The sequence below is a fragment of the Papaver somniferum genome, chromosome 8 (assembly GCF_003573695.1).
Source record: "Papaver somniferum cultivar HN1 chromosome 8, ASM357369v1, whole genome shotgun sequence".
Classification (NCBI taxonomy): Eukaryota; Viridiplantae; Streptophyta; class Magnoliopsida; order Ranunculales; family Papaveraceae; genus Papaver; species Papaver somniferum.
Genome location: NC_039365.1, coordinates 152,367,210 through 152,439,298, shown reverse-complemented (window position 1 = coordinate 152,439,298; position 72,089 = coordinate 152,367,210). Strand labels below are relative to the sequence as shown.

Here is a 72,089-nt window from a genome sequence, read left to right as displayed (position 1 = left end):
GTTAGAAAAACACCCAAGTCAAGCACCGCAGTGACAAGGCCCATGGCAGAATTGTGTGATATTTCATTCAAGTTAACCTTGATTCTATACACAAGTAGATAAGGATATTAGTGTTAGGATATAGAAATCCATAAAAATTGAAAGGATTTAAGTGATCCAGGACTAACTTTCTTAGCATTTTAGCTGAGAGTTTCCTTGGATCTATAACATCAGCAAGCCATCCAATAGATTCATCCAACTTTGGGCTTTCAAAAAGTTCTTCCCTCTTCTCCTCTTTTAGGGTCTTTGAATCTGAATAAAAAAGAGAGCATTACCACGCATATAAAAAATCATAATGAGCTAGAGTACAAGGACAAGAAAATATTTACCAAATATAAATTATGATGCAATAGCATAAGTTCAACAAAGTTAGCACATCAATTAAGTATAAGAAGTAAGAAGGGAATTGCAACTCATGCACTAAGGACATGTCACCCTGACAATATTGAAGCTAAAAGGAAAAATATTTGGAATTAAGAAAATATTACAAACAGATACTAGAAGGCAGCTCTTTGAATACTTCAATCATCAAACCATCGAATTCTAATAGATGGATAGCTAAGTTAGCAAGAAATCCTTATCCTAGTTCAGAATTCATCAATGAGGCACCAAGACCCAGATGGCAATCAAACAACTCAATTTGTATCCAACTGAAGCCATTCTTAACAGCCATTGCTTCCTTCAACTGTCATTCTTTCATGGTACTTGTTAGACGACACAAAATTAGGAAACAAGTTATTTAGATAATGAAACATGAATCTATTTATTTCAGAAAAATATCACTCACTGACATTGGACAAATTAGTATGATGGAGAAGGCTGTTGACTGAACTCCTCAGTAACCAGACTTCAACTAACCTTCTCAGGGATAGATTTTTCACTTGGTGTCCCTGTGTCGAGTTTTCACTCCAGTGTTCTTATTTGGTGTCTACTTTTGTATGTCAAAATTTTGAAGTTCTAGTTGTGAGCTAAAGCTAGTGATTTTCCCAGATTTCTGTGTCATTCTAGTAACAAGTGTCTTAGTGTTAGTCATACATGACTACCCTCTTATTCTCCTGGTGTTCATAAGATCTAGATTTTAGTTCTCTGGGATGGAACCTCTAGTCAAAACATTCTTCATTTGGGAAAAGACCTCAATTTTGGTCTTCGACCAAAAACAAATTATGTTGATTCAAAAACGCAAAAACAAATCACATACCAAAAATCCAATTTGTAACAAAAAAAAGTTAGACCTAACCTGCAAAACTCAAGGTGGATAGACTAGTCTGATAGGAGATTGGACAATATAAGCATCCATAAACCATGGGACCTGAAATTTTCCAAAACCCATGCATTAAATCACAAAACTAATTGAATTAGAAGCACATCAAAATTTAAGGGGAAAAAATGGAATTACCTAGAACAGGACCTCTTCCAGCTTCATCTATCCCCATAAAACATGGCTCTGAAGCCCATTTCGGGAGAGGCTTCGACGGAACATCTTCTGAACCCATCTGTTGTTTGTTGATTCCGATTTCGCGCCAAAAACACTATCTCTTCAGAGGTATACACTGAGCATATAACAAAAAATCACATTGCTAAGCACAACTGATATATGGAATTGTTTTAGACTTTTAGTATATTGTCATAGGTTACCTCATCAAGTTGGTCTTGCACTCTAGCTGGAGAAACATCACGTTTATGTTCCTGGAGTATCCTAAACATCACGTTTATGGAATTGGTATTTTCGATCTACATCTTCTGATGGAGCATCGGTGTTAGTATGTGTTGCCACATATTCTTGTTCAGGTCTCTCTAAACCAACTTTTGAAGGAGTATCCTCAACTCCTGGTTTAGTGATTTGTTCGGCATCAGCAGAATGTTCTTCATCAATGACATCATTTCCTTCGCTCACCGAAACTGAAGGCAATTCTTTATGTCCCTCTGATGTATTTTCAGTGGTACTCTCACCATTTACTGATGAACTAGAAGCTACTGAATCATTGGATGCTAATAAGTTTCCTAAAGAGACACCACATATGCAGCAAAATAAGTATAAGATTGACTTTTACTCATACTATATACATCAATAACACCAAGAGTTAAAAGTTTGGCAAGAGAGGTAAAGTTGTCGAGCACAAATCATACTCTTAGTGTTGGGTCATAATAAAAGGGGTAATATAAGCGGATACCTGGTGAGTTTGATTCCGATTGCTGGTCATAGTCACTAAGCACTATCTCCGATTCCATCCATCAACATAATCTCTTCACCCGGCCTTACTGATATTTGATTCACATACAAACCCATCTCAGATTCATCTTATCTCGCTTCAATTGAAACATAGATTCGGATTTAAACCCAAACCCTAAAACAACCACCAATTCCTCCTTGTTCTCAAACCCTAACATCGATCAAACCCATCTTCAATTGACTCGAACAAAACCCATCTTCCACAGAAGCACGATTTTAAAAACTAGTATATACCTAGTGATAATCCACCAAAATCAGATGTTGAATGATTTGATTTTTGATTTCAGGGAAAAGATTAGGTTTACATTTGATTTCAGATTTTGATGGGTTTTGATTTATTGAAAGGAGGGTTACAATTTTTATGAAACGAGATAAAATCTGCGATATCTGCTGAAGAAGAAGAACATAAAAATCTCTCGATGAAAACTGGACCTAGAGAAGAACTTCTCTTCTTTTTCTCCGATGTATATCGTCGGTTCGATGAAAACTATAAAGAGAGAGAAAGGGAGATATATTGAGTGAGTGGAGGAATTTTGTTTAAGTGAAAATAAGAAAATTAATAAATAAAAATAAAATACTAACTGCCCATGAACATACTATATATTACGAAAACACCATATGATGTACAACTGATATAGGCGTGGGATGAAATATAATTAGTTTGTGCAACGGATGTATTGGTGCGCAACTGATATTAACGTTGTTAACTGTGCAACGCGATGTCCGTTGCGCACCTCTGAAAATGAAGCGTTGCTAAAACCAGGATTTGGTGTAGTGTATATTTAGAAAGAATAGAAAAAGGTATTGTTGAATGTGGCTAGATGGATTGGATGATAGTTTTATGCAGGTTATTTTGAATCCTGGCGACTTTCCGGCTGAAAATGAACTGTCGGTCAATATTGACCAATTTTGACCTGGTCAATATTGACCGGCAGTAATTCTTTTGCGGTTACAAAAATATTTGTAACGGATGTTAGCTGTTTCAACTTGCCACGTAGTAACGGCTTCAGCATGTTCTAATTTGCCACGTATTAACGGCTTGAAAATGTTACGACCATGTTGTTACAAAAAATTCGTAACGGCCATGAGCTGTTACCACGTGTCCATTCGTAACGGCTCATAGTTGTTACTAAGGCTGTTACAACCAAAATTCATAACGGTCCCATCGTCGTTACAAAAATATGTAACACCCCTTTTGTAACAGGCAAAAGCCGTTACAACCCGTTTTAGTAACGGCTCATTTTTGTTTCTAATCCCAGAACTTGGTGTAGTGATATGGCTAACTTCGGTTAACTATTGTTGAGCCAACTGTACACGTTTAGGTACGGTTACCCATATCTAAATGAAAGTATATTTCATTTGTGTGTAACAAGCTAAGACCATCTAATGGTGGAGTGATATTTCTTTGGTTTTAAGCAAACTCAGCTTGAATCTTAAATCAGGTTTTCATCTAACGGTGAATATTGATTGCTTTGTTTCAAAGATATCAAACCATGATTTAAAGCCTATATAAGGGAGAACTCTAGCAACTGGGAAACCTAATACGCACACCTCGTGTGTGATACAAGTTGCGTACTAGAGTCGGTACTCCTTTAACCTCGGTTTTTCCTAAAACCATTATAGGTTAACGACTTAAAGACTTCATTGGGATTCTGAAGCCAGACCCCAACTATTTTCTCTATAGTTGTGTGTTCTGATCTTACTTGTTCTATCGTATTGAGTATTATCTTCTCTAAGATTGGCTCGAGATTTATCTCTGATAGGTAAGATAAAAGTAATCACAAAGCTCTTCGTCTCATTCTTTGTGATTCCATAATAACTTGTTCTACTACCATATAGTTAAGTTATTGTGTGGTGATTCATATTTATAGGCTGTTCTTCGGGAATATAAGACCAGATTATCAATTGGTTCATGTTCACCTTGATTTATCAAAAGATGGAATAAAAAATTCGTAGGTATTTCTGTGGGAGACAGATTTATCTATCAGAATAGACTTTTCTGTGAGAGACAGATTTGTTTATAAAGTCTTCGATTTTGGGTCGTAGCAACTCTTAGTTGTGGCTGAGATCAGCTAAGGGAATCAAGTTCCTAGAGTCCTACTGGGATTCAGAGGCGTAAGGAACACGACTTTACCTTAATCAGTGTGAGACTTGGTTAGGGCTCAACTACATTCAAGTTCAAAGTTAACTTGTAGTAGGCTAGTGTCTGTAGCGGCTTAATACAGTGTGGTGTTCAACTGGACTAGGTCCCAGGGTTTTTCTTCATTTGTGGTTTCCTTGTTAACAAAACTTCTGGTGTCTGTGGTATTTCTTTTCCGCATTATATTTGTTTATATAATTGAAATATCACAGGTTCTGCATATATCAATCAATTGGTAAATTCGACCTTTGGTTGTTGATTAAAATTGATTGACACTTGAGCATTGGTTTTCGATACGTTCAAGTTATTTATCATTTCAATCAGGCTCACAACTTTCTATCTGTTCGATTGCAGATTGTATTAAGAAATTGAGATATAACTCTTGGATGTTTTTCCTTGATTGAGTCTGACTGTCTAGTTGATTCTCGTGGAATTATATTGGAGTTAGTCCATACAGATTGCTGAACTAAATATTGGGTGTGGTTGTTACACCCCTGTTTTTTCAATTGGTATCAGAGCAGGAAAACACATTTAAGACCTCATAAGTATGTGCTTGTAGCAATCTGTCTCTATGGACAGAAGCGATATCTCTATAAACTTACCGCCAGTCTTCGATGGCTCGAATTACTTATGGTGAAAAATTATGCGTGCCTTTCTTCAAGCACGTGATTTTCAATCATGGGTTAATGTTTTTAATGGCTATCCTCCAATGGTTACAGTAGATGGTGTAACTGTTGCAAAGGATATTGGTAGGTATGAGCCTGACAAGACTCTCGCTGCAAAGAATAATTCTGACGGCTTAAACGTTATCATACATGCCACTACCCCAGATCTTCAGCACCATGCAACTACGTGCACTCGGTCTAAAGATGCTTGGAATATCTTAGAAACCGTATTTGAAGGGAATACCTCTGAAAAGGAAGCTAGGCTTCAAAACCTAAATTCTGATTGGGAAAACCTTCGTATGGATGATGAAGATTCATTTGATGAGTTTAATCATAAAGTTTCTGAAATTGTTAATGCATCCTTTGCATTGGGCAAGACTATTCCTGAAAAGAACATTGTGATGAAAATTCTCAGATCGTTACTGGATAGATATAATTGTAAGAAACATGCCATCATTGAAGGAAATAACCTTCATGCACTTTCCAAAAATACTCTTGTTGGGAATTTAAAGATCTTTGATATTTGAGCGTACATCCAAATATGGAAAGGATATTGCTTTCAAAGCACAAAAGAACACTAAATTACTTGGCAAAAGTAAAAGTGTTGGCAAATCTGTAGTTGATCCTATTGAGACTGATTCATCAGATGAATATCTTGACAACTCATTCTCACTGATCACAAGACAATTTAGATATCTTCTTTTTAAGAGAGGTAAACGGTTCATCAGAGATAAAGCCATGTCATCATTCAAACCTCATGACCGTGTCCCTCCTAAAAACAAGGACACCGCCGATACTGATGATGAGGATATGCCACAGTGATTTAAGTGTAAAGGTTTTGGTCATTTTGATAATGAGTGTCCAAATCGTAGAAAATACACTGGGAACAAAGGTCTTACTACAACTCTTGATGAAATGTCTGATCACTATGATTCAAATGAAGATGAAAAATCAAGTGTTGCACTCCTTGGTGAAAATATTGATTTTGATAATTGTAGCAATACGTATATCAATATTTTTAGGTTGTTCTTCGGGAATATAAGACCGGATTATCAATTGGTTCGTGTTCACCTTGATTTATCAAAAGACGGAACAAAAACTTCATAGGTATTTATGTGGGAGATAGAATTATCTATCAGAATAGACTTTTCTGTGGGAGAAAGATTTGTTTATAAAGTCTTCGACTTTGGGTCGTAGCAACTCTTAGTTGTGGGTGAGATCAGCTAAGGGAATCAAGTGTGTAGAGTCCTGCTGGGATTTAGAGGCGTAAGGAACGCGACTGTACCTTAATCGGTGTGAGACTTGGTTAGGGCTAAACTACATTCCAGTCCGAAGTTAACTTGTATTAGGATAGTGTCTGTAGCAGCTTAATACAGTGTGGTATTCAAAACTGGACTAGGTCCCGGGGTTTCTTTTCCATATTATATTTGGTTTCCCCGTTAGCAAAACTTCTAATGTATGTGTTATTTCTTTTCCATATTATATTTGTTTATATAATTGAAATATCACAGGTTGTGCGTAGTTCAATTAATTGGTAAATCCGACCTTTGGTTGTTGATTGAAATTGATTGACACTTTAACATTGGTTTTTGATACCGTTCAAGTTATTTCTCATATCAATCAGGCTCACATATTTTTATTTGTTCGATTGCAGATTGTATTGAGAAATTGAGATATAACTCTTGGATGTTTTTCCTTGATTAAGTCTGACTGTCTAGTTGATTCTCTTAGAATTATATTGGAGTTAGTCCATACAGATTGCCAAACGAAATATTGGGTGTGGTTGTTAGACCTCCATTTTTTCAACACCGATTAAGATAAATTCGCGTTCCTTACGCCTCAAGAACCACGCCGGATTCTGCGCACTTGATTCCTCTTAGTTGATCTCACCCACAACTAAGAGTTGCTACGACCTAAAGTAGAAGACTTATAAACAAACATGTCTCCCACAAATATGTCTATTATTTATTCGGTTTTTGTTCCGTCTTTTGATAAAATCAAGGTGAACAAGAACCAACTAATAATCTGGTCTTATACTCCCGAAGAGCAGACTAGAAATATTAGTCACCTCACAATAACCCAACTGATTAACAGGAAAATTTATTGCGGAATCACAAGAGTCTGAGACGAAGAACTGTTGTGATTACTTTTTTTATCTTACCGATCGAAGATAAATCTCGAGTAAATCTTAGAGAAGATAAAACTCAATACGATGGAACAAGTAAGATCAGAATACACAACTACTACAGAGGAAATAGTTGGATCTGGCTTCACGAATCCCATTGAAGTCTTCAAGTCGTTAACCTATAATGGTTTTGGAAAAACCTAGGTTAAAGGAGAATCAACTCTAGTACGCAACTGGGAACACACATAAGTGTGGGGATTAGGTTTTCCATTATATGGTCTGTCAAATCAGGGTTGCTTTCAATCAAAGCTAAGATATCTTAGTAGCAAAGCATTCAATATTCACGTTAGATAAAAACATGATTTAAGATTCAAGCTAAGTCTTCTTAAAAATAAAGAAATCAATCTCCACCATTAGATGGTCTTATCTTGTTACACACAAATGAAATATACCTTCATTTAAATATGGGTTACTAAAAAGGCAAGGGTACCCAAATATACCTCAAGCTAAAACTTTTCCTACCTATAAGTCATTTCTCCGAAAGTGATTGTCTATGGACTGAGTCGAGACAATGCAACTAGTCGGTTCACACTTCATGTGATCGTCTATGGATACGAGATCAAGACAATACAACAATGAAGTATGTTTACTTGATAAAAAGGTTCGGACTTAACCAAACACAATAGGATTGCTTATCAAGTAAATAAAAATTAACGTTTGTGTAATTTACTTTAACTATAATAAAACAATTATAATACGGAAATATAAATTAAATGACACAACAAGATTTTGTTAACAATGAAACCGCAAATGCAGAAAAACCCCGGGACCTTGTCCAGAATTGAATACTCTCATGATAAATCCGCTACACAAAATTAAACCTACTTCGTATAGTTGAGACCAAGCAACTAAACCTATAGTTCACCTAGTTCCGTCTGTATTCCCACGCCTCCAACTTATGAATAAATCACGTACTTGGAACAATTCCTTTGGTTCGTATTCCAAACAGTAAAGGAACAACAAATTTATTAGGTATCAACTTTATTCAACCAAGTGATGTCAGTCGGATAAAGGCTCTTCTGTTTATCTTAACATAACTCCTTTGTCAGGTTCTTAGATCTATCTTATGTTCAATCACCAAAGGTAATTGTTAAGATTTTGCAATCAATACTTTTAATCACAACGAATTGTATTGATGTCGATCTACACAACTAATCAGTCCAATCTACCACAAGGATAAACTGATTATAGTTGGATCCTCTTATACCGAAACAAGTATTGTGCACACTAAAGATTATGAACCCAAAATCATAAATCTTCAATATCTTCTTTGTCTTCAAATCTTCTTAGATCTTCAATAAACACTTGCACACAACAACTTGAATCTCTTGTAATCAATCACGCACAGAACGGAGTCTGTTAACAATAGATTATCACAAGATCGTCTTTAGCACTAACAACAGTCTAAAGATCCCTGTCGAAACTTCGATCTAGTTTGAATGAATCTTATATCAGAAGAGAAGATTCTCAAGCATAAACAAACTAGGTGCAATTAAAGTTCATCCACCGTTAGTCAATCCAATCAATCGAAAACACAAGATAAACCGCAATTATCTAGTTTCCCACCAACGGTACTCGTAGAGCTTCTCAATCCCTAAGAAGACTTTAAACTGAGCGGTCGTAAGAGATTTCGCCTAATTAGGTTACTATCCTCTCCGAATAGGCGGCTACACCAGTAACAACACAACCGAGGAAGTTTGCTGTCACGAAGGATTAGTTTGCTAGAAATGCAAACTTCAAGTATTTATAGACAAGGAAGTTTGGACACCAAGGAATTTCCAAAACTGAAAATATTCTCAAAGATATTCAATATATTCCAAATTCGGTTTTCGTAATTCCTGGAAATGCTCTGTCCAAAATAATGACCGAAAATCTCTTTGGAAAATCTTTAACTGGTAAATGCACATTACTAATTCTTATTTTCCTAAAATAAAATTAACAACCTTAATTAAAAGATTCCTAACTTATTTATATTTCGATCCTGGGATTTTCTTCCTGTAGCTATTAAGGAATAACTTTGAACAATAAAAGATAAACATTATTGTACGTGTTCAAAGTATGTCGACATCCTTACTTTGTGAGTCCTATTTCATACTTACAACCTTGAAACTGATTTTCCACACTTCCAAACAAGTTTAGAATTGGTTCATCTGACTTTCAAGACTATGTGATTGATCAAGAACACTCAATCACAAATCATGGGTTTAACGGTTCTACCAAAACAATTTTCGGTTCTACTTCCATGTGAGTATTGTGTATTGTCACACTATCTTTCCAAAATTCAGTTGACTAGGTACTAGGATCGGTTTCCCACACAAATATATATATATATATATATATATATTATCTAACTTATATGTGTTGCACATGTCCATAGGATCGGTTTCCCTTTCTGCTAAAAACATACTGCACCTCATACAAGGATCGATTCACCTTTGTGATGTGTTGCACCTCTTCGTAGAATCGGTTTCCCTTTACCCAGATTCGGTTCAACAAATCACAAACTCGATCATACCATCTCAGGTGATTACTTAAGATCGGTTTCACTAATAAAAGTCATACCCATACATAAGTCAGGCCTTTGTGAATAGTTTTAACAAGAACACAAACAAGTTGTGAGCGGTTATACTAAATCACACATATTGGATGTTCACAAGATATGCAATGAATAACAATCCCAATAACGCCTGGAGATTTCCTTTTCGATTCATAAACAAGTTTATGAACTTACTTCCTTAAAACACATGTAAAAACATTGTTTGCTAGGATGAAATCCTCACCTCATACCCATACATAATCATAATATCATTTAAACTATTATGCCGATGTCTTATCTACAAAGTTTAATGGTTAAGCAATAAACTTCATATTGTATTCCTTAATACTATGTTTATCTAGAGTGTTCATGCTTTGCAGTTTCGTTTTCAATATGCACGACTTGAAAGATATATTAGGGAATGAAAAAGTTCAAGTCAAATATCACTAACTTCAAGTGGAAGGATGATGTTGTCGTTGTAGCTTCTTACTTCTTCAAGTCTTCGCACTACTTGTAATGTCTCATACCCTAATACTTTCAAGCTAACCTATACGAAGTTGACTCTAGTACATAATCAAGCGACTCTTAAAATGAGTTTTGATTCACTAAAATATGACAACCAAACTTGACATACCAACGCTTGGTGGGTTCAACCGAGCGATGCTCTAACATCTCCCCCATTTTCAATTTTAGTGACAAAACTCTTACAATCATATGGATAAACAAATTACAAGAATTCATTACACATACGCTTAATTCCCGAATTCAACAACACAATAACCTGCATTCATTGAATCCTTAAATGTCGTTGTTGACATTATAATAACAAAGCTAATACTCCCCCTAAAGGCGAGATAGGTATATTTCATCAATCCACACGTCTTTGTTATACCAATTAATATGATATGATACTCCCCCTTAGTCTATGCTTTCACTCTTTCGTTAGATAAACGTTTAAGCATAAATGTTCTTTTCCTTAGTGATACCAATCAATATAAAATCAATAACAGTATCACTTGTTTAGTCCATATATTTCTCCCCCTTTTTGTCAAAAACTGACAAAGAAACGAAAAAAATAAAGGACAACACGAAAAGAATCTTACAAATCTCAAAATAGACTTGCAAACCTATATAGTTAAGCACGAGGGTTCCACACACCATTTTTGATAATCAATATCAAAACCGAAACTACAAAGTAATTTGTTTTGATATGTTATCAAGGAAACAATTGCCCGAAGCAATTTTCCCAATTTAGTTTAGCAAACCAAAAATCAACTGAGCAACTTAGTCCCTTTGCTAAACCGATTGTACAAATACAACCGCTTTATTCGATAAGACCAAAATAAAGATAACTCTATTTTTCTCACCAGGTTCTAATTATCCATATAACTTAGACCTTTCAATTTTAAACAAGACAAGTACTAGGTTAGTTAACTAGCATTTCTTTTTAATGCATTCGATTAGACTTGAATAACCGAAACCTCCACTTTGATAAGTTTAACTAAGATAAACTTAGCTTCTCTTATCCGGAATCGAATTGGACTAAACAATCCATCCTGTAAACCTTTTTTTTTGTTAAGCCATAAATAATTCATACAAACCAAATAAATCAACTTGCAAAATTATTCACCTCAACCGGAAGCAATTGAATCAACATAAGCATTTAAAAACCGCAATTGCACCGAAATTTTGTAAGCCTAAACAATTGATACCACACAATAAAGCAAGATAACAATATTTTTTCTTAACCTGAACCAATTGAATCACACACACATAATGGAATAAAACATCAATTGTACCGAAATTTTTTTAAGCAAAAGCAAAATATATATAAATAAAAGTCAGGCTTTTCTTAAACAAGAAAACAATTGACTAACAAGATTGTTACCTCAAATTTCGCATCCACTTCTCCAATATGTTTGCATCTTCTTCCAGGGATAATTGATATCGAAATATCATTATGTTGTCATCCTTATGCAAAACAAAAGAATAACAACAACCAACCTTTACCATAGAAAGGTTTAAAATCGGTTTTAACAATTGCAAGCAAAAGTTGAAAACCATCGAAACACATATGCTTTTATGTTAAACCAAAACCGATTCAATATCTTGTGACTTTTTCACATATTGTTTCTACCAAAATCCCTCATGATCCTTTGATAAAGCCTACTAACATGGGCTAGAACTTAATCCTGCTATATCAAAAAGTCACCCAAACCATAAGGGTTTACAATATTATGAGATCGAATATCAAGGTAATAAAACCAAAATCAAACATCCCATAAACATCCGTAGCAATAATAAAGCATTCAAGCACAGGCTATGTAAATCAAAAACCATCACAAGAAAAATTATAAATCAAATAATTGTATTCATAATAGTTTTATTGATAATAGACTTAATACAATCATTGAAAGAAATCAAAAATTGATGTTTATTTTCCTTTGCAACTCAGTCCTTCATATCAGTGCTAAATGAAGGTGGATTATTACTTTCAGACTTCAACTTATGAATTTCTTCAAGTAGAAAGCCTTGTTGCTTGACCAGAATCTCTTGCAGGTGAGAAATTTTCGTGAAGGATTCTGCAAGAGCATGTAATTCTGTCTTTGATTGAACAAAAAAGTGTTTCAATGCTTCAATACAATGATCTTTCTTCAGAGTATTCTCTCTTTCCTTCTTGCTAAGTCAATCTCCTTTTCTAATTTTACTCTTAATATCGAGAGAAGATCCAGACTTAATCTTAAGTTGATCTTTATGATCTAGCATCTTTCCAAAAGAAGATGTTGGATCCCGACTCATGGTTCAGACAAGAAATGACCAAAAAAGGAGAAGGATCTTTTTATAATTTTCATACTTCCGAAAATATAATATTCCTAAAAATATGAATATATCAAATATTTTCAAATACTAGATTTTATTTCCATAATTTACACATAAGTGCCTTGATTTTTCTTCTTCCTCACTCAAAATTCGGCACACATGGTGAGGAAAGAATTCTAATACCGATCAAGTGGTATTAGTATGAATTTTATCTCATTATGGAAATTATAACAAAAATATTGTCCTTGGTCTAGTATCGTATGAGAAATTCTCTTCTTGTTACCTCGAACTAACGAAGTATCTTGAGATTGACTTGGATTGCCTATGCAACTTTTAGCAATTTTGAGACAATTTTTGCATCTTATCTTATTTTTTCCTTTACCATTAGATGATTTAATAACATCGGAAGTCATGTCCATTTTTAAAATGGGTAAATCACTAATGGAGGATGAAGAAATAAGATTGACAATTAATGCAATATTAAATGTTTCATCTTCTTCAGAATCGTATGAGTCAGAGGTATCATCTAGAGTTACAGCCAACGCCTTGCTTTCATTGTATTTCTTAAGATTGGGACAGTCTTTAGCAATATGACCAAACCCTTTACATTTAAATCATTGCGGCTAATATTCATCATCTTTTTCATGATCCTTTTTGACAGGAACTCGATCATGTGGACGAGAAGATCGATGAGTATCCTTAACGAATCTCGTATTTCGCTTCTTTTAGAGATTTCGAAAATGTCTAATAATCAATGATAATGATTGTTCAATTTCATCATCAGAATTTTATGCAATCTGCTCATCTGAATCATCCATCTGTCTATTCCTCTCCATTGGAGCTTTCGGAATTTTTATATCTTTAAAAGCAATTCCTTTATTTTGAATAGACTGTGATTCATGATCAAATATCTTTAACTTTCCAACGAGTGTGCTTCGTGAGAGAGTTGAGAGATCATTTTCTTCTATGATTGCATGCTTCTTAGAATCGTATCTTGGTGGCAACAATCTGAGAATTTTGCACACTATATCTTTTTCAGAGATAGTCTTTCCAAAAGATAAAGAGGCATTGATTATCTCAGAGAGTTTAAGATGAAACTCTTCAAAGTTGTCGTTGTCATCCATTCAAAGGTTTTCCCAATCGGACGTAAAACCTTAGTCAGACAGTGACGTCACACTGGAGTAATAATGTCGCCACTAGCACATTTATTGAACCATTCAACATGTCTGCGTAAATTACCGGGTACCTTTTTTATAGGCCATTCTCCACGGCAGAGCCCTCGGTAGTGACAGGCATCATCTCTGCACATGCCAGCCGCGCATGCTAGCCAAACGTGCCAATCACGCGTGCCACATATTTTCAACTAGGGTTTCGACACGCTAAACCCTAATAGCCATATCTCCGCGCCAAAGGCATTCCAGCCGCACCACCGTGCCAATGGCATGCCATGCCAGCCACATCTCCGCGCCAAAGGCATGCCCACCATGCCAGTCGCACCACCGTGCCAATGGCATGCCATTCCATCCACATCTCCGCGCCAAAGGCATGCCAACCATGCCAGCCGCACCACCGTGCCAACAGCATGCCATTCCAGCCACATCTCCGCGCCAAAGGCATACCAACCATGCCAGTCGCACCACCGTGCCAATGTCATGCCATGCCAGCCGCACCACCGTGCCAATGTCATGCCATGCCAGCCACATCTTCGCGCCAAAGGCATTCCAACCATGCCATCCTCACCACCGCGCCAATGGCATGCCATGCCAGCCACATCTCCGCGCCAAATGCATACCAACCATGCCATCCGCACCACCGTGCCAATGTCAGGCCATGCCAGCCGCACCACGGTGCCAATGTCATGCCATGCCAGCCACATCTCCGCGCCAAAGGCATTCCAACCATGCCAGCCGCACCACCGCGCCAATGGCATGCCATGCCAGCCACATCTCCGCGCCAAATGCATACCAACCATGCCAGCCGCACCTCCGCACCAAAGCCATGTCGGCCATGCCTCCATGTCGTTGGCTGCCAAACGAAGGGTTGTAACAATCAACGACCACCCTTCCTTCTGAGATTCAAATCTCATCCGTACAAGTTCGCCACCAAACGCGTGGAAACTTTTGGCCCAATGCCAAGCCATAATTTTGTCCGCGCCTAAACTATGCCAAAACCCTAATTTGGCCGCGCCTAAAACTTTTCCAAAATCCTAGCTTGGTCGCGCCTAAACCATGCCAAAGCCACGCCGGCCATGCCTTCATGCCGCTGGGTGCCAAAGGAAGGGTTGCAACAATCAATGGCCACCCTTCCTTTTGAGATGCAAATCTCAGTCGTCCAAGTTCGCCACCAAACGCGTGGCAACTTTTGGCCCAATGCCAAGCCCTAATTTTGGCCACGCCAAATCTATGCCAAAACCCTAATTTTGGCTGCGCCTAAAACTATGCCAAAATCCTAGCTTGGCCGCGCCTAAACCACACCAAAGCCATGTCGGCCATGCCTCCATGCCACTGGCTGCCACACGAAGGGTTGCAACAATCAATGACCACCCTTCCTTCTGAGATGCAAATCTCAGCCGTCCAAGTTCGCCACCAAACGCGTGGCAACTTTTGGCCGAATTCCAAGCCTAATTTTGGTCGCGCCTAAACTATGCCAAAACCTTAATTTTGGTCGCGCCTAAAACTATGCCAAAATCCTAGCTTGGCCGCGCCTAAACTATTCCAAAGCCACGCCGGCCATGCCTCCATGCCGCTGGCTGCCAAACGGAGGGTTGCAAAAATCAACGGCTACCCTTCCCCCTGATATGTAAATCTCAGCCGTACAAACTTGCCACCAAACGACTTGTGGCAATTTCTTGGCTACGGTGCCAACTCTTGGCCACGGTGCCAAAACCCTAATTTGTCCACGGTGCCAAAGCCCTAATTTGGCCACGCCAAAGCCATGACGGCCATGCCTCCATGCCGCTGGCTTCCAATTGGAAGGTTACAACAATCAACGGTTATCCTTACTTCTGAGATGCAAATCTCAGCCTTACAAGCTCGCCACTAAACCAAACGACTTGTGGAAAACTTTGGCTACGCTGCCAACTCTTTGGCCACCGCGCACGCTTAGGTATGCCAATTATATGGTCACGACACCAAACCCTAATTATCCACGCCAAGAGCATGCGCAAGCCATGCCAGCACCGTGGCCACGCCACTGGCTACCAACGGAAGGTAACCACAATCAACGTCTAACCTTCCTCTCAAGATGCAAAATCTCGACCGTCGAAGGTCACCACCGAGTCGGCAAGCCTCCCAATATCAACTTTCCAAACAATAGCAACATGCTACACAAAACACTCGAGACATCAAAATATGTCACAAACTGGGGATGCTCATCAGGGTATTGGTCTGGCGGTTTACAGCGTGCGGCGTACACTACGCCCGTTACAAGAAAGTGTCATAAGAGTGAGGTGGTTAGTAAATACAAGAAGTAATGGTGAAACGTTTCCTTCATTATGGAAACATCAATTCCAGGCGTTACCTGTTCCCATTTTCTTCCATTTACTCAACCGTTTCCACTTCTTACGAGACCAGGGTACGTTTTGTTGCGACTTGTATAAATAGGTCTTACCTATTTCGACCAAAAAACAAGTTTTTGGTCAGGGAAAATACAACGCTCAGAAATCACTTGTTAGCTTTCTCATCTGTTAGCTTTCCACTTTCTGATACAAGTCGTCAAACAACTACTCTTCCTCAACTATTATGGTCTCAACACTCTCTTCACTTTCCTCCCTAAGACCAACCCTTCTCCTTCACTTTGTGACCGAAGCAAGTATGGAACGGCCATTTCTTGGTTTAGGCCGGATTTGTACAGATTGATCTCTCGAATCAAAGTACTCCCTTGCAGTACATTGTTTAGGGTTTAGACTCGTTTCTCACCCACACACTCGAAATTACCAAAATCAGCTGAAACTGTTTTCACCCTCAAATAATTGGCGATCATAGTGGGAGATTAATCTCTCGGTTGCAATACCATTTTCAAATTACGCTTTTTAACTCCTCGGGAAGATAGTCCGTTTTAGGACTGAATCCGTGCTGCCAAGTTCCACTAAGGCGAATGGCAATGCTTCCTCTCCCAGTGCAACATCCAACAACGCGATCGACAGAGAAGCTCCAAGGCTGGCCGATTTGGCACGGGTTCAGGAGATACACACCAGGAATATGGATCTGATAAAAGAGGCGATTAATAGCATACTCGACTTCCTTATCATCTTAACATCGGAGTTGAGTGACCCACCTGTCCCGGAAACTCCGGAACTGGGGACTAGCGTCCCAGAAGATCATTCCCAGGTGAACAGGTTCACTACCAATCAGAAACCAGTAGGCCAGGAAGCGGCCTCATTGGTGGAAAGTTTATGTTAACTCCTACATCTTTCAAAGGATCAATGGATGGAGACGTTCATTGCCATAAATCGAATAGCGTCAAACGCATCCATGTTTCCTTCGCGTTTGGAAACGTCAAGAATGCCGGAGATGACCATCAACAATGTCACGTTTACCGACGACGACATGATGGAAGAAGAAGGACACAACCGGTCCCTACACGTCATAGCACATATCAAGGATGTGGAATTCAAAAGGGCCCTCATCGACACAAGAGCGTCCTCCGATGTCGTTACCCTCAGGACGCTCAGAACAGCCAGGGTGCGTCCAAGAGAAGTCGTGCGACAATCCACTACGATAACCGATTTCGAAGGAAACCAAACCAGCACGTATGGATTCATTAACCTGAATTTATTAGTAGGACCGGTCCAGTCAAAGGTAAGGTACGAAGTAATCGAAAAGGATCCGGATTACCATATGATACTGGGAAGACCATGGCTCCACGACAACAGAATCATTCCTTCGACATATCACCAGTGCCTGAAAACCATGCTAAACGGAGAAGTCATCCGCATCTCTGCATCGTTATCTCCCTATGCACCGATCTGTGGCATGGAGATGTTTGAGGCGAGGAAGATCCAGCAGGGCGCATCCAACGAAACTCACCACACTCCACTGCCAAAGTGGGCGTCAATTGAAGAAATCGATGGGCTTGCATCATTTCACAGAGAAACCCGGTCTCACACCACCTCTTTGGAAGGGAAGTGCGCCAGTCTCCACCCGCCAAACCAGAGTTTGGCTCGCTCCCGTACCAAGCGAGAACGGGATTTTATCATGAGTCATGAAAAAGGGAAAACCGTATATCAGTGTCGTTGTTATCAATTAACAGAGGAGACTACCACACAGTCTCTCCGCCCAAAAGAATGAAAACACAGTAACGAGCCGCAAGAGGAAGTACCTAATGCACCACGACAACTACAGGATAGAACCGACTCTACGGTGGACGAGCTTGAGGTTGTCAATATCTGGAGTGAGGAATCCCCGCGACCCGTCTCAATCGGATCGACTCTATGCACAGACAAACGTGCGAAGCTGGTAGACCTTCTCAAAGAATATCAATACATATTCGCATGGACATACAAAGAAATGCCTGGCTTGGACGAGAAGCTGGTCACTCACCATCTACACATAATACCCGGATCCAAGCCGGCCAAACAAACCCCGAGACAGTTCAGGCACAATGTGGAAGAACAGATCAAGATGGAGATTCAAAAGCTACTGGCTGCTGGTTTCATCAAACCCATTCACCATCCTACTTGTTTGGCCAACGTAGTTCCGGTAAAAAAGAAGAACGGACAAATCAGGTGTTGTGTCGATTTTAGGGATCTGAACAAATGTTGCCCTAAAGATGATTTTCCACTTCCTAACATTGACATGCTGGTAGACTCCACTAGTGGACACGGTATGTTCTCTTTCATGTACGGGTACAACGGATACAATCAAATAAATATATACGAACACGACGCTAGTAAGACGGCTTTTCGAAGTCCCATCGAAAACTTTTACTATACTGTGATGCCCTTCGGTTTTGAAAAATGCTGGCGCTACCTACCAACGTGTCATGACTACCATCTTTCACGACATGATGCACAAGCAAGTCGAAGATTACGTAGATGACATAGTGGTTAAATCAAAAACTCGGGCGTCCCATGCGGAGATTCTGCGATAGGTGTTTGAAAGGTGTCGCGAGTACAAACTGAAGATGAATCCATTGAAGTGTGCTTTTGATGTCTCTTCGGGTAAGTTCCTAGGTTTTCAGGTAACCGCCGAGGGAATTAAAGTCGACCCGGTCAAAACCCGAGCCATCCTCACAATGCCACCACCACGAACTGTGAAAGAACTCCAGAGTTTCATGGGTAAAATAAACTACATTCACCGCTTTATACCGGGATTGGCTCAACTTGTTGGTGCGTTTACCCCCTTATTGAAGAAAGGAGCGAACTTTGTTTGGACCACGCTACAACAGGAGGCGTTTCGGAAGATTCGGAAAATATTATCTTCCCCAGCCATCATGAAGTCTCCCATACAAGAAAGACCGTTGTGCCTCTGCAGTGCTTTTAGTGACACTGCCGTCAGATCTCTCCTCTCCCAAGAAGATGACGAAGGGATTGAACATCCCATATACTACTTCAGTCGAACTTTAAGAGATGACGAACTCAGATATCCCAAAGCAGAAAAGGCGTGCTTGACCCTGATTCACTCCATCCAGAAATTCAGATATTACCTGCTTTCCAACAAAGTGGTGCTGATATCTAAGTCCAATCCTGTGAAGTTTATCCTCTCAAAACCGGCCCTGATAGGTAGGCCAGCCAAATGGATCCTCCAAATGTCATAATTTGACATAACGTGCTCTTCCCCGAGAGCTATCAAAGGGAAAGCAGTTGCGGATTTGCTAGCAGCGTTCCCGGGAGAGAATACCACGACGCTACACGAGGACCTCCCTGGAGATAAACGTGGCTACTATTTTTCGACGGATCCGCCACCCCTAACAACGGTACGGGAGGAGAAGGTGTGGTTCTAGTATCCCCGGACGGTGAAGCATCCTCGCACTCCTTCAAGCTATACTTCATTTTCACCAACAATTCAGCAGAATATAAAGCCTTTCTCATCGGACTGTCATTTGCTAAACAAGCTGGAGCCACGCGTATGGAAATAAGAGGGAATTTTAAATTACTCGGCAACCAGGTGAATGGAGTATACGCACTAAAGGAAGTAACATTGGCCCCGTATAGAGCCGAGGCACAAAAGCTACTAAATTACTTCGTCGACGCGACCATAACGCATGTTGGCCGCAGCGGTAACAAACATGCTGATTGTCTAGACACACTAGCATCAAAAATGCAATTCGAAGGTCTTTAGGAAACCCTGACAGTGAAGAGACGAACTGTGGCTTCAACATGGCTTTCGCAACTCGAGGAGGCTGAAGTCGGCGACTGGAGAACACCGATTATCCAAGAGCTTAACAGCTCGCTTTCCCAAGGAAAGGGCAGTCTCAAAAATTTACAAAATTTCTTCATGCTTCGAGGGGTGATGTATTATCGGAACCCAGACGGTTCCTTGTCAAGATGCCTCGAAGAGGAAGAGGCGCAACAACAACTCAACCGCGTCCATGGTGAAGTTTGCGAGATAACACTAGTGGTAACACTCTATCGCCGTTTGCAACGCCTTGGCTACGACTGGCCAGAAATGGAGGCTCAACCTTGGTTGCTTCAAAGAACATGTTCCAATTTTCAAGCACAACCGCATCAATTGGAAGTCTTCAATATTGGATACTCCTGGGACTGGCATGAGCCATACATCAGTTACCTTCACGACGGCGTACTCCCCACCAATAAGAAGGACGCGGCCAAGGTAAAACAAAGGTCCAAGAGATTCATATTCCATGAAGGAATCCTATATCGTAAAAGCTTTGGAGGAAGTTTGCTACGGTGTTTGAATGAGGCAGAAATCCCAATCATGCTGAAAGAAATGTACGAAGGAGAACACCAAGAAAAACGGAAGTTATTTCTTTAGATACACGAGAAATACTACTGGCCAACCATGGAGGATGATGCAGCTGTTTTTGTTCAGAGATGCCAAAAATGTCAAATCCATGGAAACCTTATCCATGTACCGTCGACTCCTCTGCACTCATCAAGCAGTCCGTGGCCCTTTTATAGCTGGGGACTCGACATAATTGGAAAGATCAACCCACCGTCTTCAAAACAGCACGAGTACATAATAACGGCGATCGAGTATTTCACCAAATCGGTCAAAGCCATACCTTTACGAGGAACTACTGGAGCCACAATCGCGGCGTTCATCAAGGAGTACTTCATCTGCCGATTTGTCATGCCTAAACATATCATCACCGACAACGGAATTCCTTTCGCCAACAAGCAAGTACGAAATTACTTGAAGAATATGAAATTAAGCAAGTTTTCTCCACCGTGTATTATCCCCAAGGAAACAGACAGGCTGAAAGCACTAACAAAACTTTGATCTGAATCCTTAGTCGGACGGTACACGATAATCCTCGGACATGGCATGAACAATTGACAATGGCACTTTGGGCGTATCGGACATCACCAAGAAGTTCCACTGGCGCCTCTCCCCACTCCCTTGTCTACAGCGTAGACACCATCCTCCCAGCAAAGTTAAAATCCCATCAGCTAGGATTGCCGAAGCAAGCGGAGTTTGATGGAATGAAGCTGAAGCATTAAGCGCCAGGGTCGCAGAGTGGGACACTGTGGATTCCAGAAGATCCAGAGCGGAAGAACACACGCAAGCGTACAAAAATAGGGTCTCCAAAGCATAAAACAAAGCCGTGAAGCCTCGGGTTTTTCAAGTGGGATATTTGGTACTGAAGACTTCCAAACACATCCAGCAAGACACGTCCTCCCCAAAATGGGAAGGGCCTTATATAGTCACGAAAGCGTACAAAAACGGGTACTACAAGGTCATTAAAGAAGACGGAGGAAAACTGGAAGCAGTCATCAACGGAAAGTGGCTCAAGGCATACTAAGCCTGACCGTCACTTCACACCTCGCTATATCATAGCACGGCTAGCCAGACATCTTTCCGCTTCCTTTCACATCTCAATTATCAAGTTTCTTTTCTTTTGTTTATTGAAGCAAATCAATAAAATTCTCTTATTTCGTCAAAAAAAAAAACGATATAAAAAATTAAAAAAAAAAGAGAGAAAAATACACGCTCGAGACCCAGAAAGAAACCAAACGTCTCGCAACTACATAACTCAGAAAAGCCCATCCAACAGATTGTAGTTCCTCGAAAGCATCATCCTCAACCGGTTTTGATACCTTTCGGTCCTTCTCTTCAAGTTCTGAATTGACTCTTCCACCTTCTGTGACTCCATGGCCAGAGCCTTCTCCTCTTCCAAAATAGCCTTTGCAGCAGGAACAACATCAGCGAGAATACCAGCTCTGTCGACCTTCACGATGTCAAGACGATTCCGCAACCAACTCACGTTGAATTTCAGGGATTCACATGTAGACACCATGTTCTCCCACTTTTGAATAGTTGGTTCCAAGACGACACAGATGGATATAATTTCCATTTCAGAGACCATAGGTAAGAGACAATTCACTGTGGAAACCAAGGAAGATGAACAATGTTGCACCACACTCCTGGTAGCGATGTGGCCGTATCTTTTCCATATCTTCGTGTAAAGAGTCATGAATTCCTTCTGCACCAGAAACCCACCAACATTCCGGTAGTTAGAAGATAAACACTTCATGCGGATTTCGAACGACAAACCTGCATTGGGATACTCATGACGATAAATTCCTAAATCGGCATTTTCCAGATCTCCAGCGGTTGGCAGGATCGGACTCGAAGGAAGAGGGGCAACCAAGTCATCCTCATCAACGATAGTCACGCATGATCCAACAAGATATCTCTACACAGAATAAAATCTTTTGTCGCTCGTCAGCAAACAATGAGACATTTATTGATCAACGAAAGCATACCGGTATAATCTTCTTGACTCGGATGAACCGGGTAGGAGAATTGTTAGGAGAGTTAGGCCTCACGCGCTTGACTGAAGAATCTAGCTGGCTCGAGGATGATCCGCTTCTGATTGACATAATAAAGAAATATGAACTCGACAAGAAGAAACCTTTACACTGAAAAGAGGTAGATGATACAATTTCACCGGCATATATACTGCGGAAACCCTAAAGAGAAACGGATGCTGATCAGACAAGATAGGCCTACATTATAGCCGAAGACTCAGCCTCAGTGAAATCTCCCGTCAAAACACTAATCAGGGGTAAAGAAAAATGGAGATACGTACTGGGAACACGCTTTCCAGCGTTATTGCTACCACTCCACCGCCAGCACCGAGACTCGGGATCAAAACCAGCGATATGACAAGAAGAGGAAGGATCACGTCCTATTTTATAGCCGCAACGCTTTTGGAATTTGAATAAGGAAGGAATTTCCTACTTGAAGCCACGCATGGAAATAGGCAACCAGGCTCGCAATAGCAGGTTGCACGGTGTCAACAGTCTGTGACACGCCGTGCCAAGCCAACAGTACGCACCACGCCAAGTACAAGCTAACATCCACGCCAATCCGGCGCCGTTCCAAGCCAATAGTCCGCGCCACTCCAAATCCGATCCGATCCAACGCTAACGGCTCCATTCCAAGCCACCAACACAAGAATCACGAATTCTCCTTACCTCTCGAAAAGGTTAGACGGATCTTCCTGGCCATCTTTTCATGACTTGCCATTTCGATTTTATCTTTGTCTGTCACCATCTTATGCTTACCTCGCAACAGTGCCCCTGTTCTGAGCTAAGCAGGGGACTTAATGTTGATGGTGGTTTTTGCTTAGGGTTAAAATCGTTAAACCTTAGTCAAACAGTGGCGTTACACTTGAGTAATAATGTCTCCACTAGCATATTTATTGAACCATTCAACATGTGTGCATAAAATTAACGGGGTACCTTTTTTATATGCCATGCTCCGCGGAAGAGCCCTCGGTACTAACTGGCAACATCTCTGCACATGCCAGCCGCGCATGCTAGCCAAACGTGCCAATTAGGCGTGCCATATATTTTAAACTAGGGTTTCGACATGCTAAACCCTAATAGCCATATCTTCGCGCCAAAGGCATGCCAGACGCACCACCGTGCCAATGCATGCCATGCCAGCCACATCTCCACGCCAAAGTAATACAACCCATACCAACCGCACCACCGTGCCAATGGCATGCCATGCCACCACATCTCCGCGCCAAAGGCATGCCAACATGCCAGCCGCACCACCGTGCCAATGGCATGCCATGCCAGCCACATCTCTACGTCAAAGGCATACCAACCATGCCATCCGCACCACCGTTCCAATGGTATGCCATGCCAGCCACATCTACGCACCAAAGGCATGCCAACCATGCCAGCCGCACCACCACGCCAATGGCATGCCATGCCAGCCACATCTCCGCGCCAAAGGCATACCAACCATGCCAGCCACACCTCCGCACCAAAGCCATGTCGGCCATGCCTCCATGCCGCTGGCTGCCGAACGAAGGATTGCAACAATCAACAACCACCCTTCCTTCTGAGATGCAAATCTAAGCCGTCCATGTTCGCCACCAAACGCGTGACAACTTTTGTCCCAATGCCAAGCCCTAATTTTGGTCGCGCCTAAACTATGCCAAAACCCTAATTTTGGTCGCGCCTATAACTATGCCAAAATGCTAGCTTGTCCGCGCCTAAACCATGCCAAATCCACACCGTCCATGCCTCCATGCCCCTGGCTGCCAAAAGAAGGGTTGAAACAATCAAAGACCACCCTTCCTTCTGAGATGCAAATCTCAGCCTTCCAATTTCTCGCCCAAACACGTGGAAACTTTTGGCCCAATGCCAAGCCCTAATTTTGGCCGCGCCTAAACTATGCCAAAACCCTAATTTTGGCCGCGCCTAAAACTATGCCAAAATCCTAGCTTGGCCGCGCCTAAACCACGTCAAAGCCATGTCGGTCATGCCTCAATGCCAGTGGCTGCCAAACGAAGGGTTGCAACAATCAACGACCACCCTTCCTTCTGAGATGCAAATCTCAACCGTCCAAGTTCGCCACCAAATGCGTGGAAACTTTTGGCCCAATGCCAAGCCCTAATTTTGGTCGCGCCTAAAAATTGCCACCAAACGACTTGTGGCAATCTCTTGGCTACGGTGCCAACTCTTGGCCACGGTGCCAAAACCCTAATTTGTCCACGGTGCCAAAGGCATGTCGGCCATGCCTCCATGCCGCTGGCTGCCAAACGGAAGGCTGCAACAATCAACGGCTATCCTTCCTTCTGAGATGCAAATCTCAGCCGTACAAGCTCGCTACTAAACCAAACGACTTGTGGAAAACTTTGGCTACGCTGCTAACTCTTTGGCCACGGCGCACAGTTAGCTATGCCAATTCTATGGTCACGACACCAAACCCTAATTATCCACGCCAAGAGCATGCGCAAGCGATGCCAGCACCTTGGCCACGCCACTGGGTACCAACAGAAGGTAACCACAAACAACGGCTAACCTTCCTCGAAAGATGCAAAATCTCGATTGTCGAAGGTCACCACCGAGCCAGCAAGCCTCCCAAGATCAACTTTCCAAACAATAGCAACATGCTACACAAAACTCTCGAGACATCAAAACATGTCACAAACTGGGGGATGCTCATCAGGGTATTGGTCTGGCGGTTTACAGCGTACGGCGTACACTACGCCCATTACAAGAAAGTGTCATAAGAGTGAGGTGGTTAGTAAATACAAGAAGTAATGGTGAAACGTTTCCTCCATTATGGAAACATCAATTCCAGGCGTTACCCGTTACCGATTTCTTCCATTTACTCAACCGTTTCCACTTCTTACGAGACCAAGGTACGTTTGGTTGCGACTTGTATAAATAGGTCTCACCTATTTCCACCAAAAAACAAGTTTTTGGTCAGGGAGAATACAACACTCAGAAATCACTTATTAGCTTTCCCATCTGATAGCTTTCCACTTTCTGATACAAGTCGTCAAACAACTACTCTTCCAGAATCAACTATTCTGCTCTCAACACTCTCTTCGCTTCCATCCCTAAGACCAACCCTTCTCCTTCACTTTGCGACCGAAGCAAGTCTGGAACGGCCATTTCTTGGTTTAGGCCGGATTCGTACAGATTGATCTCTCGAATCAAAGTACTCCCTTGCAGTACATTGTTTAGGGTTTAGACTCGTTTCTCACCCACACACTCAAAATTACCAAAATCAGCTGAAACTGTTTTCACCCTCAAACACCTTCGAATATGATCGGAAGATTATCCAAGCTTCTTTCGAAGTTTGACATGTTGAGACATGATGTTGTAGATCACGGCTTACAGCATGTATTATAGCATTCAAACCATCTGAATTCTGCTTTGCAAGCGCCTTTTTTTCGTTTGGAAAATCTACAAAGCGTTTAAACTCTATTTCTGAATTTTCTATCTTTGGACGAATATAACCATCGACTACTAATAGCCAAGTATTAAAGTCTCCTGATTGAAGAAAATATTTCATAGAAGATTTCCACCATAGATAGTTTGTTCCGTCAAATCTTGGTGGTACGTTAATTAAAGTCGATTCATGAGAACTCGAGTTCATTCTAATAGGTTGGATCGCACCAAACACAGATTGTTAGATCTTTTCGTGTTTGCCTGCTCTGATACCAATTGAAAAGGAGAGGGTACCCAAATATACCTCAAGCTAAAACTTTTCCTACCTATAAGTCCTTTCTCCGAAAGTGATTGTCTATGGACTGAATCGAGACAATGCAACTAATCGGTTCACACTTCATGTGATCGTCTATGGATACGAGATCGAGACAATACAACAATGAAGTATGTTAACTTGATAAAAAGGTTCGGACTTAACCAAACACAATAGGATTGCTTATCAAGTAAATAGGAATTAACGTTTGTGTAATTTACTTTAATTATAATAAAACAATTATAATGCTGAAATATAAAGTAAATGACACGGCAAGATTTTGTTATCGAGGAAACCGCAAATGAAGAAAAACCCTGGGACCTTGTACAGAATTGAATACTCTCAGGATTAAGTCGCTACACAAAATTAAACCTAACTTCATATAGTTGAGACCAAGCAACTAAACCTATAGTTCACCTAGTTCTGTCTGTATTCCCACGCCTCCAACTTATGAATAAGTCACGTACTTGGAACAATTCCTTGGGTTCGTATTCCAAACCGTAAAGGAACAACAAATATGTTTGGTATCAACTCTATTCAACCAAGTGATGTGAGTCAAACAAAGGCTCTTCTGTTTATCTTAACATAAACTCCTTTGTCAGGTTCTTAGATTTATCTTATGTTCAATCACCAAAGGTAATTGTTAAGATTTTGCAATCAATACTTTTAATCACAACGAATTGTATTGATGTCGATCTACACAACTAATCAATCTAATCTACCACAAGGATAAAGCGATTATACTTGAATCCTCTTATACCGAAACAAGTATTGTGCACACCAAATATTATGAACCCCAAATCAGAAATGTTCAATATATTATTTGTCTTCAAATCTTCTTAGATCTTCAATAAACACCTGCACACAACATATTGATTCTCTTGTGATCAATCACGCACAGAACGGAGTCTGTTAACAACGGATTATCACAAGATCGTCTTTAGCACTAACAACAGTCTAAAGATCCCTGTCGAAACTTCGATCTAGTTTGAGTGAATCTTATATCAGAAGAGAAGATTCTCAAGCATAAACAAACTAGGTGCAATCAAAGTTCAACCACTATTAGTCAATCAAATCAATCGAAAACACAAGATAAACTATAATTATCTAGTTTCCCACCAACGGTACTCGTAGAGCTTCTCAATCCCAAAGAAGACTTTAAACTGAGCGGTCGTAAGAGATTTCGCCTAATTAGGTTACTCTCCTCTCCGAATAGGGGGCTACACCAGTAACAACACAACCGAGGAAGTTTGCTGTCACGAAGGATTAGTTTGCTAGAAATGCAAACTTCAAGTATTTATAGACAAGGAAGGTTGGACACCAAGGAATTTCCAAAACCGAAAATATTCTCAAAGATATTCAATATATTCAAAATTCGGTTTTCATAATTCCTGGAAATGATCTGTCCAAAATAATGACCGAAAATCTCTTTGGAAAATCTTTAACTAGTAAATGCACATTACTAATTCTTATTTTCCTAAAATAAAATTAACAACCTTAATTAAAAGATTCTTAACTTATTTATATTTCGATCCTGGGATTTTCTTCCTGTAGCTATTAACGAATAACTTTGAACAGTAAAAGATAAACATTATTGTACGTGTTCAAAGTATGTCGAAATCCTTACTTCGTGAGTCCTATTTCATACTTACAACCTTGAAACCGATTTGCCACACTTCCAAACAAGTTTAGAATTGGTTCATATGACTTTCAAGAACTATGTGATTGATCAAGAACACTCAATCACAAATCATGGGTTTAACGGTTCTACCAAAACAAGTTTTAGTTCTACTTCCATGTGAGTATTGTGCATAGTCACACTAGCTTTCCAAAATTCGGTTGACTAGGTACTAGGATCGGTTACACACATATATATGGTATCTAACTTATATGTGTTGCACATGTCCATAGGATCGGTTCCCCTTTCTGCTAAACACTTACTGCACCTCATACAAGGATCGATTCCCCTTTGTCATGTGTTGCACCTCTTTATAGGATCGGTTCCCCTTTACCCAAATTCGGTTCAAAAAATCACAAGCTCGATCATACCATCTCAGGTGATTACTTAAGATCGGTTTCACTAATAAAAGTCATACACATACATAAGTCAGGCCTTTTTGAATAGTTTTACCAAGAACACAAACAAGTTTAGGAACTTATTTCCTTAAAACATATGTAAAAACATTGTTTACTAGGATGAAATCCTCATATCATACCCATACATAATCACAATAGCAGTTAAATGATTATGTCGATGTCTTATATACAAATTTAATGGTTAAGCAATAAACTTCATATTGTATTCCTTAATACCACGTCTATCTAGAGTGTTCATGCTTCGCAGTTTCGTTTTCAATATGCACGACTTGAAAGATACGTTAGGGAATGAAACAGTTCAAGTAAAATATCACTAACCTCAAGTGGAAGGATGATGTTGTCGTTGTAGCTTCTTACTTCTTCACTTATTCAAGTCTTCGAAATACCTGTAATGTCTCATACCCTAATACTTTCAAGCTAACCTATACGAAGTTGACTCTAGTACATAATCAAGCGACTCTTAAAATGGGTTTTGATTCACTAAAATATGACAACCAAACTTGACATATCAACGTTTGGTGGGTTCAACCGAGCTATGCTCTAACAATATCCCCCTTTGTCAATTTTAGTGACAAAACTCTTACAATCATATGGATAAACAAATTACAAGAATTCATTACACATACGCTTGATTCCTGAATTCAACATCACAATAACCTGCATTCATTTAATCCTTAAATGTCGTTGTTGACATTATAATAACAAAGCTAATACTCCCCCTAAAGGAAAGATAGGTAGATTTCATCAATCTGCACGTCTTTGTTATACCAATTAATATGATATGCTACTCCCCCTTAGTCTATGCTTTAACTCTTTCGTTAGATAAACGTTTAAGCACAAATGTTCTTTTCCTTAGTGATACCAATCAATATAAAATCACCAGTATCACTTGTTTACTCCATATATTTCTCCCCCTTTTTGTCACAAAATGACAAAGAAACGAAAAAATAAAGGACAACACGAAAAGAATCTTACAAATCTCAAAATAGACTGGCAAACCTATAGAGTTAAGCATGAGGGTTCCACACACCATTTTTGATAACCAATATCGAAACCGAAACTACAAAGTAATTTATTTTGATATGTTATAAAGGAAACAATTTCTCGAAGCAATTTTCCCAATTTAGTTTAGCAAACCAAAAATCAACTAAGCAACTTAGTCGCTTTGCTAAAACGATTGTACAAATACAAACGCTTCATTTGATAAGACCAAAATAAAGATAACTCTATTTTTCTCATTAGGTTCTAATTATCCATATAACTTAGATCTTTCAATTTTAAACAAGGCAAGTAATAGGTTAGTTAACTAGAATTTATTGTTAAGGAACCGAAACCTCCACTTTGATAAGTTTAACTAAGATAAACTTAGCTTCTCTTATCCGGAATCGAATTGGACTAAACAATCCATCCCGTAAACCTTTTCTTTCGTTAAGCCATAAATAATTCATACAAACCAAATAAATCAACTTGCAAAATTATTCACCTCAACCGGAAGCAATTGAATTAACATAAGCAATAAAACACCGCAATTGCACCGAAATTTTGTAATCCTAAACAATTGATACCACACAATAAAGCAAGATAACAATAGTTTTTCTTAACCAGAACCAATTGAATCATACACACATCCATACACACATAATGGAATAAAATACCAATTGTACCGAAATTTTGTTAAGCAAAAGCAAAATATATATCAAATAAAAATCAGGCTTTTCTTAAATATGAAAACAATTGACTAACAAGATTTTTACCTCAAACTTCGCATCCACTTCTCCAATATGTTTGCATCTTCTTCCAGGGAGAATTGATATCGAAATATCATTATGTTGTCATCCTTATGCAAAACAAAAGAATAACAACAACCAACCTTTACCACAGAAAGGTTGAAAATCGGTTTTAACAATTGCAAGCAAAAGTTGAAAACCTTCGAAACACATATGCTTTTATGCTAAACCAAAACCGATTCAACATATTGTGACTTTTTCACATATTGTTTCTACCAGAATCCCTCATGATCCTTTGATAATGCCTACCATCATGGGCTAGAACTTAATCCTGCTAAGTCAAAAAGTCACCCAAACTATAAGCGTTTACAATATTATGAGATCGAATATCATAGTAATAAAACCGAAATCAAACATCCCATAAACATCCATAGAAATAATAAAGCATTCAAGCACACGCTATGTAAATCAAAAACCATCACAAGAAAAAATATAAATCAAATAATTTTATTCATAATAGTTTTATTGATAATAGACTTAATACAATCATTCAAAGAAATCAAAAATTGATGTCTATTTTTCTTTGCAACTCAGTCATTCATATCAGTGCTAAATAAAGGTGGATTATTACTTTCAGACTTCATCTTGTGAATTTCTTCAAGTAGAAAACCTTGTTGCTTGACCAGAATCTCTTGCAGGTGAGAAATTTTCGTGAAGGATTCTGCAAGAGCATGTAATTCTGACTTTGATTGAACAAAAAAGTGTGTCAATGCTTCAATACACTGATCTTTCTTCAGAGTATTCTCTCTTTCCTTCTTGCTAAGCCAATCTCCTTTTCTAGTTTTACTCTTAATATCAAGAGAAGATCCAGACTTAATCTTAAGTTGATCTTTTTAATCTAGCATCTTGCCAAAAGAAGATGTTGGATCCAGACTCATGGTTCGGACAACGAATGGCCAAAGAAGGAAAAGGATCTTTTTATAATTTTCATACTTCCGAAATATAATATTCCTAAAAAAGTGAATATGTCAAATATTTTCAAATACTAGATTTTATTTCCATAATCTACACATAAGTGCCTTGATTTTTCTTCTTCCTCACTCAAAATTCGGCACACATGGTGAGGAAAGAATTCTAATACTGATCAAGTGGTATTAGTATGAGATTTTCTCTCATTATGGAAATTAGAAAAAAAAGATTGTCCTTGATCTAGTATCGTATGAGAAATTCTCTTCTTGTTACCTCGAACTAACGAAGTATCTTGAGATTGACTTGGATTGCCTATGCAACTTTTAGCAATTTTGAGACATTTTTTGCATCTTGTCTTATTTTTTCCTTTACCATTAGATGATTTAATAACATCGGAAGACATGTCCATTTCAAAATGGGTAAATCACTAATGGAGGAGGAAGAAATAAGATTGACAACTAATGCAATATTAGTTGTTTCCTCTTCTTCAGAATCGTATGATTCTGAGGTCTCATCTAGAGTTACAGCCAATACCTTGCTTCCAGTGTATTTCTTAATATTGGGACAATCTTTAGCAATATGACCAAACCCTTTACACTTAAATCATTGCGGATGATATTCATCATCTTCTTCATGATACTTTTTGACAGGAACTTGATCATGTGGACAAGAAGATCGATGAGTATCCTTAACGAATCTCTTATTTCGCTTCTTTAAGAGATATCGAAAATTTCTAGTAATCAATGATAATGATTGTTCAATTTCATCACCAGAATTTTCCGCAATCTGCTCATCTGAATCATCCATCTGTCTATTCCTCTCCATTGGAGCTTTCAGAATTTTTGCAGCTTTAAAAGCAATTCCTTTATTTTGAATAGACTGTGATTCATGATCAAAGATCTTTAACTTTCCAACGAGTGTGCTTCGTGAGAGAGTTGAGAGATCATCTGCTTCTATGATTGCATGCTTCTTAGAATCGTATCTTGGTGGCAACGATCTGAGAATTTTGCACATTATATCTTTTTCAGAGATAGTCTTTCCAAGAGAGAAAGAGGCATTGATTATCTCAGATAGTTTAAGATGAAACTCTTAAAAGGTGTCGTTGTCATCCATTCGAAGGTTTTTTCCAATCGGACATAAGAGTTTGAAGTCCAGCTTCTTTCTTTGAAGTGTTTCCTTCGAATACGATCTGAAGATTATCCAAGCTTCTTTCGAAGTTTGACATGTTGATACATGATGTTGTAGATCACGGCTTACATCATGTATTATAGCGTTCAAACCATCTGAATTTTGCTTTGCAAGCGCCTTTTCTTCGTTTGAAAAATTTACTAAGCGTTTAAACTCTGTTTCTGAATTTTCTATCTTTGGACGAATATAACCATCGACGACTAATATCCAAGTATTAAAGTCTCGTGATTGAAGAAAAGATCTCATAGATGATTTCTACAATAGATAGTTTGTTCCGTCAAATCTTTGTGGTACGTTAATTGAAGTCGATTCATGAGAATTCGAGTTCATTCTTATAGGTTGGATCACACCAAACACATATTGTTAGATCTTTTCGTGTTTACCTGCTCTGATACCAATTGAAAAAGCGAGGGTACCCAAATATATCTCAAGCTAAACCTTTTCCTACCTATAAGTCCTTTCTCCGAAAGTGATTGTCGATGGACTAAGTCGAGACAATGCAACTAATCGGTTCACATTTCGTGTGATCGTCTATGGACACGAGATCGAGACAATACAACAACGAAATATGTTTACTTGATAAAAAGGTTCAGACTTAACCAAACACAATAGGATTGCTTATCAAGTAAATAGGAATTAAAGTTTGTGTAATTTACTTTAATTATAATAAAACAATTATAATGCGAAAATATAAAGTAAATGACACAACAAGATTTTGTTAACGAGGAAACCGCAAATGCAGAAAAACCCTGGGACCTTATCCAGAATTGAATACTCTCAGGATTAAGCCACTACAAAAAATTAAACCTAACTTCGTATAGTTGAGACCAAGCAACTAAACCTATAGTTCACCTAGTTCCGTCTGTATTCCCACGCCTCCAACTTATGAATAAGTCACGTACTTGGAACAATTCCTTTGGTTCGTATTCCAAACAGTAAAGAAACAACAAATTTGTTTGGTATCAATTCTATTCAACCAAGTGATGTGAGTCGGACAAAGGCTCTTCTGTTTATCTTAACATAAACTCCTTTGTCAGGTTCTTAAATCTATCTAATGTTAAATCACCAAAAGTAATTGTTAAGATTTTGCAATCAATACTTTTAATCACAAAAAATTGTATTGATGTCGATCTACACAACTAATCAATCCAATCTACCACAAGGATAAACCGATTATAGTTGGATCCTCTTATACCGGAACAAGTACTGTGCACACCAAAGATTATGAACCCAAAATTAGAAATCTTCAATATATTCTTTGTCTTCAAATCTTCTTAAATCTTCAATAAACACATGCACACAACATATTGATTCTCTTGTGATCAATCACGCGCAGAACGGAGTCTGTTAACAACGGATTATCACAAGATCGTCTTTAGCACTAACAACAGTCTAAAGATCCCTGTCGAAACTTCGATCTTGTTTGAGTGAATCTTACATCGGAAGAGAAGATTCTCAAGCATAAACAAACGAGGTGCAATAAAATTTTAACCACCGTTAGTCAATCAAATCAGTCGAAAACACAAGATAAACCGCAATTATCTAGTTTCCAACCAACGGTACTCGTAGCGCTTCTCAATCCAAAAGAAGACTTTAAACTTAGCGGTCGTAAGAGATTTCGCCTAATTAGGTTACTCTCCTCTCCGAATAGGCGGCTACACCAGTAATAAAACAACCGATGAAGTTTGCTGTCACGAAGGATTAGTTTGCTAGAAATGCAAACTTCAAGTATTTGTAGACAAGGAAGTTTGGACACCAAGGAATTTCCAAAACCGAAAATATTCTTAAAGATATTCAATATATTCCAAATTCGGTTTTCGTAATTCCTGGAAATGCACTGTTCAAAATAATGACCGAAAATCTCTTTGGAAAATCTTTAACCAGTAAATGCACATTACTAATTCTTATTTTCGTAAAATGAAATTAACAACCTTAATTAAAAGATTCTTAACTTATTTATATTTCGATCCTGGGATTTTCTTCCGGTAGCTATTAAGGAATAACTTTGAACAATAAAAGATAAACATTATTGTACGTGTTCAAAGTATGTCGACATCCTTACTTTGTGAGTCCTATTTCATACTTACAACCTTGAAACCGATTTTCCACACTTCCAAACAAGTTTAGAGTTGGTTCATATGACTTTCAAGAACTATGTGATTGATCAAGAACACTCAATCACAAATTATGGGTTTAACGGTTCTACCAAAACAAGTTTCAGTTCTACTTCCATGTGAGTACTGTGCATAGTCACACTAGCTTTCCAAAATTTGGTTGACTAGGTACTAGGATCGGTTACACACATATATATGGTATCTAACTTATATGTGTTGCACATGCCCATAGGATCAGTTCCTCTTTGCCTAAAAATGTGTTGCACATTTCTATAGGATCGGTTCCCCTTTCGGTTAAAAACTTGTTGCACCTCGTACAAGGATCTATTCTCCTTTGTGATGTGTTGCACCTCTTCATAGGATCGGTTCCCTTTTACCAAGATTCGGTTCAAAAAATCACAAACTCGGTCATACCATCTCAGGTGATTACTTAAGATCGGTTTCACTAATAAAAAAGTCATACCCATACATAAGTCAGGCCTTTGTGAATAGTTTTACCAAGAATACAAACAAGTCATGAGTGGTTATACTAAATCACACATATTGGATGTTCACAAGATAAGCAATGAATAACAATCCCAATAACGCCTGGAGATTTCCTTTTCGATTCATAAACAAGTTTATGAACTTACTTCCTTAAAACACATGTAAAAACATTGTTTCCTAGGATGAAATCCTCACCTCATACCCATACATAATCACAATAACATTTAAATGATTATATCGATGTCTTATATACAAAGTTTAATGGTTAAGAAATAAAATTCATATTGTATTCCTTAATACTATGTCTATCTAGAGTTCAAACATGCTTCACAGTTATGTTTTCAATATGCACGACTTGAAAGATACATTAGGGAATGAAATAGTTCAAGTCAAATATCACTAACCTCAAGTGGAAGGATGATGTTGTCGTTGTAGCTTCTTACTTCTTCATTTCTTGAAGTCTTCACAATACTTCTAATGTCTCATATCCTAATACTTTCAAGCTAACCTATACGAAGTTGACTCTAGTACATAATCAAGCGACTGTTAAAATGAATTTTGATTCACTAAAATATGACAACCAAACTTGACATACCAATGCTCGGTGAGTTCAACCGAGTTATGCTCTAACAGTTACCTTACCTAAATGTGTATATTGAGTTGGCTCAATAATAGTAAACCGAAGTTAGCCATATGAACACTTTCGTCTTAGTCGTATTTATCTAACACTTCTAGATCAAATATGAAGATCAATCAATCATGAAAGATATAAATTGAGTCTAATTATGTTTCAAATAGTTCACTATCTCGTAGAAATATATATTAAAAAATTGAATCAAAATCGTACAAGTACTTATACAAGAATCAATTCTTGAACATTAAGCCAAGGTTTGCAATGATTGCATTCCTTAGATCATAAATGTTTTAGTTCATGAGTATGAGAATCATACATGACTGATTTTAGAATTTCACCACTGTGTTCGACCTTGGCCTAGTCAAGTCGTTCGCAAACCCGGTTCGTGAACAACCGTCCTGGACTTAACTCAGGTAAACCCGTTCGCACACTAGGTACACAAACAAGAGTTCCGGACCTTTTAAGGTAAATCCATTCGCATAATAGGTACGCAAACAAGAGTTCCGGACCTTCTCAGGTAAATCTATTTGCATACTAGGTACGCAAACAAGAGTTCCAGACCTGCATCACAATACAGTTCGCATATTAGCTATGCATACCATGTTGTATCCAGACATGGGTATCGTTCTAAACTCTCATTTCAATCATTGAAACATTGTTGGAAGACGACAATGGTTGTCTCACACTAACCATTAGCTTCAATTAATTTTCAAGTAATCGAATGATCAATACGAAACTTCCCAAGCTAACATCAAATAACTGTCTCACACAAATCATATAAGATGTTCAAGGTAATTTTCACATGATCATCTTTTGAAATTATATTTAGTTTCCAACAAATAAATTGTTTCCAACTAAACTCGTCAAGAATATGATGAACATAGTTAAAGCAAAAAGATTTCAACACATATTTCGAGAAATAGATAAGCGGGATAAACTCGGCTTGAAATATCAAATGTGTATAATGAAAAAGTCTATATAGATACACGACTTAGTCTCATTAGAACATAGAATATAATAGACTTCTGAGTGATAGACAAGTTATTAGTTTTCACATACCTTTTGATGATGAAGCTCCTCCGAGATCCTCAGTATATGTTCGTCTTCAACCGGTGAATGCCGTGAAGTCTAAAGATCAAATACACATTCTATCCTAATCCTATAATAGCTATAGGTAGACTATAAATCAAGTATATAGTTTTGATCAACTAAACTTGACAAACAAGCTTGAGATAGTAATGCTTGCGAGTTCGACCGAGCAGTGCTCTAATAGTTAGTTGTATATTTTAGTATCAAAACTCATAAGTCGCTTGATTAGATTACTAGAGTCAACTTCGTTAGGTTAGACTAGAAAGTATAGGAATATTGAGACATACAAGTATTACTCTGAAAACCTGAAGATTCCGAAGACGTCTCGACATCAACGATGACATCATCCTTCCACTTGAGGTTAGTGTTAGAACACTGCTCAGTTGAACTCTCAAGCGTTGGTATCTCAATCTTGTTTGTCAAGTTTAGGTGATCGGAACTATAAGTCTTAATTTCTAGTCTACTTATAGCTATGTATCGGACTAGGATAAAATATGTAGTTGAGCTTTAGACTTTACATCGTTCATCGATTGAAGACGAAGATCTACTAAGGAGAGCTTGGAGGAAGTTCATCAACAAAAGGTATGTGGAGACTAAAACTTATCTATCACTCAGAAGTCTATTCTATTATATCTCCTATTGAGACTAAGTCTTATAGCTATATAGACTTTATATTATACACATTTGATATTTCGAGCTGAGTTTAACTCGCTTATATCTTTATCGAAATATTTGTTGGAAGCTTTTTGCTTTAGCTATGTTCATCATTATTCTTGACGAGTTTAGTTGGAAATAATTTATTTGTTGGAAACTAAATAATGAGTCAAAAGATGATCATGTGAAAATTTCCTTGAAACATCTTACATGATTTGTGTGAGACAGTCATTTGATGTAGACTCGGAATATTTCGTATTGATCATTCGATCACTTGAATATTACTTATAAGCTAATAGTTTTTGTGAGACAACTATTATCGTATTCTAAGGATGTTTCAATGATTGAAATGGGAGTTTAGAACAATCAACCATTGTCTGGATATAGCACAGTATGCATACCAGTATGCAAACTGTTGTAGTATGATTCAGGACCGGAAACCAAGTTTGGATATCAGTATGCGAACGGTTTTAATTGTTAAAGTCCGGGAACCAAGTATGTATACCAGTATGCAAACGGTTTTACCTAACTCCGGGACGACAGTATGCATACTCGTTTGCGAACTGTCGGACAAGACCAATGTCCGGAACTTAATTTTGCGTACCCTTTTGCGAACTAAGTTGGTTTATGTTCTAAAATCGGTTAAGTATGATTTCATACTCATGAAAAAATACATATATAAATTAAGGAACGCAATCTTTGCAAACCGTAGCTTAATGTTAATGAGATTCTATTGAATCAATCCGATTTTGTTCCAATTGTGTCTTGTATACTTCTATGAGCATATAAAGAATTGAACAACTCTATGAGTAATACAATTAGATTCATTCGATTATCATTTTATCTAAAAGTGTTATATGAATGTGGTTAATAGAAAAGTATTCATATGGCTAACTTCGGTTAACTATTGTTGAGCCAACTCAATATACACGTTTAGGTACGGTTACAGATATCTAAATGAAAGTATATTTCATTTGTGTGTAACAAGCTAAAACCATCTAGCGGTGTAGAGATATTGCTTTGGTTTTAAGCAAACTTAGCTTGAATCTTAAATCAGGATTTCATCCAACGGTGAATATTGATTGCTTTGTTTCAAAGCCATCAAACCCTGATTTGAAGACTGTATAAGGGAGAACTCTAGCAACTGGGAAACCTAATCCCCACACCTCCCGTTTGATACTAGTTGCGTACTAGAGTCGATTATCCTTTATACAAGGTTTTTCCTAAAACCATTATAGGTTAACGACTTAAAGACTTCATTGGGATTCTGAAGCCAGGTCTAACTATTTTCTCTATTGTTGTGTATTTCGATCTTACTTGTTCTATAATATTGAGTACTATCTTATCTAAGATTGGATCGAGATTTATCTCTGATAGGTTAGATACAAAAAGTAATCACAAAGTTATTCGTCTCATTCTTTGTGATTCCACAATAACTTGTTCTATTACCAAATAGTTAAGTTACTGTGAGTTGATTGATATTTCTAGGCTGTTCTTCAGGAATATAAGACCGGATTATCAATTGGTTCCTGTTCACCTTGATTCATCAAAATACGGAACATAAACTTCGTAGGTATTTTAGTGGGAGACAGATTTATCTATCAGAATAGAATTTTCTGTGGGAAACATATTTGTTTATCAAGTCTTCGACTTTGGGTCGTAGAAACTCTTAGTTGTGGGTGAGATCATCTAAGGGAATCAAGTGCGTAGAGTCCTGTTGGGATTCATAGGCGTAAGGAACGTGATTGTACCTTAATCGGTGTGAGACTTGGTTAGGGCTCAACTACATTCCAGTCCGAAGTTAACTTGTAGTAGACTAGTGTCTGTAGCGACTTAATACAATGTGGTGTTCAATTCTGGACTAAGTCACGGGGTTTTTCTGCATTTGCGGTTTCCTAGTTAACAAATCTTCTGGTGTTTGTGTTAATTGTTTTCCGCATTATATTTGTTTATATAATTGAAATATCACAGGTTGCGCGTAGTTCAGTCAATTGGTAAATCCGACCTTTGATTGTTGATTGAAATTGATTGACACTTTAACATTGGTTTTTGGTACCATTAAAGTTATTTCTCATATCAATCAGAGTCACAGATTTCTATCTGTTCGATTGCAGATTATATTGAGAAATTGAGATATAACTCTTGGATGTTTTTCCTTGATTGAGTATGAATGTCTAGTTGATTCTCTTGGAATTATATTGGAGTTAGTCCTTACGGATAGCCGAACGAAATATTGGGTGTGGTTGTTAGACCCATGCTTTTTCAGTTAGTAATACATGACTTGACTTGTTTCGATTTCTATATCGTAATCTTTCAAGCCGTTTCTGATTGAAAATATAACATGCGAAGTTATATACATGAAACTCTAGTATAATAGACTTAATCATCATATTATGATAAAAGTGTCAAGGAACAATACATCAATAGTGATAAGTGCTTTATATTGATATATTAAATTACGAAGTATAATGATTATCTTTTGAACTTCGTAATCTCATTCTTTGTGATTCCACAATAACTTGTTCTACTACCATATAATTAAGTTATTGTGAGGTGATTGATATTTCTAGGCTGTTCTTCGGGAATATAAGATCGGATTATCAATTGATTCCTATTCACCTTGATTTATCAAAATACGGAACAAAAACTTCATAGGTATTTCTGTGGGAGACAAATTTATCTATCAGAATAGACTTATGTGGGAGACATATTTTTTTAATCAAGTCTTCGACTTTGGGTCATAGAAACTCTTAGTTGTGGGTGAGATCAGCTAAGGGAATCAAGTGCGTAGAATCCTGTTGGGATTCATAGGCGTAAGGAACGCGACTGTACCTTAATCGGTGTGAGACTTGGTTAGGGCTCAACTACATTCCAATCCGAAGTTAACTTATAGTAGACTAGTGTCTATAGCGGCTTAATACAGTGTGGTGCTCAATTATGGACTAGGTCCCGGGTTTTTTTTGCATTTGCGGTTTCCTCGTTAACAAAACTTCTGGTGTCTGTGTTATTTGTTTTCCACATTATATTTGTTTATATAATGAAATATCACAGGTTGTGCGTAGTTCAGTCAATTGGTAAATCCGACCTTTGGTTGTTAATTAATATTGATTGACACTTTAACATTGGTTTTTGGTACCATTAAAGTTAAATCTCATATCAATCAGGGTCACATATTTCTATATGTTCGATTGCAGATTGTACTGAGAAATTGAGATATAACTCTTGGATGTTTTTCCTTGATTGGGTCTGATTGTCTAGTCGTTTCTCTTGGAATTATATTGGAGTTAGTCCTTACAGATAGCCGAACGAAATATTGGGTGTGGTTGTTAGACCCCCGCTTTTTCAGTTAGTAATACATGACTTGACTTGTTTCGATTTCTATATCATAACATTTCAACCCGTTTCTGATTGAAAACATAACATGCGAAGTTATATACATAAAACTCTAGTATAGTGGACTTAATCATCATATTGTGATCAAAGTGTCAAGGAACAATACATCAATAGTGATAAGTACTTTATATTGGTATATTGAATGACGAAGTATAATGCTTATCTTTTGAACTTCGTAATTACGACATCAACATAATCTTCGCAAATTGTTACTAGATTGTGTAGTGAACATATTTTTTATTTCATACCTATAAAACTGTATATAATTACATAAGTTTAAGTAAGTAGACGTACAAACTTATTTCGTATTTGAGAGGCAATCAAGAGGATTGAAGGTTCGGTTTTCATTGAAGATATTAAGGTTGGAACGATCCTAACCTATATAGGGAATCAGGGTAGAACAAATCCTACCTTATGTTGGGAGTCAAGATAAAACCGATCCCTACCTATATTGGGATCGAGGTAGACGCAATCCTAACTTGTTTTAGGAATCATGGTAGAACCGTTCCCAATGGGAAAAAATGATTTCTTCAAGTCACGTACACTTTAGGGTTTGTGCGATTTTTAAATTGGGTTTGCAAAATAGAAATCTCAGATATCGACAAAATGAGTAATTTGAACATGCGCTGAAATCTTATTTCTTAACTGTTCAAAGATATTCCTTGATACTCAAGGTGAGATCCCATACCGAAATAATAGAGAATCTTTTTGAGATTTTCGAAATTAATATGTTTTGTTTTACCAGCAATCAAAACATATCTCTGGAAATATTTATTAGTTTAGTGCTAACTAATATTGAGTTGTCCATGAAGATTTCGGTTATACAGTTGGATATTGGTTGGAATTAGATAAAATCGAATTTAAGTGCTTTATTGCATATCTTAAGAATATTTTAGGTTATGATAATTTCTTGGTGTCCAAACGACTTTGGTCTATAAATAGTGAAGTTTGTTCTTCTTTAAAACTCACCCTGAGAGGAGTATTCTCGTAATACTATCTTGGAGAAGAGAGTAACCTAATTAGGCGAAATCTCTTACCACCGCTAGTTTAAAGACTTATTTGGGACCAAGAAGAGTCTACTAGTACCGTTTGGAAATTAGAATTGCATTATTATTTTAGTTTTCAGTTATTGATTTTATTGATTAACGGTTTGTTAATTCTTGATTGCACCTAGTTTGGTTATTCTTGAGAGCCTTCTCTTCTGACATAAGGCCACTCAAACTAGATCAAGAGATCTGTTGACTTGTGATCATCCATTGTTAACAGGCTCCTCTCTGTGCGTGATCGATCATAAGTAGGAATCAAGTTTCTTATTGTGCGTGTACATAGAAGATTCGAAGACAAAAAGATTTTTCTTATTGGTTTCTTATCTTTATGATTTGCTTCCTACACAAACTTGATCAGCTGCGATCCGACTAGATTTAGTTTTTCTTTTGGTAGATTTGTTATTACAAGTTGTATTTAGATTGAGAATCCATTATTTGGTGGTACTCTTTAGTATCTGAATATGTTAGTTTTGTTTGACTTAATCTGGTTAACTTGTATATCCAAATCTTGGAAGATGAAAACCAGACAAAGGAGTTTAATTTATTTTAAACAGAAAATCCTTTGTCACGCTCAACACAATTATATCTGATTGATTTACTGAGATAGGAGAGTGGTTACCAAAAAGATTAGTCATTTACTCTTTAGAAGATGATCGAAAAGGTTGAGTGCTTAAAGTCTTCAGAGGGGCTGAAACAACTTAAGATAGTGGAATACATCTTAGGATTCACGTGTGTTGGCCAGATTACTTGTAGGCGCAGGGATACTGAGGACACTAGGTAACCATGAGTAATTTACTTGGTCTCAATTATATGAAGTTGGTAGTGTCTTTGTATAGCGGCTTAATTCTAAGAGTATTCAAGACTTGACTAGGTCCCATAGTTTTTATACATTTGCAGTTTTCTCGGTAAAAAAATCTTGTTGTGTGCTTTTACTTCACTTTTCGCATTAGAATTTGTTTAAGTTATAATTAAAGTAATTTCACTTGCATGTTGATCCCAAACACTTGGGTTGATCCTTGTAGTTTAAGGTTTGGTTTCGAACTAGAAACTATATACCAAGTGTATACCTTGTGGTTGATATCTTCTTGACAGTTTCTGTCTATATTAGATCACGCAAGGTATCATACTTATAGGATGATATCAAACAGACTATGGTGTACTTGGTACCCTCGTCATTTCGCTACTACAGAATATCATATGTAATCTATTACGGACACGAACTGTCAAGGAGAATACTTAAATAACATGTACACTTGGTATATAGTGTAAGTTCAAACTGCACCAATCTATGGGATCAAACCAAGTGTTGATTAACGTACAAATATATTTAAAGGCAAAGCAATATAACGCGGAAGTAACGTAAATCATACACCACAAAAGATTTTGTAACGGGGAAAACTGCAAGGAAGAAAAATCCAGGGACCTAATCCAGTTTTGGATACTCTTAGAATCAATACGCTATGCAAAGACCACTACAACTTCGAATAGTTAATACCAAGTAAACTAACTCCAAGTTACTTAGTTCCTTTAGTATCCATGCGCCTACAACAAATTTGACCTAAGCACATGAATCCTAAGATAGAGTCCACTACCTTAAGTCGCTTCACTTGCTGTGAAGTCTTCAGCAACTCATCTCATTTGGATCGTAATCTGAAATAATAAAGACTAATCGGTTTCCGTAACCTCTCTATAAATTTCCAAGACCAACCAAGTTAATCAGAGATAAATTAAGTACTAAGGTTCTTGGTTTAATCAATATAAACTCCTTTGTTCGGGTAGATCAATTTAGATCAAGATTATTGAAATAATTAATCTTAGTTTACACACTGTCAAAGTATATCTCAAAGGAAAACATAAAAATATATTGACGATCTGTACAACAAGTTTTAAAGTATATTCGAGATAAATATCTTGTTAAATCCTAGTTAATCAAGTATGGAGGAAGTTATCACAAATATCGGAATACCAAAATAAAATCTTCTAGTATTCAATCTTCAGTCTTCAAAGTACCTGCACAAACAACTTGATTCCACCAATGATCGATCACAAACAGAATGGATCATGTTATTAATGGATGATCAAAATTCTTATCTTCAGATCTGGAATCAAGTCAGAGTGACCTTATATATGAAGAGAAGGATCCCTGAATAAACAAACTAGATATATCAAGGTTTAGCTTTACCATTAGTCGATCAAATCAATAATCGAAAATTAATTAACAATATGATTCTTAATTTTCTACCAACAGTACTATTAGAACTTCTTCGATCCCACAGAAGACTTTAAACGAAGCATAATAAGATATTTCAATTAATTAGGATACTCTCCTCTAGAATTAGTATTACAAGAATATTAAAGTTGGCTTCCCGCACCAACAATTAAGTATCATATTCAAAGGATGAGTTTGTAAAATTACAATCTCTACTATTTATAATGACCAAGGCATGTTTGGATTATAAGGAATTACCAAATCCTAAAGAAATGCAATAAATGCAATAAATGTACATTTTCAGTTTTGTTCTCTTCCAATTATAATCCAACATATGTACCATAATCTGTATTGGTTAACAACCAATATCATCTAGCATATAACATATCTAAAGACTTGAAGGCCTAGAAAAATAAAGCTCCCACGTTAATCTCGCTTCCTATTTGCCGAAATGGGCCTTGTTTGAGTTTTGTGAAACGAGCGTTTTGGTGAGGACACTTGGAAACATATGATTCGTTTAAAACTTAAAACTCAAAAGGAAAACTTAACTTACCGTGGATGGAATTTTATGGAGGCCTAAATTCAATTCGGAAGTCGAGTATCTATCATATGAGGACTCTTTTTTTTCCAAATTGATACATAAAGGGAAAAAAATAAAACCACACATATTTCACACATATTTTCTGTGAAAATAAGAGGAAAAAATAAATAAAATCTACACATATTTCTTATATTTTCTCCACCACTTTATTGTATTTGCCGAGCCACACCAAATCAAGAATGCATCGGCACAGGACGCGGCGAAGCCTCGCGCACACCACATCAAGAATACATCGTCACGGGGAGGGGCAAAGCCCCTCGCACACCATGTTAAAAGGAAAAAAAATCAGGTGCATAACACATGCACAAATCTAATGCTTGAACCTTAGATTTTAGCCAGGGTTGTCGACCCTTGGCTCCGCCCCTGGCCACTCTTCCATGTTCATCAATGTTCTCATTTTTGTTTAATAGTATTCATATAATATAACTATTGTTGTCAATCGATAAACTATTCCCCACTACCATCTCCGCCGCCGCCGCCACCACCACCACCGGCCGATTATGATAAATGCAATGTGATTGTTTTTTACTACTGAACTATATTCTAATTAAAACAAATTTTTTGTGTCAATGATCAATTTTTTTGGTTGAAAAATTAGAAAAATACATCCTTCATTCCCTTCCCCCACTCTTTTCCCCCACATATGTGTCAATCATGTATGAGTTAAATCTAATAATAATGGGACCCCCTGCTAATCTCAATCTAGGGATTAAGGGCTAAGAATGATGACATTTAACGGGGAAAGGAAATGGGGGAAGTGTAGCAGCTTTGTGAAAAATTATTGTATGAAAAGCATACCTTGTCTTTCCCTGGACTAATAGAAAAGAAAAGAAAAAAAAACAAAAATATCAAAATAAGAAGTTGACGTTGTTCGCAGTTCGAACTGCTTTGGATTTGGTATCCTTCTAATCTATTTAGGTCTAGAGGGAACCAATTGCCACCTAAGTCGTTGTAGTATAGTGGTAAGTATTCCCGCCTGTCACGCGGGTGACCCGGGTTCGATCCCCGGCAGCGGCGTTTTTTCTTTTTTAAAGCATTTGTTTCTTAATTTTCCAATACCGACTCTTTTTTTCATTCTTTACACATATACCAGTCGGACTCGGCAACTTCCCCAAAACACACCACCACCGGTCAACGCTTTGCTAATAGAACCAGGTAAAACTTCTCTCAGTTCCGATATCTACTTTCCATCTCGTTTGAACCTTTTGTGAGATTGTGCTTTTAATTTATTCATCTGGTTGATCTCTTGTGCTGCTCTTTTTAGCTTAAGCTAAATTAGCAGGTCTGTGGACTGTGATTGAAATGAATGAAATTTGAAAATGAAATTCATTACATGAGTTGGCGTCATACTTGATCCTAGTAGATTCTTTTCCGAATTAATTTCAATTTAAAATAAGTTCATAGTTCTGACGGAAATAATTTTTCATTTACTTGCTGTACTCGTGTTTCGGTAAGCAAAAAGATAGAAATTGTAACTATGGAAGGAAATGGGACTGACCCTCAATCTGTTGAGATAGATAGAAACCCTGGGGTTTCTGATCAATTGAAAAACCTACAAATCAACAACAAACAGCAAGATGATGATCATGTCTCGGTATGGATGTATGTTTTAATTTATTTATTTTTATGTAAACTGGGGTTCTTCTTCTTCATGACTGTTCCTTATTGTATTGGGAAATTTTGATTTTACTTGCAACCAATACCATGCAGCAACTCTTTTAAGTTATGTAGTAACTAGTAAGCACGATATACACGGTGAAGTGATGAAGAGCGTCAAAGTTATTAAACCACTTAGTTGAGAAAGAATTTCGGACACTTGCCGACTTATGTGACTTTAGAATGTAACTAAAGAGACGCTAGAGAGAAATTCTGATAAAATTCTTTCGTGTTTACTTGCTTTCTTTTCTTTTGATTGTTTTCTTGTGCCTGCGAGTGAACATTTCTCCTCTTTCGTTAGATTAGTGTATGACAAGGTTCACCAGGGTGGGTTCTGCTGCTTCTGCACATCTGGTGCATTCTGTTGCCTCAAATCAATAATGACTTCAACTTGCCTACCATTTTATGCATATGTATGATCCTTGTTAGAAATTGTCTTATAAAGCGGACCTAAATTCTAGAAAAGTTTTTTGGGTTTATTTTCTTCTGAAGAAAGTACATTGCAGTCTCAAGATAGCTATGACACGGCAATCTCGCTTTCACCTCCTGAAAAGAAAGATGATGATGGAGACCAAGGGGATGTGTTAGTAGTAAATGAATCACAAGGTTAGTTTCATAGAATGACTTCATTTTGTTAAGTTAAGTCGGATCTTTCTTATCCTTTTTGTTTTGGAGAAGTAGTTTATGTAGACATTGCCTAAGAACTTCGAGCAATATTTTGGTTCTGTACACACACAGATGCTCTCCATAATATATAGCTCTCCTGGAAATCCTCTGAGGTTACACATATAGTAGTTTGTATACTGTTACTAATTTTCTCAGGTTGTATTCTTTTGGTGTACTTATCAGTTATACCCTTCAACTTTTTTTTGCAGAAACTGCCAAGAAGAAAAAAAGGAAAAACAAAAGCAAGTAAGCACTTTCTAATTTGATTATATGCATTCAAATTTCTCTCTAAATGCGCAACTGGCTACTAAACTTCCGATTATTTACAGAAAAAAGAAAGAACCCCTTCAGCAGACTGATCCGCCATCCATCCCTTGTACTAGAACTTTTCCCATCTGGGATTTCCCTGAAGGCGAAATTCAAGATTACAAAGACGAGTAAGTAGTTTCTCTCCCCTAAGAGTATGCAATTTATTGTTTACTTTGTTCAGGACATATAGTTGATTGTGCATTCACAGTGGCATTCAATCCGATGTTTGACCACTTCTGAAGGCCACGCAGAATGCAACAAATACTGGAGTGAAGGTAGTTTGTATTCCCTGCACTGGAACTTGTTTTCTCAGTAGTGTCCTTATTTAACCAGGACCTCCAGTTTTCACTCAATTTTTGTCAGTTTAACATATTATGTCACTCATATTTTATCATTGCCACGCTGCAAAAGATGCTGGTAAGTTCTACAGAAAACAATCAGGAATGCTTGTTGTAACTTGAATATGTGGATGTGGGTAGGTTAGCTTTGGCCAAGGGCGGATGTCCTTTGCAGAATGCATGTCTACCGCTTATAAAAATGTTTTATTTTGAAACGTTTTAAATTAGCAAGCATTTCTCTTACTCTTACTCCTTGATGATCTCTTGCTTAGGAAGCTGGGATAGATGTACGGCTTTGTGATGTTGGTGCTGCAATCCAAGAGGTCATGGAATCATATGAAGTGGAGATTAATGGAAAGATATTCCCTCGTAAGATTTGAATATCAAAATTCAGGTTATTACCAGTTCTTTGTACAGTAGCAACGTCAAATTTTTTTCATTTTGTGTTGCTTTATTTCTGTTGGAGTATTATGCGTCATCTTTTTGTTTATCCTTCTGTATATTTTCTTTGCATAGTGAAAAGCATCCGAAACTTGAATGGACATAGTATTGGAAGATATCTGATTCATGGTGGTCCTAGTGGTAAATCTGTCCCAATTGTAAAAGGAGGGGAACAAACAAAAATGGAGGAGGGCGAATTCTTAGCAATTGAAACTTTTGGATCGACAGGTAACCTCCATTCTCTAGGACCATGGCATTAAAATGTTCAGTTGTTTATATTTGTTATGACTAAAGCAATTTGTCGCCTAAAATCGCAGGGAAAGGGTATATGTTAGAGGAGATTTGGAGTGCAGTCACTATATGAAAAATTCTGATGCGGGGCACACACCACTAAGGCTACCTAGAGCGAAGCAACTGCTAGCAACTATCAACAAGAATTTCTCAACATTGCCCTTCTGCAGACGTTACTTGGACTGACTTGGGGAGTCTAATTACTTAATGGCATTAAAGAACCTATGGGACAATGGCATTGTTCAGGTATATAACTTGCTTTCCATCGTTAACTCTGACAACTTCATGTTTTGGGAAGGTTCTATTGGTTCCCGTCCTGTCATTAACATTACCAGTGCATCAATTCATTGTTTGTTTTTTCCTCTCTTTTTTCCCCCTTGGCCCTGTCCCCCTCTGTGCGACATCAAGGGAAGCTACGTATCTCAGTTTGAGCATACCATCTTACTACGCCCAACTTGCAAAGAAGTGATATCTATAAGAGCGTGTTTGTTTGAGGCCCATGTCTTTGTTCTGGACTTGTAATAACCGTAGTAAACCAATTAACTTCATACAGTAGGTGTAGAAATCTCAGTGGAAGAAGCTATGTATATCTGAATGGTCCTAATGAAGTTGTTCTGTTATTTGCAAGTTTTTGTCAATATATTAATGTTGGAATCACAATGCTCGTATAATGAGTTTGTTGTATCTAGACTTGTACTGTGTTTGTGATGTTACTGTAATCTGCAATTTGAAAACTGAATGGAGGCTAAGCATTAAATTACATGTTCAGAAAAAAAAAATCGAAGTAAAACAATTCTGAAAGATGTGCTGGTTAACGAATTAGGAGGTCTTTAACAGGAATCAAATTGAAAGAAACTAAAGAATGAAAGAGTTCATTCAAACAATCAAGGCGAAACTACAAAAGTTTGGAAATAAAGTTTGAGCTGAAACAATTAGTACCATGCCACTGGGGGCACAAGCAAACACAAAGCTACAGAAGGCATTTAATGCCAGTTGATCAATTTGAAATGGCGAAGAAGATTTGTTTTTGTCTCCCACAGCAGCACATGTAACACACTCTCATGGTATCTCCATCTCTGTCAAAACTCACATTTTCATCGTGCACAACCTCCTGCACTACTCCTGCATTTTGTTCAGACGGCACAGTTCCGTAAACTCCCTGCAACCAACAACAACACATTCAGCGACAGTTAATCAAAGCTCAACACAACTTCTTAAATCAAAATGTTCCACACATAAACACAAACCGAACCTGACTGTTGATATCGATATTTGGTTTCTCATTTACGGCGATTTCCGGAGCTCCATTGTTTTGTTCTTTGAGTTGTTGACTGATGTTGTCCATCATCCACTTATGCTGCATCTGTTTCAAGGCATTTCTCACACTCATCCACCTCTTCTTCTGCCATTAATGAAACAATTGAATTTCAACACCCAAATTCAAAACTAATAAACATAAGCACAACAATCAACTAGTAATAAACTTACAGCCGCAGCGCTGGGAGGAGTACTAGAACCACCTCCATTGCTCTTTGCTCCTGACGATGGTGATAATAACAGTGGAAAACCTTTTCTTTTAGACCCACCACCACATTCAATACAAAGAGTACAGCTAGGACTACTTAATGGTGTTGATGAAGCAGACGAGATTAACCCTTGCCTAGATTTTGTGGGGGTTGAAAAAGGGCTAGGCTTTCTTGGCGGTGGCGGTGAAACAAGAGGAGGGGATAAAAGTGGTGGTGATGGAGATGGTGGAACAAAGGAATGAGATAATGGTGATGGTGGTGAAACAGAAGAAGGGCATCCTAATGATGGTGGAACAAAGGAATGAGATGATGGTGAGACGGGGGAATTTGAGATTGATTGTAATGGTGAATCTTGTCTTTGTGACCCACCACCACCACCAAATTGACCACAAGCAAGGGAAAGAATGCAGTTAGGAGTACTTGATGGTGTTGAAAAAGCAGAAGAGACGAATTCTTGCCAAGATTTTGTAGGGGGATTGATAAAGAATCAAGCTTTACTGGTCGCCGATTGATTATAGATTTTTCGTGGTTGTAGTAGTGAAGGTTCGAACTCTAAGACTTGTGTAGGTGAAGGATTTTTAGATTTATAAAAATTATATACAAAAATATTGACAAATTGGTAGAGAGGTACTGGGACTAATGATTCGGCCAATCTTCATAACATAGGGCTCAATGATTTATTCTCAACAATAATCGCTCAAAACATATATGGACTCTTATTTTGCCAAAGTAGATTCTCAAAACATTGATTGTAAATGTTAAGCATGGAACATCAAATCACCTAAGCTAAGCATGACCCATCTAATCAAATAACACCCAATTTAATCAAATCATATTTCAATTAATTTTTAATGCAAAAGTCTTAAAAAGAATTAATAAAATTACCCATGTATGAAGCTCGGCCTCCTCCGTCGTCCCAGTGTTGGGGTTTAACTCATCATAGTAAAAATGCTCTCAAAATAATTTATTATGGCTCAAAAATGGTTAACAAATGATGAGAATATGAGAAATACAATAAAACCAGAGAACTACAACCCTCAGTGATAAAATAAGACTGCTGAAGCTCTGTCGCAAACGCTGTGGAAAATAAGACTGCCTGATTACGACCCACAGGTGTTAGTCGTTACTACTGTAGAAAAACGACTGCTGTTGCAGGTCCGTTCTTCGTGTTCTTCATGTTCATCAGCAGCAGCAGCAGAAACCGCGTTTGGGAAAACTCGAATTTCTTCTTCTCTGGCTCTCCTCAGCCCCCAAGACTCTCGACACCTTTCCCAAACTGTTTTGACTTGTATTTATAGTGAATTGGAGCCAAAAATCCGACCATTGATTGCATATATTCTCCATTTAATCCAAATATTCTCGGCTGCCAATAATAACGAAAATTTCCATTTTTAATCCCATGCACGCGTTAACTTTGATCCTGCACGCTCCCATTCTACTTATTCACGCCTCAACACTCTTCCAACGCCAGCAGAACTCCCCCATGCACACAAGAACTTCAATTTTGCTCGTGTTACAGTACACGTGCTCTGTTTTGGGTGTGTGAATCATACTGAAAATTCCAGCCAAATTTGATCGATCATGTCACCCATACTATGTTCCTTAACCTATATCACATCTTTATACCAAATTTCAGCCATTGAATCGACCCATAACCCCTTCATTTTGACAATCGAAATTCTGCCAGAACTGTTTAGAAATTTCCCGCCAAAATCGTTTCAAATGGGGAAGAAACTGGTAGCCCCCTATCCAGAGTAGGGGTGCGAATAGAAGCTGCCTTGGGGGTGACCTGGGGGTGACCCTTAGTAATTAGGTTACCCCTTATCCAAAAGCGAGAGTCCGAATAACACTTGTCCTCCGGGTGCCAAAAACAACTTTTCGAGCCGAATTTTCCAAAAATGTTTATTTCCTAAAAATACATAAAAACACAATATTAGTACAAAAATAGAGTTCCAACAATACGGACATGGAGGACAAATTAGACACAAAAATGTGTCTATCAAATACCTCCAAACTTATTATTTGATAGTCCTCGAGCAAATTTATTCTAGAAAGGAAAATCATTTGAACCCCTAGGTGGCCCTAATGGCGGAGTGTTGTCTCCGGAGGGTTTACCAGAGGTGTACCCACAAAACCTTTACTCCAGACCCTAGCTATCTACGCAGAACCTTGGAAGGAACTAAAGAATCTCCTTGGTTGGCATACTTATTGACTACAAGAGGAAGTACCCTGATGCGAATTTCCAATTGATGTACACGAGTTTGCACTCAAGCATACTAAAATTCATATATAAGTGACAGAGCTCTACTCAGATAGTTGCACTATGGACAACATATTCGGAGTCAAACTAATCACATGGAAATATTAAGAGATGGATATAGAAAAACATAGATGGTTTTGATGTTTACTAAGTGAACGGCGTTTCCCATATCTGTCTGAAGGCCTCCGTCAAAATGAACCTATCCTAATGGATTGAGATACTAGTCTGACTAATATCAACACACTGGCATATACAAGGGAACCAGTGGTCGATAACCTAACTCTAGGTCAACACAACTGGCATATACAAGGGTACCAGTGGTCGACTTTATTGAATTTATTCCTTTTGGTCAAATGGTCTTGTCTCATTTTTTTTTTCAACTTTTTGGTAACTACCATTTTTTGTTTCATGGTATCTCAATCACTCTAATTCACCGTAGCATTGGTAACAACTTGAATCGTGGGCCCCACCTAATCACTTAGATTACATAGTTTAAAAACAAAATAAAAATAGAAGTGAAAAGGACTCAACGAGATATGGTGCAACTATCATGTTATTTCTAACACCTGATCTCTGTGCTTTTATGAATAGACTCTTTAGATGTTTCCATCTATTCAGATTGGTTCCTCAACTCCTACAACCAAAATGCTTCCATCCACTTAGATTGGTTAGTGCCATCCTAAATACGCATAAATTTCTAGGCTCTGGAGTTTATTTATTGCAACTAAAAAGTTTCTCCCATACCCCCAAACTTAAATCTAACATTGTCCTCAATGTTCTAAAGATGAAACTAAAAGCATGAACAAGGAGAAATTGTTACCATTTGAAGCAAAAAGAGTTAAGGAAGGATATTACAGTGTTGCATGAGATTGGGTTACCTCCCAAGAAGTGCTAAGTTTAAAGTCTTCAGCCAGACGTAGGAAAGGCTTAGTCAACTCGAACCGTATAACAGTAGCCGGAATAACTGTGGGTCTTTAAAACCAAAAAGAGCTGACAAAAGGAAACTGCAATGAACCAACGAAATGAACAACACTAGCATGCCCTTACCTAGTTTCCTGATAACTATTGCTAATTGTGGTTCAGGTTCAGGTTCTATGAAAGGGTCTAAATAGAATATTTTCATTGGCTGCGTTTCTTCATAGGTTGGATCCAAATTATTAGGTCATAGAGTCTGGAAAAACTCAAATATGATCTTAGAAGCGCACAATAATAACCTAAATAACTGAGGATCCTCTAAGTCAATAATATTTGACTTACATAATTGACCAAAATGAGAGTAGTGGTCATTCTTAAGAAAATGTGTCGATTCTAATTTCCTAAAGCATTTAGGTTTAGTCTCACAACTTAATATTCTACACATTTGGAATATAAACGTTCCCACAGTTGGAAGAAAACTATTTGATGGGAAAACAAAGTCAATCTGGGGATAATAGCCTGGGAAAACCACATCAACCAGAGGATGGGTTTCTAACGACTGAACTCCTTCATGGACATCATTAGGCTCGGGAAAACGAGTATGAAGGTAATCTTGTAAAATGGTCGAGGCACAGATATCAAGTCCTAAGTGTGGGGACTTTCTGAGAGTTAAAGGTAAGGCACTAGGGAAGTGATAATCACCCCCAAACTTAGAGTTTTCAGTGTCTCTAGATAGACCTCTAATTATTTCTTGAATTTCCGTATCTTCAGAGTCCTTAAAATATTCAAGAGATTCTTCTAAGTTATTATCAGGTAGTGCATCTTTACTCATCTCTACGGGTCTATCTTCTTCTTCCAAGACTATTGTTTCTAAGTCGCTAGACTCTAAAACAGTATTTTCGAAATGAACCCGTTCCTCTAAACCAATATCGGCTTCGTAATCAAAAGGAAAAACTACACCGTCTAAAACGGTGGTATCCCTAATCAAATCCTCGTCCTTTTGAATAGGTGAATAATCATAAAAATTATTTGGATTTGAACTAGAAATAATATAATCATTATAAAGCTCAATTGGATTAATAGATTCCTGATCACTATGCCTACATATTTCAGATTCTTCATTACTACTATCCTCATCATCATAATAGTACAAAGATGATTGAACCTTATCTAAATAAGTAGTGTCTTTTATTCTAACCTCGTCCTCTAGATTGGGCAAATATTCACTATTGATATCAAGGGTAGTATTGGAAACACTATTTTGGAAATTTAGATTATTTCGAGCAGCATTAGCTAACTGTTCAATTTCTGCCTCTAAACGTGCTTGAATTTCACTGAGCGTAACACTTATACGTTCACAAGTCTCATTGAATATCTTAGACCGTTGTGTACTCTCTTCTCTTGAACTAACTGCACGTTCATACTCCCTTCGAATTTGTTGGTAGGTTTCTTCTAGAGATTGAACAGGTTTAGAAATGTCATAATCAGGACTAGTTTTTAAGTAATTTTCCAAAAACGCATGACTAGTACTATAATATTCATGATTTTCTTGCTCGTAAGACCAATTCGTGTGTGGATAGTAATTGGGCTCAATATGGTATGAACCATAACCTTGAAAAGGTTGGCGTTCCCAACTACTATTCCCACCATGGTCATAAAACTGATGATGTCCATATTCAAATTCAGGTCGATACTCATTGTATTGGCTTCTATCATACCAGTTCGACATTCTTAATTGCAAGGGAATTCTACACAACCACAAACAAGGCTGACTCGACCAAATCAAACCTATAAAATCTAGCAAACAACAAGCATGATGGCTCCACTTAGATTGTTTCTAGACTTGCTTCTATCTCTCGAAGGGGAATTCATTACAATTTAAGCAAACCCCTCTGGAATCAATCCGAGTCAAAGTAAGTTGAATTGAGGCGAGGGAAGCTCAGTGGAGCTTTGATACCCAAGGCCTCACCGCTATCACAAGGCGGCACATTCACGCATTCAACTCACAGAAACCATTATGAACTTCAAGGTGTGCTTAAGAAAGTAACCAATATCCTTCGAAAATTTTTCCTAATAAGCGCGTTACCCTATCTGTCTCGTTCTAGTCAAGTTTTAAGCTTGGGTTCGCGTTAGGTTTCGTTTTCCTAAGGCGGGCAAGAAGGGAGCGGTGATGAAATCTGAACCCTTATCTTGTATTGGCCAGGCCTTGCCCTTTACTAGGAATTTAAAAACAATCCAAATTCGTCCTCAATCAATGAATCACCTTAAGGAATACAGTAACTCGCTTATAGGAGATTCGCGAGTGTTTCGATGGACTTACCTCCCGTACCAGACGGGGGATGAACCGTTGAAGTCGGCTCGGGCCACGACTCCTATGTCATGTACGAACCCGAGGGGCCGACACGATATAGTAATCGTCGTCCTTCCCTGCACACAGTTTATATAATTTTTTTTTTTTTAATAATACCCTTCCGTAGGGTTAAAAAAAAGAATAAAGTCCAATTGTCCAGAATAAAGTCCAAATAAAAAGTCCAAAAATTACAAAAATTATGAAAAATAAAGCCTATTTACAAATTCTAAAAAAAATAATAAATAAAAGCTATATACAAAAAAAAATAATAAAAAAATTAAATCCTAAAAAAAAAATTATGTCTTTTTTTTTTCTTCTCTTTTAGCTTTTAGCTTTAAGCTTTTTGTTCCCAAGTCCTTAGTATTCCACTTCAAACCTATAAATCAAAGACACAAAAAGAAACGTAAAAAGGAACAAATAATAGTAAAAAAAAATAAACCTAAAAATTCTACCTAAGCACAAATCCGCGTCGGCAGCGCCAAAATGATTATGGTTTTTCGTGGTTGTAGTAGTGAAGGTTCGAACTCTAAGACTTGTGAAGTTGAAGGATTTTTAGATTTATAAAAATTATATACAAAAATATTGACAAATTGGTAGAGAGGTACTGGGACTAATGATTCGGCCAATCTTCATAACATAGGGCTCAATGATTTATTCTCAACAATAATCGCTCAAAACATATATGGACTCTTATTTTGCCAAAGTAGATTCTCAAAACATTGATTGTAAATGTTAAGCATGGAACATCAAATCACCTAAGCTAAGCATGACCCATCTAATCAAATAACACCCAATTTAATCAAATCATATTTCAATTAATTTTTAATGCAAAAGTCTTAAAAAGAATTAATAAAATTACCCATGTATGAAGCTCGGCCTCCTCCGTCGTCCCAGTGTTGGGGTTTAACTCATCATAGTAAAAATGCTCTCAAAATAATTTATTATGGCTCAAAAATGGTTTACAAATGATGAGAATATGAGAAATACAATAAAACCAGAGAACTACGACCCTCAGTGATAAAATAAGACTGCTGAAGCTCTGTCGCAAACGATGTGGAAAATAAGACTGCCTGATTACGACCCACAGGTGTTAGTCGTTACTACTGTAGAAAAACGACTGATGTTGCAGGTCCGTTCTTCGTGTTCTTCATGTTCATCAGCAGCAGCAGCAGCTGAAACCGAGTTTGGGAAAACTCGAATTTCTTCTTCTCTGGCTCTCCTCAGCCCCCCAGACTCTCGACACCTTTCCCAAACTGTTTTGACTTGTATTTATAGTGAATTGGAGCCAAAAATCCGACCATTGATTGCATATATTCTCCATTTAATCCAAATATTCTCGGCTGCCAATAATAACGAAAATTTCCATTTTTAATCCCATGCACGCGTTAACTTTGATCCTGCACGCTCCCATTCTACTTATTCACGCCTCAACACTCTTCCAACGCCAGCAGAACTCCCCCATGCACACAAGAACTTCAATTTTGCTCGTGTTACAGTACACGTGCTCTGTTTTGGGTGTGTGAATCATACCGAAAATTCCATCCAAATTTGATCGATCATGTCACCCATACTATGTTCCTTAACCTATATCACATCTTTATACCAAATTTCAGCCATTGAATCGACCCATAACCCCTTCATTTTGACGATCGAAATTCTGCCAGAACTGTTTAGAAATTTCCCGCCAAAATCGTTTCAAATGGGGAAGAAACTGGTAGCCCCTTATCCAGAGTAGGGGTGCGAATAGCAGCTGCCTTGGGGGTGACCTGGAGGTGCCCCTTAGTAATTAGGTTACCCCTTATCCAAAAGCGAGAGTCCGAATAACACTTGTCCTCCGGGTGTCAAAATCAACTTTTCGAGCCGAATTTTCCAAAAATGTTTATTTCCTAAAAATACATGAAAACACAATATTAGTACAAAAATAGAGTTCCAACAATACGGACATTGAGGACAAATTAGACACAAAAATGTGTCTATCACCGATCAGAAAAAGAATTAAGCTTTCTTGGAGGTGGTGGTGATGGGCGCCACCATATTAGTGGTGGTGGTGAACTAGAAGAAGGGGGTAAAAGGGTTAATGTTGGTGATGGTGAAACAGGGGTAGAAGCAGAAGACATTGATCGTAATTGAGATGGGTTATTAGGGTTTGAAAATGAAGGTGAGATGATGTTATTGGTACTGTTTGGTTGAATCTTTGATGGATGATTGTCAGGGCTTTTTGATGAAGAAGAAGGTGATGATGATGCTGCTGACGATGATGAGCGTCTTCTCTTCATAATACCACATTTAGAACACTGATTTGTAAAACTAGATAAAAGATTAATCACTGGATGATCTATTTGATTCTCAGTCATCTTCTTGATCTTCTTCTTCTTCTTCTTTCTCTCTGGATTTCTTGAAGTTTTGTTTCTTTCTTTCTGTATGTAAAGAAATTTTGTTGCTCTCTCTAGCCTTCTCACACTTATTTATAATGCCAAAGTTCTAGTCTACTGTTTGTGTCATATGCACTCCCTGCAGATTTGTACCTCTACACAGTACACACACATGAGAACAAAATGTGAGATGGGTTTCAAAAAGGGATCCGTAAATACAAAAGTGCTTGTGCTTGTGCTTGTAGCCTGTTGGATACAAAAGGCAGAAGTGTTTGTGCTTCTTCGGTAGCAGAAGTCAAAATCATAAGTTCAAGGTAAAACGTTTTTGCTTCACAAAAAGTTTACTTTTTTGCTTCGAAAAGTCATTCTAAAATTGTGTACACAAGCTCTAACATTTTTGCTTCCAGAAGTCAAAAATCAACTTCTGGAGTGGTATCCAAACAAGTTATTATAACACATTTGGGTATAAATCTGCTTCTGACTTCTGCTTTTCCAGAAGTCGAAGTTTCTTTAGAAGGAAAACTATATGTTGATTCACAAAAAGTTAACTTTTCAACTTTTAGAAGTCGTTTTTGAAATTTGACAGCCAAACTGACTTTTGACTTTTTAACATTTAGAAGTCCAAAAGCTACTTCTCATGTGTTGTCCAAACATAATTTTATCATCTTGCTATTTGAACAGCTCCTTCACACTGCCCTAACAGCCAGCTGCTGATATGGCTGTATAGGTGGCATAAAAATATAACAAACGGTTTTGAATTTTTGAACTAAATCGAAAATCTTGTTTCCGGTAAGTTTTTTTCTTTTTTTATCATCTCTTTTCTTTATCAAAATTAAATCAAGTAAAAAGGTGTTCAATGAGAACAAGTACAAGCACCAGTTTGAAGATTCCATGGTTAATCATAAATGTCTTCAATGTGCTTTCATGAGTTGAATTTGTTATGAAGATAGTAGTAAAAAGTTTATTACGAATGATGAAGGGAATGAATGTTGCTTATCACTGGTATCCTCTCCCTTTTCTTACCGGTGAACTCTTCTTGTTAAAAAAAACTTCTTTTTTAGTGTTGTTTTTTGTTCTTTTTCTATTTGAAGTAGAGCAGTGATATTCCGCACGACCTTGCGGGATATCTTCCCGCAAAAGCGGCTTCTAAGTCGTTAGATCACTATGTCCCACAACTAAAATCCAAATCTAGACGTCTTGAACCCTTTAGGAAAAATGGTGGGTCCCGAATTGAAAGTGGTGGGTCCTAAACTGAATGCAAATCTAACCGTTTATTTGCTCATCCAACGTCTTAGAAGCCGCTTTTGCGGGAAACCTTCCCACAAATTTGCGTGGAATAGCATTTGTCTTTGAAGTAAGGCCATGAGAAGCAGCTATTTTTCTTTGTATGATATTTCCCGGCTGTCGTACCTGGTCAAGTTTACAACACGCAAAAGTTCAATTTTTGGACGTGCAGATGGGCGATCAAAAATCATATACCAGATAATTTTTAAGTATAATTCTACTTTGGAGTTCCTCGTAGTTTCCACTTGGTGTACCTTATAAAACCTCGTTCTAAAATACCAATCCTATTAAAGAGGCGGCATGTTCCATTAAATGGGTGGCAAGGGTGACAACAATGTCCCTGTTATTGGTTAGGGGTTGTCGTATAGGGGGTGTAAACTGACTAGATTACCCTTTTCACCTTAAATGGAATAAATTACCCTTCCTTTTTTGGTTGAAAAGACTGAATTGTCCTTCCCCATTATTAACCCAATTGAATCTGAAAAATCAAAACAGTTTCTCTTCCCTTTCTCCTCCTCCATTAAAATTGAAATTTTCATCGTCCCCGATTGTTCGGCGATTTGAAAAATTGATAATCGTTGATTGAAAACTATATTAGAGATGCCGAAGAAGAAGGTTGACGAAGATTGTAGCCGTTCTAATGAACCAAATCCTCCATTAGGTCAAGAACTTCAATTTGAAACTCCTCAACCGTCAAAATCAAGCACAATGACTTTTTTGAGGTATGTTTCGAAAAACCCAGTTAGGGTTTAGTTTATTGTGATGATTTAAGTTAGTTTTGTAATAAAAAATAGGGTTTTGGAACAAAACTGAACTGAAATATCTTTGTTGAATGTGAGTTACGGTTGGTAATGACTCCAATTTCAACCATAACTATGGTTTTGGTTGATGCCACGGTTCGTTGTAACTGTAATACCAACCGTAAGTTCTTGAATTTATGAGAAATTGTTCAGTTACGTTTTTTTTTTGCAACCGTAAATAGCTTACGGTTGGTCTCGTTTCTTCGGTTATGAACCGTAAATTGTCCTGTAACTTTCATTTGATTTTTACGGTTTGTAATTGCATCAGTGTTATCGACCGTATTTGAGTTACGACTTGTAACTCAAATAACCTTACCAACCGTAGAACATCCTGTATCTTAGTTTAAGAAAACTTACGGTTGTAAAATAAGATCAAATACCAACCGTGGATTAGCTACGGTTGATCCCGATACATAATATACCAACCGTATAGTTGATACCGTTGATCTCGATTCATTATTTACCAACTGTATAAATGCTACGGTTGGTCTCTGTTCATTGGTTACAAACCGTAATTATGCATGCTCACCAATTTTTTTTGTTTTTTGTTGTCTATATTATTTGTTTTACCCTTAGTAAATCAATCAATTGTAATGCTTGTGTAGAAAGAATAAGAGAGGAAATAACCTAACCCCGATTGATCATACGCCCACCCCTCGCAGTGACAAGCATTTAGGGGTAGATTATAGAGGTATCCACAAGAATGAGAAGAAGAGGAAGAATAAGTTTGAAATTAAGTTGAGGGAACGACTTGTGGCTGAATCTGGAGTTGAGTTAGAAGGAGTGGAACATAATGATCAAGAAGAGGTCGGAGTCGAAACTAACCGTGAAGGCAAAGAAAATGAAATTGTAGAGGAAGAAACTAATAATGATGAATATGAAGAAGAAGAATCTAAAGAAACCGATGATGATGGAGAGGAGGAAGAGGAAGAAAACAATGAAGAGGAGGAAGATGAAAAAAATGATGAAGAAAAGGAAGAGGAAGAAAATGATGAAGAGGTAGAAAATGATGAAGAGGTAGAAAATACCAAGGGAACATAGGTAGTTGTAGCTGCACCTCCAAGGCAAAAGAAAGAAAAGAAGCCGAGAAAGGAGCCTGCACCGAAAGGGATGCATATTCCTAAAGTCAAAGATTTGTTGTTTCCACCGAAGAAGAATAAAAGACCTTGGGGCGAGGCCCCAGATAAGTCTTTAATCTTATTTGGTTATACAGGTTCCTGGTCCGCAAAACTCTGTCAGACAAGGGTATGTTTATTGTTACTTTTCTTAAAACATTCATTATTTTGATACATTTTGTTTGTTTATTTAGGTTCACCATAATATGCTTATATTTTTATATATTTGGTTTCTTAGGACCACGCAAGATGCAATAAATTGCTCAAGTGTCAAAGGGGTAAACATTGGCCATTAAGTAAAGAATGTGCTTCGGCTCGCAATCTAGTATTTAGTACAGGACTAGGGCCGGGAATTCTTCATTGACAATTGGAGTATGATAGTGTTGTAGTCTCTGCCTTCAGGGAACGATATTGTCTTGAAACCGATACGTTTCATCTTCTATTTGGAGAGATGACAATAACACCGGACGATGTGAAGAAAATTACTGACCTTGAAGTTGAAGGACAATCTGTGTTCGAAGGTTCCGACAACAACATGTCTTGGACTGACCTTTATATCCTTGTTCAAGAAACACTTGGGTGGGAGAAAGATGAAACTGAGATGGATTTTCAGTTGGCTGGTGGTTATGACCCTGCTGAACCACATAAACCCAAAATCATCAAAAAGCTATTTTTGAAGAATCTGAGGACCAAGTTTGAAGGAACAGCAGCAAAGGAAAGGGAAGGTCAGGTGATTGATGAAACAACAGTTAGGCGTACAACCACAGCTTATTTGTTGGATTCTCTTGGGACCGTTTTCTTTCCCGATAACTCGGGAAATAGGGTGAATGTTCATTACCTATGCTTGTTGAAGAATTTGGATGAGATCAAAAATTATTAGTGGGCCACTGCAACCCTTGCATATTTACTTGACATCCTAAGAAAGGCCTCTAGGGTTGGAGCTACTGAAATTGTCGGGAATGTTGCGCTTCTAATGGTAAGTTTGGTTACATTTTTCTTAGTTTGTTATATTTTTAGTAATGTGTCAATTTTTTATACTTAATTTATTTTTAGGCATGGGTTTATGACCACTTTCCGAGCCTGAGACCTCCTACTGAATGGGAAGAACATGATTATGGCCCTACGGGAAAGAAGTTCAAGTTCACTGGCAGACAACTAAGGAACAAAGAGGAGAAGCTCATTCAAATGAGGGATAAAATAGATGATTTCACTGTTGAAGATGTTATCTTTGACCCTTATTTGAGGATTGAAAATGGAGTTGATGTTCGTAGGTTCACAGAGACCGCAGGCTACAATGGACCATTGTATCATCCTACAGGTTACGTTATGACCAATACTCTTCAAAATCTATGCCAAATTTCTCATATTAAACAAAGAGTTGTAATGGAAAACTTCAAATTATCCAAGGAAGAATCCGAGACAAAAGGCCCCACCATTATGCTCAACTACAGGCCAACTCCAACGGTTGATGTTTGGAACAACCTCCATGAAGAAAGCTACCAACTCTCAGCGGGAGAGGCAATTCCTTGTAACAACACGAAAGAAGCCGATGTTGATTACATGGTTTGGTATTATCATTTTGGTCATCCATATGTGATCAATAATGATCCGGAGGCCCAACCATATATTCAAGAGGCTATAGATCAAAGGAAGGCGGTCGACGAGACTAAAGAGAAAAAAGGTCTATTTGGTTTGACTTGGAAGAAGCTATATTTCATATCGGTACGTAATTTTGTTATCCTCATGACTTTGGATTTTAAGATTAATGATTATTATGAAATAATCTCTTAACACTCTTTTTGATATGTGAATAGAAAGAGCAAGGACAAGCTTTGGCAAATAGCATGACTTCATGCATCCGTCGTAATGGTGTGATTAAAGATCCTCAACAAAAGATCTTGCAAGACCAAATAAGGAACATGCATAATCTAAACATGGCAGAATTGTATGAGGGGTTGGTCACGGAAGAAAGAGGCTTAAAGAGGAGTAGAAACTCTCTTGGAGGTGAGAGTGGTAGCCTTCGTCAACCTTCATCTAGAAGCGAAGAGACAAATGATGAAGAGGAGGTGCACGGTGTGGGCACTAGCCAAAGAGGTGGTCGTGGTCGTGGTCGCGGTATTCACAGTGGTCGTCGTGATGGTCCTAAAACTCATGATGGTGGTAGCACCAACAAAAGGGGTCGTGGTGGCCGCCATGCTTAGTTATGGATTAATATTAGTTGTGTGTGGTTAGTTATGAATTTCGACTTATGGATATTATGAAAAACTAATAGTTGTGTGTTAATTATGGATTTTAGCTTATGGAATTTGGCATATGGATATTAACTATGAATTTGAAGTTATTTGTGTTAGTTATGGATTTAAACTTATGGATATTATCTATGAATTTGAAGTTATGGATATGTATGTTTGTTTGTGACAGTTTTGGTTTGAAATTTTGAGTTACAAAGCCAATTACGGTTGGTAACTAATTTTTGTAATGAACCGAAACACACACTGGAAGAAGTATTTTTTACTAACTTAAGTTACGGTTTGTAACCAATTATCGAGACGAACCGTAGCTAAAGTTACGGTTAATAATTATTTCTTTCACCTTTGATTACGGTTCGTAACTCTTTCACCTTAACCAACCGATAAAACATCCTGTAACTTATAATTTTCGGATCTCACGAATTAGGGTTCGTGTTTATTTTTATAATCAACCGTAACTCTGTATATTTTTTTTTTGACAGATTTACGGTTGGTAATCTTCGCGGCTAAAGAATCGTAACTCTGGGATTCAGTTTTCTCCAGAGTTAAGGTTTGCAATTGGTAAATCATTACGAACCGTAACTTCGGAATTCAAAATTCCTCAGTGTTACGGTGCGTAAGATGATTACAGTTACCAACCGTAACTAAACTTTTGCCACAAAAAAATAATTTTTTGCACTGACATGTCCTTGTGCAATTTGAAAATATAGTGGTTGAGACCTTCAACAACTTCATTTTCAAAAAATAGATCCGTTATTGAAATGTCCTTGCACTAACAACTTCATTTTTATTTTATTATATATATATATATATATATATATATATATATATACTTATCCTCCTTTCTAGATGTTACACTTCCACATGAATCATCTCTTACCTTAAACTAGATTATGGATCTAAACCCTGAATTCACTTTGGAAGAAGATTTATGTATTTGCCGCAACTTTGTTCTATGCTATCCAAAAAGAGGGGAAGAACGAGGTCGATGTGTTTTTGTGAGTACAAGTTATTTGAGAACTCTTTTTGAAAACTTTTGTTCCGAAACAGGTAACCCTAATAACCACGATGGAATTATATTGTATGTTCGATATGGAACTATTCGGGATAACGTTAAAGAATTTATGGCATTAGTTCGTATTATGGGTGAAATACGATTACGGGATGAAACTGACGCTGAAGTTTTAGAGAGCTCTATTCAAGAATGGAGACGGTGGAAAAGGTCGAATTTTCAATACTTACCTCATTTCAACATCCTTAAAGACTTCTATCGCACCCGTAGACCCGTATATTAGTATCCTTTTAAGTCGCATGAATGAATGAGTTGTAATGTCATTTACATTTCTAATAGTTTAATGGTTGTAGTGTTGGCTTAGTAATGAACATGGTTTAATGGTTTTAAATTACTTATAATTGCTTTGTATTTGGTGTCAGGGTTAGTTACGGTTGGCAACGGTATTATCGAGACCAACCGTAATTGCAAATGGCAGTTAAAATTTGTTTCTAGAGCTAGTTACGGTTGGTAACTGTATTATCGATACCAACTGTAAATGCAGATGAAAGTCAAAAAAAATTTCTGGAGCTACTTACGGTTGGTTATTGAATCTAGTCACCAACCGTAAATAATCCTGAAACCTTGCCTCCTATTGATATTAGCTCAACATACTTGGATTTGATGTATATTAATTGAACAAAATACTTCACTCATAACGTGAATCAAATAGATATGATATTCTCACTTTTAATCATATCACATTTAGTCATACCAAAATAAAAAATATAAAATGTATTTCACCAAGACTTGAAAACATTTAAGCATCCTCTCCATCATCGGTCGTAACTATGAATTGCTTCGGCATAGACAACGTTATGGCCTTCCATAATTCAATCATTTTCTCAAATCGATTGCACCAAGTCTTGGGGAGTTCACCGTCACAACCAAATTCCCTCCACAATGGAGGTAATGGTCTTATATCATGCAATTGGAGGCCGATGTAATGATTTCCTTCCACGTGCCCCATGACAACAGTTTTTGTTATTGACAAATCTTCGTCAAACGGTATTCTTGTTGGTGCAAATGTATGGCTCATGTCTCTGGAGATTAAATGAATGACGCAATTGAATGTGTTGGTGAGTAGTTGGCCACATATAGGCATGCACATCCAATATTCCCTTGTCAAACATATATTGCTGGTTAACCGCCTTTCCATTTTTGCGAAGCTCTCATTTAACACCTCATCAGTTTCATCTCTTTCAACTCTCATCATCGGCTTATAGAAGTCGCGGTAACCACGTAATTCCATTAAGCATTTTTGTCTTACGTAAGTAACATGGTCACAACCCCACCCTATCGCGTCTTCAAAGGGTTCAAGTTGCTCCACGGAGACGTGGTAACCACAATTACCATCACCATGAACATCGTCCGTGGCCTTGATATAATCACGAATAAAGTCGGGGAAAAAACGAAGGTAATATTCATAGAGAATGTAATAGTTCCTGCTATATCGACCATTCTCATCTCTAGGTGGTGGTTTAGGCACTCCTTTTATATAAATCGTCTCCTTCTCACCACTTGACAGAATTTTTTCAACCATCGGACTCTTTCCATTGTTCCTTGCTAATTGTTTAACACCAACTTTACCAACTAGTCTTTTTATTGAACTATCTTGGGAGGAAACCTCGGGACCGACATAGGAACCTTTACCTTTAACTCCATCATTTGTTTTCCCACTTTCTTTGCAACCATTTCCTTTAACAACACCTTTGCTTCTTTCTTGTTGTTTAGAGCGAAATACCGGACCTTTTCCTTTAACATCAATTTTGGTTGTTGCACTTTCTTGAGTAGGAAGCTCGATACATTTTTGTTGTACATTTCGACGGCTTGGTTCTCCTTTATCCGCTTGACCTCTTTTTCGTTTGTTTCTACCTTGAACATCATCCTGTTCCATCTCATCCTCCGCTTCATATTCCTTTCTCAACCATTCATAACCCGAAGGATCTCTTTTCTTTGATTCTTCCGCCAATTCCCTTGCTTTTTTATTTCCTACGTACCTCTTTTTTTTGGTAGGAGGCCTCCTCTTACTCTTCCCCTTTGGTGGTTCCTTGATATCATACCTAAATTGTGGACATACGAAATCTCTCAAGTTACTCAACCATATTTGCCTTTGGTCTTGGCTTAGTGTAGCATATTTATCGGCTAGAGCTTTTCCAATCTCGGTATCAGCAAACATTCCTCCAAATTGTTGATCAAAAATTGTTTCACGGAATGATAATTGTTTCTAAAAGGGATCAACATATTGTATCGGTATAACTTTGTCTTGGTATGTGGCTATAACATGCCGACATGGGAATCCCAAACTTGTCATGTTTGGACAAACACAATCTTCTTCATAATCCCCTAATTCATAATGTTGTACTTCTTCATACATTATATTATTAATAGCGCGGTGCGAAACTTGATGTGTAATTCCCCTTAGCCACTCATTGTCTAACCATTTTGTGTGTTGTTTACTTCGGCTTTTTTCAAAAGACTCTGTAACTCTATCGTGATCACGGCGGAAATACGAATCCATTGCTTCGAATAACGTAACTAACCCACCATTATAACTATGAAGTTTCTTCTTCAACCGGTTGTGAGATGACTCCGCCGTACTTGTAGATTGGTTATTGTAGTGCCTATATTGGTTAGTGAACGCTGCTACGAACTTCTCTTTGTGCGGATCCAACTAATTATCCAACAAATACTTCAAAACACTTGAATAAACTCTTTTACAATGAGCCACTAACATACGAGCTCTATCCTCATATGCATCCACGGTGATAGAATAGGTCAAGGCTCTCCATTCCGTTTTGAAACTTTCCCATTTTAGTTCCGCCAACTTATCATCCTTCTTAAATTTCTCTTTGGCATCCTCTTGTTGATGTAATGGTAGTTTCTTTATTCTATCCATTTCTCTTTTTTTGGTTGGACGGACAAGGCGCATGCACTTAGTTTCAATACTTTTCCACAAGTGGAACGTGTAAGGAAGGTTATGAGCTTCCGGGAAAACCCTCCTTATTGCATCCAACAAAGCTTGTTCCTTGTCGGTAATAATCACTTTTAGAGTATATCCCTCTACGTAGAATAACTTCACTTGTTATAGTGCCCACACATAGCTCTCTTCGAGATCATCTTTCAAGAAGCAAAAACCAACACTAAAAGGAGCATTGGTGGAAGTTTGCCCGACAAAGTTCAACAACGGCATATCAAACTTGTTGGTTTTGTATGTGCAATCCATTAGAAGCATTTGGTGAGAGCACCGTGCCAACTTCACAAACTCAGGATTATCCAATAAAAGATGTCTTATTCTTCCTTTCTCATCATCATCGTGGAAAACCGAGTAATTATGCGCCTCCCCCAAATGCCTTAGTTGTTGCATTTCGTTCCTTTGTTCCCATTTCTTAGCCTTCAATTTTGTTCTTGCGTTATAGATGTTAGCCAAAGTAGAAGTATTTTGTGGGTTTCTTTCCTTTAAGTGAGCGAGGATATCAATGGGCTTCATACGAATTTGTCAGTGACTCTACGATCTTATCTTCTTCTTTGGTAAGGCGTCCAGCATACGAATGTGATAGAAAACTCTCCGGTACAGGGTGGTTATGACTACCGTATACAACTTTCTCCAAAAACCACCTTTTTGTCGCGTTCCTTTTAAATTGAAGCTTGAAGGGGCATCAGGTCTTCTTAATGAAAGTAGTATTCTTCCTCTTTGTCTTTGCTACTTGCACGGTATCCTTTTTTGCGTGACTTCTATGTTGTCCACTACACTCGCAAACCATTTGAAAGGCACCTTCACTAGTGGTACCATTACAAACTATGATACACATAATCAACTTTCCTCGTTTTCTAGCCCAATGATTTACATCATCTTTTTCCTTCCATGCCTCCTCGGTTAAATAGTGAAAGCTAGAATCTTCGGTGAGAAGTTGATTTGCTAAAGGTTGTTCATCCATTAAGGGAGGTACATCCACGATCTGGACAACAATATACCCACATTAGTCTAAACAAGGAAACAAAACGAAAACGTATATAAAGATACGGTTGGTTACGATACATGAAACACAAACCGTAACACAGTTACATTTGGTAACTCCAATCACTTATAAACCGTAACAGAACTACGGTTGATAATGGTCCTGCAGTAACAAACCGTAAATAGGGTGAAATAAAAATAAAAACGGATAGAGCAATTTATGGTTGGTAAAAAACACAGATAACAAACCGTAACTTAATTACGGTTGGTCTCGATTTACATATTACCAATCGTAAATAGTGCAGTAAATACTGCCATCTACATGATGAGTTACGGTTGGTAAATACTGAAGGACATGTCCAACCGTAATTATCTTACGGTTCGTATCGAAAATTTTCTACCAACCGTATCTGGTATTACGATTGGGTTTTTCCCCAAATTGAACCAGTTACGGTTGGTATTGGATACTTTGTGAATCGTAAAATACAGTTATGGTTGGTAACAAGCTTACTTCCAACCGTATGTTCTTCTGAAATTTTAAAAAATTTGATTTTTTTTTACGTACTTTAGAGAATTTTAAGCAACAAAAAGCTAATGGGAACTAGTTTAGAAATATACATGGTCATTTTCAGTGCTGGGTTCTTCACTTTGTTGACTAATTTCTTCAATTGGTTGAGATTGACCTTCATCTTGGGTTAAAGCATCTCTTCCATCTAACAAATACTCCATATCAGGATCTCCATCAAGAGGTATGTAGCATTTGTTTTCTCTATCGTATAGAGATTCACCCATCTCAAATTTGCCACTGGAATCACTCATTTTGGTTGAGTGAATCAAAATCTAATGTTTCACAAATATCACAAAAGTTTCTTTTTTCTTCTCCTCATAACTTTTTTTTTTAACTCTAAAAATCTGATTTTAGAGTTATTATAAGTGAAAATTAATGATCAACACTAATCTTGATTATCAACACTAATCTTGATTATCATCACTAATCTTGATTATTAACAATAAGGGTTAATTGGTCATTTCCATATTTTTATAAGGGGCACTTGAATCACCATGTAATGATCCTTTTTGTCTTATTAGATTACCTCCCCTCTAATGGAACATGCCGTCCCTTTAACATGATTGTTAAATAAACATTAGGTGGTGGTGTGATGGTGCAAGGCAGTAGTGAACATAGCCATAGGTCATAAGTGCTTACAGGAATGACCGAATTAGTAACATAGCCATATCAGCATCTCTAAGGTTTTTTTTAAGGAAAGATTAGGTGCACTATCTCTCATATTTTGCGTGTTTCCACTTCATTTATGTAGCAAAGTCCAAACTGTGTCAATTTGGTGTCAAGAGTATTTCTTTAGTGAGGGTAAAGAATATTTATTACCTCTTACTTACAAAAGGTAGCAGACAAGTAAAACTTATTTATTACCCCTCACTTCATTAAATTATTATTAAAAAAAGTATTGGGAGGTTTCACTCAAATGGTGTTATTTTTGTTCGGTTGCAGTGAAAAGGAACTATACTGTGTAAGTAAAAAAAAATTGAACTCCAAGTAGTGCACCCAAAGTGAAAGTCATTGTCACATTATATTGTCCATTTTAGTCATTCTTTAATGAGCATCCAGTTCTAATATCTCTGATCCATCACTAGATGTTAGTACTTCTCTTCAACAATATTCAAATTTTTAGTATCTCTTTCTATGTAGGATTGAAGAAACATGAATAGAGAACCAACAAACAAATCAATGGGCTTTTTTTCCATCTATAAGGAATCCTACAAACTTACAACATCAAATAAGAAACATGAATAGAGAACCAGCAAGATTTTGTTAACGAGGAAACCGCAAATGCAGAAAAACCCCGGGACTTTGTTCAGAATTGAATACTCTCAGGATTAAGCCGCTACACAAAATTAAACCTGACTTCGTATAGTTGAGACCAAGTAACTAACCCTATAGTTCATCTAGTTCCGTCTGTATTCCCAAGCCTCTAACTTATAAATAAGTCACGTATTTGGAACAATTCCTTTGGTTCGTATTCCAAACAGTAAGGGAACGACAAATCTGTTTGGTATCAACTCTATCCAACCAAGTGATATGAGTCAGACAAAGTCTCTTCCGTTTATCTTAACATAAACTCCTTCACTAGGTCCTTAGATCTATCTTATGTTTAATTACTGAAATAATTGTTTAAGATTAAGCCAACAACACCTTTAATCTGAAGAACTGTGTTGATGCCGATCTACTCAATTAATCAATCCAATCTACCACAAGGATAAACCTATTATTAATTGGATCCTCTTTTACCGAAACAAGTATTGTGCACACCAAAGATTATAAAATCCAAGTCAGATCTTCAATATCTTCTTTGTCTTCAAATCTTCTTAAATCTTCAATAAAAACCTGCACACAATCACTTAAATCTATTGTGATAAATCACGCACAAAATGGAGTTTGTTAACAATGGATTATCACAAGATCGTAATTAGAACTAACAACAGTCTAAATATCCCTGTCGAAACTCTGAACTAGTTTGAGTGAATCTTATATCAGAAGAGAAGATTCTCAAGAATAAACAAACTAGGTTAAATCAGATTTCAACCACTGTTAGTCAATCAAATTAATCGAAAACAACAGATAAACTGCAATTATCTAGTTTCCCACCAACGGTACACGCTAGAGCTTCTCAATCCCAAAGAAGACTTTAAACTGAGCGGTCGTAAGAGATTTCGCCTAATTAGGTTACTCTCCTCTCCGAATAGGCGACTACACCAGTAACAACAACAAAAGAGGAAGTCTGTTGTTACGAAGGATTAGTTTGCTAGAAAGGCAAATTTCAAGTATTTATAGACAAGGAAGTTTGGACACCAAGGAATTTCCAAAACCGAAAATATTCTCAATATATTCATTAAAGCACAGATTCGGTTTTCATAATTCCTGAAAATGCTCTGTCCAAAAATAATGATCGAAATCTCTCGGAAAATCTAATTATTAAATGACATTACTAATTCTGGAATTTCCCTACCAAATAAAATTAATAACCTTAATTAAAAGATTTTTAACTTACTTATGTTTCGATCTTGGGATTCTCTTCCCTTAGCCGTTAAGGAATATCTTTGAACAATTAAAGAAATAAACATTCACAGCACGTGTTCAAAGTTTGTCGACATCTTTACTTTGTAAGTTCTCTTTAACACTTACAACCTTGAAACCGATTTGCCACACTTCCAAACAAGTTTAGAATTGGTTCATATGACTTTCAAGAACTATGTGATTGATCAAACAGACATTCAATCACAATCATTGGTTTAACGGTTCTACCAAAACAAGTTTCGGTTCTACCTCCATGTGAGTACTGTGCATAGTCACACTAGCTTTCCAAAATTCGGTTGACTAGATACTAGGATCGGTTCCCCACATATATATGGTATCTAACTTATATGTGTTGCACATGTCCATAGGATGGGTTCCTCTTTACCTAAAAACGTGTTGCACATGTCCATAGGATCGGTTCTCCTTTCTGTTATAAACCTTGTTGCACCCCATACAAGGATCGGTTCCCCTTGTGATGTACTGCACCTCTTACTAGGATCGGTTCCCCTCTCCCATATTTGGTCATACACACAAATCGATCATACCACAGGTGATTACTTAAGATCGGTTTTACTAATAAAAGTTATACCAATACATAAATCAGCCCTTTGTGAATAGTTCTACCAAGAACACAAACAAGTTGTGAGCGTTTATATTCAATCACATATATTGGTTTTTCATAAGATATGCAATGAATAACAAAACCAATAACACCTGGCAATTTCCTTTTCGGTCCACAAACAAGTTTATGAACTTACTTCCTTAGAACACATGTAAACATTGTTCCCTATGATGAAATCTTCACCTCATACCCATATATAATCACAATAGCATTCAAATGATTATGGAGATGTCTTATCTACAAAATTTAATGGTTAAGCAATAAACCTCGTATTGTATTCTTTAATACTATGTCTATCTAGAGTTCAAACATGCTTCACAGTTATGTTTT

General features: G+C 37.6%; 2 protein-coding genes, 1 non-coding gene and 1 pseudogene across 3 annotated transcripts; 2 read left to right on the top strand and 2 right to left on the bottom strand.

Moving 5' to 3' along the window:
• The window catches only part of LOC113306222, a 3,078-nt pseudogene extending 378 nt beyond the window's left edge, over nucleotides 1-2,700 (bottom strand).
• Nucleotides 2,701-45,407: 42,707 nt separating this feature from the next.
• TRNAD-GUC lies at nucleotides 45,408-45,479 on the top strand. The gene has a single exon. It is a non-coding gene; the product is annotated as a tRNA-Asp (tRNA).
• A 51-nt stretch (nucleotides 45,480-45,530) lies between these two features.
• On the top strand, nucleotides 45,531-48,847 carry LOC113303544 (methionine aminopeptidase 2B-like). Its single transcript, XM_026552574.1, has 8 exons — nucleotides 45,531-45,617; nucleotides 45,918-46,056; nucleotides 46,625-46,724; nucleotides 46,994-47,030; nucleotides 47,114-47,221; nucleotides 47,704-47,825; nucleotides 47,948-48,100; nucleotides 48,190-48,847. Exons 2-6 carry the CDS (start codon nucleotides 45,940-45,942, stop codon nucleotides 47,714-47,716), a joined length of 375 nt encoding a protein of 124 aa, XP_026408359.1. The 5' UTR covers nucleotides 45,531-45,617; nucleotides 45,918-45,939; the 3' UTR covers nucleotides 47,717-47,825; nucleotides 47,948-48,100; nucleotides 48,190-48,847.
• Nucleotides 48,848-48,992: 145 nt separating this feature from the next.
• LOC113306220 (proline-rich receptor-like protein kinase PERK10) lies at nucleotides 48,993-57,568 on the bottom strand. Its single transcript, XM_026555180.1, has 4 exons — nucleotides 57,268-57,568; nucleotides 49,652-50,142; nucleotides 49,416-49,565; nucleotides 48,993-49,322 (listed from the first exon to the last, which is right to left on the bottom strand). The coding sequence occupies exons 1-4, from the start codon at nucleotides 57,566-57,568 to the stop codon at nucleotides 49,161-49,163; spliced, it is 1,104 nt and encodes a 367-aa protein (XP_026410965.1). The 3' UTR covers nucleotides 48,993-49,160.
• Between the last annotated feature and the right edge of the window lie 14,521 nt (nucleotides 57,569-72,089).

Excerpts from the sequence above, each read along its gene's own strand:
- LOC113303544 (XM_026552574.1), top strand. The coding sequence starts at position 45,940 with ATGGAAGGAAATGGGACTGACCCTCAATCTGTTGAGATAGATAGAAAC. Across the intron at positions 46,057-46,624 it reads AAGATGATGATCATGTCTCG|TCTCAAGATAGCTATGACAC; the intron begins GTATGGATGTAT and ends AGTACATTGCAG. Across the intron at positions 46,725-46,993 it reads AGTAGTAAATGAATCACAAG|AAACTGCCAAGAAGAAAAAA; the intron begins GTTAGTTTCATA and ends TTTTTTTTGCAG.
- LOC113306220 (XM_026555180.1), bottom strand. The coding sequence starts at position 57,568 with ATGACTGAGAATCAAATAGATCATCCAGTGATTAATCTTTTATCTAGT. Across the intron at positions 50,143-57,267 it reads CCTTTTACCCCCTTCTTCTA|AATTCGTCTCTTCTGCTTTT; the intron begins GTTCACCACCAC and ends AATCTTGGCAAG. Across the intron at positions 49,566-49,651 it reads CTCCTCCCAGCGCTGCGGCT|AAGAAGAGGTGGATGAGTGT; the intron begins GTAAGTTTATTA and ends CATTAATGGCAG.